Source organism: Anabrus simplex, chromosome 1 (genome assembly GCF_040414725.1).
Source record: "Anabrus simplex isolate iqAnaSimp1 chromosome 1, ASM4041472v1, whole genome shotgun sequence".
NCBI classification, from domain to species: Eukaryota; Metazoa; Arthropoda; class Insecta; order Orthoptera; family Tettigoniidae; genus Anabrus; species Anabrus simplex.
In genome coordinates this window covers 1,685,108,889-1,685,175,239 of record NC_090265.1, presented here as the reverse complement: position 1 = coordinate 1,685,175,239, position 66,351 = coordinate 1,685,108,889, and the positions used below count along the sequence as shown (strand labels likewise).

The following is a 66,351-nucleotide window of genomic DNA, read 5'->3' as shown; positions in this document are numbered from 1 at the left end:
CTGAAGTTCTTTGCTTTCGTTTCATTCTTCACTTGTCAATGACATCATTTCATGAATTGTATCGCGATATGCAATATTTAATAGGCGACAAAATGATATGGCCAATGTACATAAGAAAAATTCAGTGGACTAGTGATTTCGTTCGAACAGAAATAAAAATATTTATTGGTCCAGGGATCATGCTATTTTTCTTTTGACCTCCATTTTGCAGTTTGTACTGGCCAAAGATAATGAGAATCTACAGACATAGCACTCCCATTCCACGGTGCTAGCCCTGGACCTGAAGAAAGTAACAAAAGACGGCACCAGCAGCGTAGTACGACATAAACCAGTCCTGTCGACAAGCCTTAAATATGTTTTCATATTTCTCAAATAACGACGGTATTTCTTAATTTGCCAGGGATTTTTCACTTGATATGTGTAAAAGCAATTATTATGTTCCATTTGTGACAAATTTTATAGTGATAGTTGGGTGATACCTTTGCGCATCATACCCATCTATTCTTTTAATATATTCACACTGCAAAGAGTATGGTAATTTAACTTAACCAATTCAAACATGCATCCCTCTGTGACGTAACTGGGTTTGACTGGTATTACATCACTCATGGATCTTTCTAACTAACCGGGATTCTTTGAAAACAGCTGTTACACTATGTCACATTTTAAATCGTATTCCTTCATCCTTGGATAAGATAATGTAGTAAACACGTTACCATTCTGTCACGAGATATCGTCTTAAATATTTCACACTGCACTTTCTTATATTCACTGCACACTTAATTATCTCACGCTTAGGCTATTCAGATCTATTGCATATACTGGTAATACTCTACATAAGAAATTATACTACTTAATACTATTACTTAGCTCGCCATTCAATATCTCGGGCCTTAGTTGCTCTTCGGTCTGGTCGCAGGCCTTGGATTGGGAACTGGGCAGGATCTCCACCACTGGTATCTCAAGTAGAGTGACCTCCTCCACACGGGTCGGGTGGTTTTAACAGCCAGGATGACATCTCCCTCCAGGTTGGTATATGCCGATTTAGCAAGCTATCATCTGTTCAGGAACACAGTAGACAATATGTGTCGATTCTGGAAAATATGAATTCATCATGGTTCTGCGTAGTATAAATATATTTTTTATAATGATTGCTTCTTTATTTAGGCTGTCCTTGCTATTATTTCCACTTAATATAGCTCAACCTCGAGCTCTCACGTCTCAATCCACTTCTTGTTTCCAAACGACTTTGCGTCTAAGTATTTGGACGGACTTTTCACAACTTCTGGATTTTATTCCCTCTTTATGGTATTTCAGCTTTTATCTCTTCATTTCGTTCAATATTTTCGTCCTCTCAGCTTAAAATTTCACGTTAGATATTGCCAATCTTGCTTATTTTTGAGAGCGATGTTCGGGATATCTTGTCCTTCCCACGTCAATTTTTTAAGTCAGTTTTTATAATAATCTGTTTAATCCTTCTTATTTTTTTAAAAACAATTCTATCGATTCTACACCATTGTACACCGCCTTCATAGTGGTAGGTTTAAGTTAGTCATGGCCTTCTAGCATACATCAATATCGATACCCTATTACACATTTCTTTGCCTTGGCTGGCCTCTACCTTTCGTAGGCGCCATTTTTAATACGTCCAGTAAATGCATCGGGTACACATGTAGTCTACATATATTTTCGGAGATGAGGTAGATTGAGTATGTTAGTCATTCTGGCTACAAGGAAATGAAGTAATTATCTAAAGTACAGCATTCACCCATACGGGACCTTCTATGTCATCATCGTTATCATCATCATCATCATCATCATCATCATCATAGGTTGTTCTGCCATGCGGCAGGTCCAATCATGGCTGTGACCTCCATGTCTCTCGATCTTGTGCCTTTTTCTTCACTTCTGCATAATCTTCCTTTCTTTCTCTAATGCTGTCTAATAACTGATATCGTCTCCTTCCTCTTCCTCGTTTTCCTTTTATCATCCCTTCAATTGCTACTCGTAGTAAAGATTTGTCAAGATCATGTAAAAATATTTTCGTGACTGTAATAGTGTTCACAGAAAAATACACCCTTAAAATTGTGGTATAATATTATTTTAATCAATTGAGTGTAGTTTTATTTTCACACATAGTCTATTCTATAACATATCGATGGCCTAGTTCTAATACTACGTACCTGACAATACATTATTCTCCTTAAGACTGGTCACACCTCCCAGCCACATATGGTTATGCCGTCCGTTGTGTTCATTTTCCTATGACAGCTCGGAACATACCGCTTAGTCGAGCATCTCGTCTCCTTGCTCCCATATCTTCCCAGCCCAAATTTTGCAACGTTTCCGTATAACACTATTATTCTTTTGTCGGAAATCACCCAGAGCAGAGCAGATCGTGCTGCTTTCCTTTGGGTCTTTTCCAGTTCTCGAATCAAATAATCCTGATGAGGGCTCCATACACTGGAACCATAACCTAATTGGGTAATTGTATTACACTACAACTTCTAAACACTCTCATAACCTTGTGAAGAGATCTGTATCCTTTACTTACAACCACGTTAATGTGACTGCCTCCAGTGAAGGTATATAGTATATAGGTAATTTAATTTCGTGTGGCTGTTTCTAGCCGAGTGCCCTTGCAAGGCAGACCCTCCGATGAGGATGGGCGGCATCTGCCATGTGTAGGTAACTTCGTGTTATTGTGGTGGAGGATAGTGTTGTGTGTGGTGTGTGAGTTGCAGGGATGTTGGGGACAGCACAAACACCCAGGCCCCGGGCTATTGGAATTAACCAATGAAGGTTAAAATCCCCGACCCGGTCGAGAATCGAACCCGGGACCCTCTGAACCGAAGGCCAGTACGCTGACCATTCAGCCAACGAGTCGGACAGTATGTAGGTAGGCTACTTACAATGATCTCCATGAGGTACTTTCATCCCAACAGAACGGTAGGTCCTAATTAAACCTTTTCACCCCGTTTATCATTGTCTGTTGTCCGTCTCTATATTATATATCCTTTAGTCCTGTTTCCTGACTCGGGGTTGGGGATGATGAGAGATGAAATTATATAGCATGTTTTACAGCCGGATACCCTTCCTGACGCCAACCTCAGTTGAAGAGCTAATGAAGATGAAATTAATGATTGTGAATGAAATTGGTTAGGAGGTGGAAGTAATCGTCTGCGGCCTATGAATAGGAACTGTCCCGACATTTGTCTGGAGGTGAAAATGGGAAACCGCAGAAAAACATTCTCAGGACAGCAGACGGCGAACCCATTCGTCTCCCGAATCCAGAGCTTGGCTCCATCGCCGTAGTGCTAAGAGGCATGAAATTTAATATAATCTTACTCACTGCCTTTACAGTAATTTACGGGGAAATCCGTATACAATGTAGAATACCGTAGCGAAGCACGGGTACATTTGCTAGTATGAAGATAAAGTTGGAATTCAAGAGAACAAATTGGAGAAAATATTCGTTTAAAGGTAGGGAAATTAGGGATTGGAATAATTTACGATGGGAGACGTTCAAAAATTTCCAAATTCTTTGCAATAATTTCAGAAAAGGCTAGGAAAACAACATATAGGGAATCTGCCACCTGGACGACTGCCCTAAATGCAGGTCAATGTTGATTGATTGATTGATTGATTGATTGATTGATTGATTAATTGATTGGTTAATTGATTGATTGTTGATTGATTGATTGATTGACTGATTGATTGATTGATTGATTGATTGATTGCTTGATTGATTGATTGATTGATTGATTGATTGATTGATTGATTGATTGATTGATTGATTGGTGCTGACGCACAGGTGGAGTAGGGGAAATGCTTGCTTTGTTGCGGAGTAGTTGGAATGGAGAGCGCGACCAGGTGGCGCAGCGAGCATGGTAGCGGACTTCTTTTCTGGTAGTCTGTCGGCGATTGCCGAATAGGCTTTGGCCTACAAGTGGCCACGTGGTCCGACAGCTCTGCACTCCGACCGACCAACCGAGCAGAGGAGGGGTGGTCACGGCTCTGCCGTGGCTCTACGCCTCTGTTTTCGGGAGACGGAGAGGGGTTGTACTGAGAATGGTTTTCTGTGGTTTTCCATTATCCTGCAGTAAAGGAGAATGCCGGGACAGTTCCTAGTATAGGCCACGGCCGCCAACCCCTCACCTTCTCCGAACATCTCCTGGCCTGAGTGATGGCGTTACCGTCTAGGAGGCCCGCCATTCCCTTCAGGGACGGAATGAAAACGTTTCAGTAGTAGTTCAAGTTATCATAATTTATTGCACAGAACTAGCTGAACGAAATAAACATTTGAACGTGCCCTTTACGACTATCCTTTTGAGTTCAAAAGGATGCAGCTTCCTCTAAACGCATGTTTTGCAATGGCACTTAGTAAGTCGACGGGGCAGTTACTGAAAGTGGCAGGAATCGATTTAAGGGGAGACTGTTTTTCTCATGGCCAATTTTATGTGGCCTGCTCCTGAATTTCTCCATCAAACTTGGTGATTTTAGCATCTCATTGAAGGACTACTAATATCGTACACAAAGAGGTCCTGACATAATTATACCATTTTGTAAAATATCTACGTGTTAATAATATTAATAATCTTATTTGATTTACGTCCCTCTAACTACTTTCACGGTTTTCGGAAACGCCGAGGTGCCAGAATTTTGTCCCCCAGGAGTTCTTTCACGTGCCAGTAATTTACCGACACGAGGCTGACGTATTTGAGCACCTTCAAATACCACCGGACTGAGCCAGAATCGAACGTATATGTGTGTTATTTAAATATGTATCTTTATTATAATTTATTGTTATCGACAGAAAATTTGTGTAATGCTTGAATATCAAATTGATATTTATTTTCTTTCTTTCTTATTTATACGAAATTAAACTATAAATAATTATCGGCATTGATTGAAGCAGTCATTATTAAATACAATACGGTACCTAGCCTTTACAATTGAAACAATAGCCGGCGAATTTGCGGCAGGTAAGGTTTGTCTCATTATAATATCAAAAATATATTCATATTCTTTTGATCAAGATGTGTGTTGGTCCAAATAACTCGATAGTCTATTACATCAACGCGCGCCTGCTGGCCATGATCGGCAAGGCGTTGAAGTCGAAACGGTCTGACACCGTGGTTAGCGGGTTCGAGTCCCGTTGTATGACGCTGTTGATGGTGATTCGTCCATTGGATGGAGACGTTAAGCCTTGAACAGACCCTTTGGTGCTATTCGACAGGAGTAGGCTATGTGCCAGCACCGAGTTTCACCCTCTCCCTTCCTACGATCATGTATCACGTCATTTATTTCATCTTATGAATTCCTCTGATGAGGTCGACGTCGGGAAGGGGATCCGGTCATATAAACCCGCCACGACAGATTCATATCACCCCATACCCGACCCCGTAGAGAAACGGGGCATGGGTTGGACAAACAAAAATTTAAAAAAAGCGAACAAACAATGGTGATTAGTTGCATCGCATGGGGACGCTAATCCTTGAACAGAGACCCCTTGGTGTTATTCATCATCATCATCATCATCATCATCATCATCATCATCATCATCATCATCATCATCTCAGACACAGGCAGCCGGGCTGAGTGGCTCAGAGGGTTGAGGCGCTGGGCTTCCTAACCCAATGTGGCAGGTTCGATACTGGCTCAGTACGGTAGTATTTGAAGGTGCTCAAATACGTCAGCCTCGTGTCAGTAGATTTACTGGCACGTAAAAGAACTCCCGCGGGGCTAAATTCCGGCACCTCGGCGTCTCCGAAAACCGTAATAGAAGTTAGTAGTTAGTGGGACGTAAAGCGAATAACATTATTATTATTATTATTACTATTAGACACAGACATGGAAGCCGCTCATGGGCGTCAAATATGAAGATCTGCTCCAGGCAAGTTGAGCATCTCCGCGGCACTAAGAGTCATACGCGAAATAAATAAATAAATAAATAAATAAATAAATAAATAAATAAATAAATAAATACATTACAAGAAAACACGAAAAACTTCAGCGAAAACGAAACTACGTGTTTTTACCCTTCAGTTCTTTACCTTTTTCCTAGCCATATGTTTAAGGTTTTGAACGTGCCTGTATTCTTATCAATCTGCGACCTTGTAATGGACAATAAATCTGTAAAGAGTAGCCTAACTAAAGAGAAGAATGTCAGGTCATGCTTATTAGTGTTTGCTAACATTAAGAGGAAAACGAAAATAACATACATACATCATACAACTTCTTATAGACTCTTATGCCTCTCAGAGTTCAGTCTGCAAGAGTCTGTGACTTAATTAAGTGCCATAACAGTCCTGTATTGGTAACTAGCACAGTGGCCTCGTTTAGTTCCATATCTCTTATTACTAAATCATAAAAAACGAAGTCTACCCTTCGTCACCTTGGTCTTCCTCTATTGTTCTTACCCACAATGACCGAATCATTTATTGTCCTAGGTAATAGGTCCTCTTCCACTCGCCTCACATGTCCACACCACCGAAACAAAACTGAGAGGACTTTTCCTCTTGGTGAAACTCAGTAGCAGCGATTGAAAAAAAAAAAAAAAAAAAAAAAAAAGCGTATGGCTTTTAGTGCCGAGAGTGTCCGAGGACAAGTTCGGCTCACCAGATACAGGTCTTTTGATTTGACTTCCAGCGGCGACCTGTGCGTCGTAATGAGGATGAAATGATGATGAAGACGACGCATACACCCAACTCCCGTGCCAGCGAAATTAACCAGTTACGGTTAAAATTCCCGACCCTGCTGGGAATCGAACCCGGGACCCCTGTGACCAAAGGCTAGCATGCTAACCATTTAGACATGGAGCCGGGACGGTGGGGGGCAAAAATGTACAGTCAACAAAATGTACTCGGGTTTGTGAGATGTAGTGACGCGGGGGAGGGGGTATATATACATCGAAACTGAAAACAAAGCTACGAATTGGTAAGTTTTGCTGCTCTCTGAGAGAATTTCGACAGAGGTAAAGGTTGACAATCTAGCAACTTAAGTGTGGTAATAATAGTTTTTTGAGACTTTGATTCACTACTATACAATAACACTTTCACCAAAGGAACAATTACTCATTCACTATAATTAAATAGAAGTATGGTGTGATTATACAATTAAAAATAATTTAGTATTTGACTACACACTAAGAAACTAACAGACACTAAAGAGAATGCCACCGAGCTCGATAGCTGCAGTCGCGTAAGTGCGGCCAGTATTCAGTAATCGGGAGATAGTGGGTTCGAGCCCCACTGTCGGCAGCCCTGAAGATGGTTTTCCGTGGTTTCCCATTTTCACACCATGCAAATGCTGGGGCTGTACCTTAATTAAGGACACGGCCGCTTCCTTCCCACTCCTAGGCCTTTCCTATCCCATCGTCGCCATAAGATCTGTCTGTGTCGGTGCAACGTAAAGCAAAAAAAAAAAAAAAATCATACCTCAATGTTCATGCTCGCTTACCCCCACCCCCACCCCCTCCCCCCGCCTGGAATTCTAAAAAGGTTGATGTTCAGTTGTTTATCATACCAGATGATTTCATAAACTTAACTTGCTGACAATCATCTGGCATCTGTTATAACTGGAAATATCTGTAAACAATTTGACGTTGCTGACATTATATTGGTTTTTATATTCAAGAAAATTGTTAATGTGCTTCCCCCCCCCCCCCCTGGAAAAGATCCTGTGGGCGCCCATGTGAATGTTCATGACGTTGGATACTGTGGCGCTATATATATCGGTTAGCCGCGACGAACGACATTTTGTGCGTATTTCCACTCCTCGAATATGAGTGGACCCAGTAGTGGCGATAGGCAATTAGAAGTGGGGGGGGGGGGGAGAAGGGGGAAAGATTACAGAAAAGAAAACGTACCCAGGTTTGTTAATAATTAAAGAAAATAAATGAACGAATTAGCTGATAAGACAACAGGGCTTGTACAAATTGCTCTTTCTTAATCATTCCTATTAATTCCTAGTTTCAGGGCGCTAAAATGGAATAAAAATGTAATGTTTTCTCCACAAAGTGCCCTTCCCACTCGCCCCCTTCCCCTAAACACCGCCACTGGGTGGACCAGATATTCAGGTACTAAGTAAATAACACGTGTTTATAGCACATACAAGCCATGCAATCAAACTTTTATTCCTTCTTTCTTCGGGAAAAGGAAAAACTACATCCAAACACTACGCATGTATTCATCATCCTATCATTTGGTAATCTGATTAAAAATGAGTTCTAAATGTGCATAAAATAACATAAACCAAAGCTGCACTAATGAAGTAACATACCGGAATGTATTTACAGTGAATCTGTAGTTGTGTAAGATGGCGGCCGGCGCAAGCATCCGGCGTTACTAGCGCCAATACTATTTTATAGACTGTGCCAGTCTATTTAAATATACGCCTGTGGTTTCTAATCAAAGGATCGGCGAGAAAGAGAAAACACTGGCTACAGCCACAAGGTGAAGTCTTTAATTTAATATGTATTTGAATCAATTTCTTGTACAGTGATTAACATCTATTTTACTAACGACCCTAGCTGTGTGTCACGGGTAGTTTATCACCCAGACCACCAGTATCACTTATTTTATGACATTGAGAATAGACTGGGGTTTTTTTTTCAGCTTAATGACGTTCTTTCTGTATCCTGCTGTCAAGGGCAGAGCACAGGTTATCTCTTGCAAAGGCCTGTGGAACTATCGCTCTGTCACTCCGTCAGCAACTCCTCGACGAAATGGGTGAAGAAAATCTCGCGGCCGTCCTGCACGCAGCTGAGGATCTCAGATTGGTAAGAAACTCTGAATTTGCAAACGGCTAGGATGTGGAAAACGTGGAATATAATAGGGATTTCACTTTCTTGCAGGAAAAATGGCCTCTTCCCGAGCCGAAGGAGAATGGTAAGTTCAAAATTGTGATAGTTACATTTTGTGCTGTATCATACTGTCCCGTCATTTGCAAAATGTGATACTGTAAATACTGTCTCAGGCTTTATTGGTACCGTATAGTGTCTTTAGTAAGGGTGAAATGAAATGGAGTATGGCTTTTAGTGCCGGGAGTGTCCGAGGACGAGTTCGGCTCACCAAATGCAGGTCTTTTGATTTGACCCCGTAGGCGACCTGCGCGTCGTGATGACGATGAAATGATGATGAAGACGTCACATACACCCAACCCCCCGTTCCAGCGAAATTAACTAATTATGGTTAAAATTTCCGACGCTGTCGGGAATCGAACCCGGGACCCCCGTGACCAAAGACCAGCACGCTAACCATTTACCCATGAAGCCGGACTTTAGACAGATTGAGCTGGACCTTTTTTTGGAACTGTCATTTGGGTCATCGGTCACTACGCTGAACGTATATCTTCATCCGTAACTATTACATCCTACATCTACCCTATCTTATGTCATGTTCAAATCTTCGACTCTCTCTACCATTCTTAAGCCTGATTCACATCGAAATAATAAACATTAACATAATAACATAATCATATGCCACAAACACGGGTGTAACTAACGGGCCCGCAGGGCTCGCCATGCGGGGTAGCCATTCTGTAGTAGTCCGGCTCCATGACTAAATGGTTAGCGTGCTTGATGGCCTTTAGTCACAGGTGTCCTGGGTTCGATATCCGGCAGGGTCGGGAATTTTAACTATCATTGGCTAATTCCACTGGCACGGGGGTTGGGTGTATGTGTCGCCTTCATCACCATTTTATCCTCATCACGACGCGCAGGTCGCCTACGGGAGTCAATCAATAGACCTGCACCTGGACGAATCCGACATGTCCTCGGACACTCCCGGCACTAAAAGCCATACGCCATTTCATTTCATTCTGTAGTAAAATATACATGAATATGTAATTTCATTTATATTTGAAATGAAAGCAATGAGTCTATTCCGTGCCAAATTAATTTATGTAATGTAAAATAATTTTCTTGCTTTTTGTACTGATGTGACATCTAAACATCACCTATTCACAGATGCGATTCACGGTCCACATGGTATTTATTTATTTATTTATTTCGTATGGCAGAAGGATACAAGTTTACAAACAATGATAAAAAATTATCAACAACTGTGTACATATTGGAGTAGTCTTAAAACATACAGAAGGAGACTTAGATCACATGATGCAGTAGTATCAGAGTTGAATGTCCAACATGCGTAACCATTTTACACCTTCTGCCAGTGGCCTCATGGATGTCCTACATTGTTCCGATGATATTGTAACTTTCTCTTAGAACGTTGCGTACACTGATGCGACGCAGTGTTGATGCAGTTTGGTGAATCCCCGATCTGTGTATTAATTGGCAGCTGGGCTGGGCTGGGATGGAACATGTACACACAAGCACAAAAATATCAACACAGTGGACCTGAATTTCGGTCGGTGTTGTCAGGTATGCCGACGGTCTTCCCCGCCATCAGTGTAGGTTGTAGACTCGGATTAGGTCATCTCTCCTCTCCTGTTGAACTCGAAACTCACACTTGATCGTATTGCATCATTGAAAGGTGAATCCCCGACCTGCAATTAATCAGATCAGGATGGCAATTCAGAGTCACTTGTGGCCAGCTCAGTTTGTGACTTGATGACGTGTACACAAGTTTATAATATGAGTTCAAGTACCAGTACATCTAAGAATGTAAGTGGTTTCCAAAACCGTAAGAAAGAACGTGAAAGGGATGAATCTGTTAAAAAGTTGGGAAAAGATTATTGTTTCTTTAAACTTGTAGGTGGAGATTCTATAACAAGTTCCAGTACCAATAGTGTTACGTATTGTGATAAGTCCGAATCCGGCGTGTCGGTTGAAAATTTAAGTGAGAATGCAGCACAAAAGTCATAAGAATGCAATGCTTGCGTTAGTGACATTTCAGCACAGAAAGAGAGATTTTGAAACTGATAGTGCGAAAAATGTAATTGAAACATTGTGGCCGGTACAGTGGTGAGTTAGATATTTGGAAATACAAATTTGTGACATGTGAACTGTAAAAGAACTGGCCGAACTTCTGATAGTAGAAAACTCGGCCACTGCTAGTAGTGTCCCCAATTTCTGTACAGAACTGCAACTTTATCTCACTTCACTGGTCATAATGGCATCCCCGGAACAACGAAGTTTCGGAAAATTGTGATGGATACCAATTCTGATAAGCTTCAGTTAATTATAACTCTAGATGAATGATTAATGCAGGAAACATCATTCTGGCACTACGTCAGAATTTGTGGAGGGGCCCCAAATTGAATTTAACAGCAGGGAGGGAGGGGGCGTCCTTTCTTAATTACACCACTGGCCACAAACGTATAAGAGTTGTTAAGAGGAAGTACAACTGAACAACCATCCTCTCTTTACACTAATAAGAGGAAAAAAGAGAGAAGTCTGATAATTCGAAGAAGAAAGGTACTGTATAGGCTATAGAAAGAGAAGGATCATGAAGGACATCCTAATTATATGTCAGATACATTCATAATTCGATGGCTGTCAAGATGTACACTTAAATATGTAAAAAAATATATAGTTTATCAAAGACCATTGAGTTCGTGAAATGCAAGAATTGTTTTAAATAATCATCGACTAACCTGCTTTTACTCATTGTCCACGACCCTGTACCTAAAATACCTTTAATTAAAATGCTTCTTTCTCTCTCAAGTAATTCACACTGGAATAATAAATGGTCCCCAGTTTGATCACTGACGTTGCATGGAGATCTTGAAACGATGAAACTAGTCTCTGGATTTCGCATGTCCCATTACCATAGAGGTAAAATTTGGCTTTAAATACATTCTTTGGGAAAGACTGTCTGTCACACTTGGGAAGAATGATTTTGTAAGTGAACCTTTCGTCGTGTGATCTCATTCGCTGCCATTTTCGTAAGCTCTCAGTTCCTAAATCAAACCACTTACACTCACTAATTTCACTGTCGTGCGCTGCTTCCTTGGCTAGATGATCCGCCAGTTCATTATCGTAGTTCCCAGCGTGGGCCTAAACCTACGTAGGTGAGCTCGGTTTTCCAGTTGTTACTTGTAAGCAGTCCGCCTCTGTGGTGTAGTGGTTAGTGTGATTAGCTGCCACCCCCGGAGGCCCGGGATCGATTCCCGGCTCTGCCAAGAAATTTGAAAAGTGGTACGAGGGCTGGAATGGGGCCCATTCAGCCTCGGGAGGTCAACTGATCAGAGGTGGGTTCGATTCCCACCTCAGCCATCCTGGAAGTGGTTTTCCATGGTTTCCCACTTCTCCTCAAGGCAAATGCCGGGATGGTACCTAACTTGAGGCCACGGCCGCTTCCTCCCCTCTTCCTTGTCTATCCCTCCCAATCATCCCATCCCCCACCAAGGCCACTGTTCAGCATAGCAGGTGAGGCCGCCTGGGTGAGGTACTCGTCACCCTCCCCAATTGTATCCCCCGACCCAATGTCTGACGCTCCAGGACACTGCCCTTGAGGTGGTAGAGGTAGGATCTCTCGCTGAGTCCGAGGGAAAAGCTAACCCTGGAGGGTAAGCAGATTAAGAAAGAAAGAAAGAAAGAAAGAAAGAAAGAAAGAAAGAAAGAAAGAAAGAATTCATGCAATAGAGGGTTAATACATTTTAATGAGTTTATTGTTATTTTACTTTCAGTGAATATCGTGGATTTCTGCGAGATATTTTTCTTCATTACCAATGTATCAATTAATTTAAGAGCTTTCAGAATTACCAACTGCTCTGCTTATGTATGTACGTCGTACTCCTTCAAGTCTGTGTTCGTATCATTCGGTAACTGCTCCACATTTTGTAGGGCCTACGCACACTCCCTTCTCAGGGGGTGGGTGATCAATTCGTACACTTTCGACCAGGGGCGTAAGCAGAGATTGATGGGGGGGGGGGATTGTGGGGAAGTTTATAGCTTTGATTAATTGTGACAACCATGGAAGTGAAGATAGGTAGCTCATTGTTTTGCTTTTAATTTGAACTACGTATTTGCCAACAAAATAGACATAAAGCTGAAAGTTACAGGCCAGTCAGTTTGACATGCATTGCATATAAGCTTTGGGAAAGCATTCTTTCTGATTATATTACACATGTTTACGAAATTAATAACTGGTTCGATAGAAGGCAGTTTGGGTTTAGGAAAGGTTATTCCCGTGAAGCTCAACTTGTAAGATTCCAGCAAGATGTAGCAGATATCCTGGATTCAGGCGGTCAAATGGACTGTATCGCGATTGACCTGTCTAAAGCATTAATTGATAGGCTAGATCATAGGAGACTACTGGCAGAAATGAGTGCAATTGGACTAGAGAAAAGAGTGACTGAATGGGTGACTATATTTCTAGAAAATAGAACTCAGAGAATTAGAGTAGGCGAATCTTTACTTGTCCATGTAATAATTAAGGGGGGAATTCCTCAAGGCAGTATTATTGAACCTTTATGGTTTCTTATATATTATACCATACAGGGCATAAATAACAATGCACAATCGAACTTACCTTCTTACCTGTTACTAAATAAATGCAGCAGCCTAGCTGCAGTCGGCAGACAGTCAATTACTGGGTTCTTGCGACGAGAGTATGGGGGCTAGGAAAATTACACTATTACTCTAAATTATGAAATGAGGAACTCAGTTATGATTCATATATAATTTTACAAAGCAGAAGTTTTTGTATTCATAACCAGTTTTTCTTTACAATAGATTGCTCTCGTAGCGCAAAAGATAAATGCCATAAAGGCTTACATCTATAATTTCCAAAGACAACATAAAATAGCTTGATGATTCTGTGCGGAGGAGTAGATCAGTGAAACCAAGGAAAAAACGTGTCCCCTACATGGAACAGCACCAATAGACCTACAAAATAAAAAGACATGATGCTAAGATCAGAACTGTCTGGCAGAAATAAAGCCATTGCAAGGGGTCCCCGCACATACTGGGGAGTACACACTCAAATAGCAAGTTCGTCTGTTACAACTACGACTAAAATAAATCTACCACCGCAACCGTATCTATCCCTACCATGCATAGAGGTATATGTATGGATGCGAACTCAGGTCCATTAAGCAATCATTGTATTTACGAGATATGCTAACACAATTAATTCCTTAGTGCCAAGTTCATACGTAAGACACACCTCTATTTACAAGTAAAGAAAAACAAAAGAAAAATCGCTGTCACACATACGTCTTTGCCTGAAAAAGAAAGAATTCCGCATAATCTTGCCTTTAAAAAATGGCCGCGACCCCCCGTCGTGCAGGGCTGGGGAATGACCACCTTGTCTCGCCAGTAAAACCTTCCTCACTACAAAAAATAAATGTAAACACGGCCGGCAGTGGCCCCATGGCCTAATTTCCGTGCGCTCAGAACTACTTCATAAAAGGGCTTTTATCCTCATCTACTCATGAGAAACCAATAGCCACATAATGAGTGGGGAATCACATCACATTCTATATATATCCAACACAAGTAACAGACCGCCATGGGCCTCATTTATAACACATAAAGTATTTTACCCTGTTATTCACATAAAACATCACCGTCAATCCATATGACGTGTTCCTGGTAACCTTCAGGTCTAGGGTTCAAGCCCTTGCTTGGCAGAGTAAAAACGGGGTCGCAAATATTAATGACACGGCCTACGGTGTGATTTCATTCACCCACAGTCGATTAACTAACTACAAGCATTAAAAAAACATGCAATTCAGGCAGCATGCAGACGCTATGTTACGGAGGTCTGACTATCCTTCTCAATGGAGGGAAATGAGACGCTATCCTAAGTAACCCATAGTTACAAGTAAATTTTATCCGACGCCAGACACTAAGGAATACTAATCTAAAGCACACAAACAAGCTCCCGTAATACTAGGCACACTACTTCCTATCATATAACCTAATTTAATCATTGCTTACTACATAAAAATATATATGCCTTACACTTGAATATATAAAAAACATCTTAATAAATAGCCTGATAGGCTGTAATCACGTCCCTTACTAATATTTACAAATTTAATTACTGTATTTCTGCGCAACAATCCCCCGATCCTAACACATGCTTGTTGAATATGGTTCACTTATCTATCATTTTGGAGACCTCTTCATCCCCCGTCCGGGTTGCACGACGCCTGCTTAAGCCATCATGGTGGTGGTATGGTCCTGGGTCGATCCTCTAGGTCCAGTCTCCATGTGTAGCTCGTTCATGATGTCTTCTTCGGTGAGGATGGCTCGTTGGTCGTCTTCTTGTGGTTGTAGCCGGAAGATCTCGTATCCCACGTCTCTTGCACACGTCACAGGTCTTTACTAGAGTGAAATGCCTAATTTATTCACAGCATACCATCTCCCGGTATATTTTATTCACTTTTGAAATGGAGATCAGTACTGGCTATCTGCGACCTCAAATTTGAAACCAGCATTGAGTCATTCGAGGCAATTGTTACTATTTCATGCTCAACTGATCTAGTCTCCTAAGTCTAGCAGGAATAATACTGATTGCTTTAGTTTATTATTGGTATTTCTTTTGCACTTCGCAACTTTACCCTTACCGCTTCATAATGGAGTCTATAAATACGGCATTCTTTACCGTCAATTAATTAGGCATTCGCGATCTCACTGCAAAGTGTCTAAATATTATCATACACTTGAATTACACTCTGGTCCAAAAAATATCCGCACCTGCATGTTTTAAGGAAAAACATATTTTAAGAGAGTATTGAGAAAGAATTTGAATGTTTTATTTCAGATTAGCAATATACAGGGTTTCTACAATATACGTGACATGCTTTAGTACTTTGTGTGACCACCTTTAGCCTTTTTGAGGGCTTGTACTCTTTGTGGCATTGACTGAACAAGTTTTTCGCAAGTAGCAGGCTCAATTTCATGATACCACACTTCAACAATTTTTTCAATTAATTCTTTTCTGGTAGTGTAACAATGTTTCCTGAGTTTTGCCGACATAATAGCCCATAAATTCTCAATGGGGTTCATATCGGGTGAATTTGGGGCCCACCATAATCGCTGAATGCCGAGATCTGAGACACATTGCTGGACAACCCTGGATCGGTGACAACTGGTATTGTCGTCTTGGAAAATGAACGGTCCTAGGTTTGCACCACTAAAATGTTCCCTAGCAGTATTCAAAACTTCCTTCTTAATGATGTCACAGTATGCCGTTCCATTGATTGAACCCGTGCAAACTTTAATTCTTCCCACCCCTTTGGAAGTTATTGCTCCCCACAGCATAACACATTCACTAAATTTCTTAGTTTCCACAACACATTCCTTCTTTAACATCTCTCCGGGCTCCATCCATAGTTCTACACCACCATCATTACCGAACACATTAAATTTTTTTCGTCTGAAAAAATCACTCTACTCCATTCCTCAGTTGTCCAATTTTCATACATCTCAACAAAAAAAATTTCCGTCCTGGATATGCTTTTTTGTCAGGAGTGGCTTCTTTGCAGGCTTTTTCTTTTTTATGTTCATATCTGAGAGACGTCTTAACACTGTTTGGTGTGAAACGGAATGGCCTAGATCATGTTGCAACTTGCACGAAAGCTGCCTGGAGCTCAATATTCGTCCCTGTTTCGCCATTGCTTTCAGTGCCCGGCACAATCTTGGGCTGGCATTCTTCTTGCGACCACATTTATGCCTCAAACTTGTCATCCCTGTCTCCTTTTGTTTCTTTAAAACATTATTATACCCACTGTTTTATGGTCAATGAATAACCTCCTAGCAATTTCCCTGTTGGATATTCCTTGGGAACTGAATGCAAGAATCATGCCATGCTTCTTTGGAGATAGGTCTTTCTTCCTCCCCATAACCTAAAAAAAATCAAATAGCAATCTTAAAATCTCTCAAAATCCAGTAAGCTATGGGAAAACAATTCTATCTATTGAGAAACAGAACAATAGCTCTCTAAAAACTTACCAAATTGGCTTCTCTTTTTACAATTCAGCTTACTGAAGAACAACTGATAAGAAGTCAGACGGAAGTACAACTAGAGGTATATGGCGGGAATTTTGTGAACTTCAGGCATGTGCGTGCCATCTTGTGACCAAATATTGTAATGTCTCCCAGGCGGCGTATTTGAATGTGCCTCGGAAGCTGGTATCGTGAATATGGCCAATATCAAGATAAATCTTATCACGTTGTTCTATCATTCACATTACTCCAATTAACATATCAAAACTGAGCTTTTAATAACAAATACCACTTGAAGAGTGTCTTAACTTAATAGGAAATAAACTGATAGCACGAAAACGCTGGTACCAATGCAAGTCTGTTAGAAAATGAGGTTGAAATTGAAATATTGGGCCAGTATACGTACTGGGGATATTTTTTTGGACCAGGGTGTACTACCGGAAAGTGTATAGATCTCCGATCCACTGAATCTAACTTATCGCCACTATACTTATTATTCACGGTCTTTATCCTAAACAAAGGTTTCTGGCGTAAATACAAGCAGACGCGCGACACGCACGGGCACCGGTCTTATCGTCGAATTAATCCCCTCCTTCCACATCTTTCAGCTCTTATAGGAGGCAAAAAAACCACGCGACGCCAGGGAAAGCCCCTGGAAACAACTTGAGTTTGGTATGCAGCCACTAAACAGTTTCCCACGGTGGTCGGCTTACTACGTAGTTATTAATCTAATTATTTGTTAACAGCATTAAACGTATCGTTGGCTTCGTAAACTTCTGGAGGTAATTTCCATCCTTTTATTATCTTGGAAAACCTTCAGATGGAGGAGATATCGCTCAGTTCCCGTGATTTGGCGAACCTGACTACTCCCGCTTAAAATTATTGTTAGGGTGGCCTGGTGCTTCCCCAAACAAATTCTTATCTCTCTTTCTCCCTTCCACATATATCCTTTCTCACTTGTGCATAACCCATAGAATCACCTTCTGAGTTACCGCGTTCTATATGGCATCACGTCATGCGTCAGCGTCATGTTGCGCAATATTATTTCTGCGTGAAATATCGTTTGTTAATAACTGAACAGAATGGTACAATATATCAATGATACGAGTAAAGAAGTGGAATAAAGACGTAAAGGCTTTTTGCGGGTGATGTTATTCTGTACAGAGTAATAAATAAGTTACAAGATTGTGAGCAACTGCAAAATTACCTCGATGAAATGAAATGACGTATGGCTTTTAGTGCGGAGAATGTCCGAGGACATGTTCGGCTCTCCAGGTGCTGGTCTTTCGATTTGACACCCGTGGGCGACCTGCGCGTCGTGATGAGGATGAAATGATGATAAAGACAAAACATACACCCAGCCCCCGTGCCAGCGAAATGAACCAATTATGGTTAAAATTTCCGACCCTGCCGGGAATCGAACCCGCGAACCCTGTGACCAAAGGCCAGCACGCTAACCACTTAGCCATGGAAATGTTGTGAGATAAGTAGTAGGCAACTGTATGATGATAAACGGGGTTAAAATCAGGTTGTGAGTTTCACAAATAGGAGAAATCCTCTCAGTTTTAATTATATTATTGATGGGGTGAAAGTTCCGTTTGGGGATCATTGTAAGTACCTAGGTGTTAATATAAGGAAAGATCCTCACTGGACAGTCACATAAATGGGATTGTAAATAAAGCATACAGATCTCTGCACATGGTTATGAGGGTATTTAAGGGTTGTAGTAAGGATATAAAGGAGAGGTTATATAAGCCTCTGGTAAGACCCCAACGAGAGTATGGTTCCAGTGTATGGGACCCTTACCAGGATTACTTGATTCAAGAACTGGAAAAAATTCAAAGAAAAGCAGCTCGATTTGTTCTGGGGGATTTCCGACAAAAGACTACCGTTAAAAAAATGTTGCAATGTTTGGGCTGGGAAGACTCGGGAGAAAGGGGATGAGCTGCTCGACTAAGCGGTATGTTCCGAGCTGTCAGTGGAGAGATGGCGTGGAATGGCGTCAGTAGACGAATAATTTTTAGTGGTGTCTTTAAAATCAATCAATCAATCAATCAATCAATCAATCAATCAATCAATCAATCAATCAATCAATCAATCAATCAATCAATCAATCAATCAATCAATCAATCAATCAATCAATCAATCAATCAATCAATCAATCAATATTGATCTGCATTTAGGGCAGTCGCCCAGGTGGCAGATTCTCTATCTGTTGTTTTCCTAGCCTTTTCTTAAATGATTTCAAAGAAATTGGAAATTTATTGAACATCTCCCTTGGTAAGTTATTCCAATCCCTAACTCCCCTTCCTATAAATGAATATTTGCCCCAATTTGTCCTCTTGAATTCCAAATTTATATTCATAATGTGATCTTTCCTACTTTTAAAGATGTCACTCAAACTTATTCGTCTACTAATGTCATTCCACGCCACCTCTCCGCTGACAGCTCGGAACATACCACTTAGTCGAACAGTTCGTCTTCTTTCTCCCAATTCGTCCCAGCCCAAACTTTGCAACATTTTTGTAACGCTACTCTTTTGTCGGAAATCACCCAGAACAAATCGAGTTGCTTTTCTTTGGATTTTTTCCAGTTCTTGAATCAGGTAATCCTGGTGAGGGTCCCATACACTGGAACCATACTCTAGTTGGGGTCTTACCAGAGACTTATATGCCCTCTCCTATACATCCTTACTACAACCCCTAAACACCCTCATAACCATGTGCAGAGATCTGTACCCTGTATTTACAATCCCATTTATGTGATTACGCCAATGAAGATCTTTCCTTATATTAACACCTAGATACTTACAATGATCTCCAAAAGGAACTTTCACCCCATCACTGCAGTAATTAAAACTGAGACGACTTTTCCTATTTGTGAAACTCACAACCTGACTTTTAACCCCGTTTATCAACATACCATTGCCTGCTGTGCATCTCACAACATTATCGAGGTCACGTTGCAGTTGCTCACAATCTTGTAATTTATTTATTACTCTATACAGAATAACATCATTTGCAAAAAGCCTTACCTTTGATTCCACTTCTTTACTCATACCATTTATATATATAAGAAAACATAAAGGTCCATTAATACTGCCCTGAGGAATCGGAGGTAAGGCTTTTTGCGGATGATGTTATTCTCTATAGAGTGATAAATAAGTTACAAGATTGTGAGCAACTGCAACGTGACCTCGAAAATGTTGTGAGATGGACAGCAGGCAATGGTATGTTGATAAACGGGGTTAAAAGTCAGGTTGTGAGTTTTACAAGTAGGAAAAGTCCTCTCAGTTTTAATTACTGCGTTGATGGGGTGAAAGTTCCTTTTGGGGATCATTGTAAGTATCTAGGTGTTAATATAAGGAAAGATCTTCATTGGGGTAATCACATAAATGGGATTGTAAATAAAGGGTACAGATCTCTGCACATGGTTATGAGGGTGTTTAGGGGTTGTAGTAAGGATGTAAAGGAGAGGGCATACAAGTCTCTGGTAAGACCCCAACTAGAGTATGGTTCCAGTGTATGGGACCCTCACCAGGATTACCTGATTCAAGAACTGGAAAAAATCCAAAGAAAAGCAGCTCGATTTGTTCTGGGCGATTTCCGACAAAAGAGTAGCGTTACAAAAATGTTGCAATGTTTGGGTTGGGAAGAATTGAGAGAAAGAAGAAGAGCTGCTCGACTAAGTGGTATGTTCCGGGCTGTCAGCGGAGAGATGGCGTGGAATGACATTAGTAGACGAATAAGTTTGAATGGCGTTTATAAAAGTAGGAAAGATCACAATATGAAGATAAAGTTGGAATTCAAGAGGACAAACTGGGGCAAATATTCATTTATAGGAAGGGGAGTTAGGGATTGGAATAACTCACCAAGAGAGATGTTCAATAAATTTCCAATTTCTTTGAAATCATTTAGGAAAAGGCTAGGAAAACAACAAATAGGGAATCTGCCACCTGGGCGACTGCCCTAAATGCAGATCAGTATTGATTGATTGATTTATTATAGGGTCAGATAAAGCTTCACCTACTCTAATTCTCTGAAATCTACTTTCTAGTAATATAGCAACCCATTCAGTCACTCTTTTGTCTAGTCCAATTGCACTCATTTTTGCCACTAGTCTCCCATAACCCACCCTATCAAATGCTTTAGACAGGTCAATCGCAATACAGCCCATTTGACTCCCGAATCCAAGATATCTGCTATATCTTGTTGGAATCCTATAAGTTAAGCTTCAGTGGGATCTTTCCTAAAACCGAACTGCCTTCTATCGAACCAGTTATTAATTTCACACACATGTCTAATATAATCAGAAAGAATGCCTTCCCAAAGCTTACATGCAGCGCATGTCAAACTTACTGGCCTGTAATTTTCAGCTTTATGTCTATCACCCTTTCCTTTATACACAGGGGCTACTACAGCAACTCGCCATTTATTTGGTGTAGCTCCTTCAAGCAAACAATAATCAAGTTAAGTATTTCAGATATGTCGTTTTTATCATTGTAAATTTTAATACTTCTTTAGCATTAATCTCCTCCTCTATCTGGACATTATCCTTGTAACCAACAGTCCTTACATGCTGCTGACTGAATATGTCTGCCTTTTGAATATCCTCACATACACACTCCCCTTGTTCATTAATTATTCCTGGAATGTCCTTCTTGGAACCTGTTTAAAATACCTATACATACCCTTCCATTTATCACTAAAATTTGTATGACTGCCAATTATGCTTGCCATCATGTTATCCTTACCTGCCTTCTTTGTTAGATTCAATTTCCTAGTAAGTTCCTCCAATTTCTTCTTACTTCCACGGCCATTTCTAACTCTATTTCTTTCCAATCTGCACCTCCTTCTTAGTCTCTTTATTTCTCTATTATAATAAGGTGGCTCTTTACCATTCCTTACCACCCTTAATGGTACAAACCTGTTTTCGCATTCCTCAACAATTTCTTTAAACCCATCCCAGAGTCTGTTTACATTTTTATTTACCGTTTTCCACCGATCATAGCTACTTTTTAGAAACTGCCTCATGCCTGCTTTATCAGCCATATGGTACTGCCTAACAGTCCTACTTTTAAGACCTTCCTTTCTGTCACATTTATTTTTAACTACCACAAAAACAGCTTCATGATCACTAATGCCATCCATTACTTCGGTTTCTCTATAATGCCCATCTGGTTTTACCAGCACGACATCCAGGATATTTTTCCCTCTAGTTGGTTCCATCATTTTCTGAATCAGCTGTCCTTCTCACATTAGCTTATTTGCCATTTGTTGGTCATGCTTCCTGTTGTTAGCATTTCCTTCCCAATTGACATTTGGTAAATTCAGATGCGCCGCTACAATCACATTCCTTTCCATGTCGTTTCCCACGTAGCTGATTATCTTATCAAATAAATCTGAACCCGTGTCAGCACTACCCTTTCCCGGTCTGTACACCCCAAAGAAATCAAGTTGCCTATTATTTTTAGAAATGAGCCTTACACCTAGAATTTCATGTTTCTCATCTTTAACTTTTTCGTAGCTTACAACTTCTTTCACCAGAAGAACACTTTTTCTACCACCATTCCTATCCTATATCTACGATACACTCTCCAGTTCCGTGAGAAAATTTCTGCATCCATTATATCATTTCTCAGCCATAATTCAACTCCTATTACAATATCTGGTAAATATATATCTATTAAATTACTTGATTCTATTACTTTCTTTACAATACTTCTACAGTTCAACACTAAAATTTTTATGTCATCCCTACTTAACTTCCATATCTCTGTACCCTTATCACAGGAAGTAGGAAAGATCACAATATGAAGATAAAGCTGGAATTTAAGAGGACAAATTGGGGCAAATATTCGTTTATAGTAAGGGGTTTAGGGATTGGAATAACTTACCGGGGGAGATGTTCACTAAATTTCCAATTTCTTTGCATCATTTAAGAAAAGGCTAGAAAACAAAAAACAGATAGGGAATCCGCCACCTGGGCAGAGTGATCAATAGTGATTGACAATGTGTTTTTCTTTTAAAAGGAATCATCCTGAACCATTGGATTTTATTTCTGCACTTAACATTTTTGCGACAGAGATATTTTCCCAACAATACATACAGTGCTGAAACTCTTTGCTGTCTTACTAGTAACCATTGCCACAACAGAACGCTCTTTCTCATCCCTGAAATATTTAGAAGGTTATTTGTAGAATATGACTGCACAGGAGAGATTGAATGTGTTAGCTCCTTTGAATATACACAAAGAAAATCATGTGACAGTAGAAAATATAATCCCATGAGCTGGACAAAAACCAAGAGATAAACAATTATTTGCCCCAATTTGTCTTCTTGAATTCCAAGTTTATCTTCATATTGTGATCCTTCCTACTTTTAAAGACACCACTCAAACTTTTCATCTACTGACAGTTCGGAACTTACCACTTAGTCGAGCAGCTCGTCTCCTTTTTTTACGTCTTCCCAGCCTAAACTTTGCAACATTTTCGTAACTCTTTTGTCGGAAGCCATCCAGAAAAAACCGAGCCGTTTTTCTTTGGATTTTTTCCAGTTCTAGAATCAAGTAATATACAATAGTATGAAAATCGTAATTTACGTACCCAGCAGTTTTCTATTGGACCTACTTCCTAAGGTGCCTCTTTTCATTTTCGATCACACTTTTCATTGGAAAATATTTTTGACTTGGGGTATGTTGCAGTACAGTGGTTTTGCAGCCACGTCTTCATATATTTCTCAGGCTTAAATCGGTCAACTGGTGAGGCATTTTAATTTCTGAATGTATGGAGAAGTAAGCAACGAACAGTGGTGACCTTAAATAAATGATGGCTGATAATGTCATTCGTCGGCCCCGTGGTGTAGGGGTTGCCTGCCTCTTACCCGGAGGCCCCGGGTTCGATTCCCGGTCAGGTTAGGGATTTTACCTGGACCTGAGGGCTGGTTCGAGGTCCACTCAACCTACGTGATTAGAACTGAAGAGCCATCTGACGGTGAGATAGCGGCTCCCGTCTAGAAATCCAAGAATAACGGCCGAAAGGATTCGTCTTGCTGACCACACGACACCTCGCAATCTGCAGGCCTTCGGGCTGAGCAGTGGTTGCTTGTTACGCCAAGACTCTTCAAGGGCTGTAGTCTCATGGGTTGGGGTAGGGGGTTGGATTGATAACGTTATTCATCAAAATGAAACTTTGATGTTCACGAATGTTAAAACTCACTGACAGAATGAGAAATTACAATGAAAAGAACCGAATTATAATGTATAAGCAAGAAATCAGAAGGCATACTCTAATGAGTGGAGTTAAACAGAGAGCATACGGCGTATACCCACATATACCCTCGACTACAACCCTGGGAATGAAATAATTTATCAAGGGAAATATTCGAAAAATATCCAACTTCTTTGAAATCATTAAAAGGAAAAGAGTAGGTGAACAATTGATAGGGAATCTGCTACCTTAGCGACAGTCCTAAATGTAGATCAGTGATGGCTGATTGACCTTAAACCACTACCAAAATATATTACAATTTGTGGCTTATTGAGGGTTTTCTTGTTGTTGTGTTTTAGTTTTTTAATAATAGCTTACTTCGTCAACTTTTCTTGCAAAATACTGATTACTGATATTACTGATATTCAACTTTTCTTTCTCTCTATAAATTACTATGTATTCAGTACTGTGTAGATGGAAGACGCTGAAAGCGGACCCTGCTCCTGTGGGACGACACTAATCTGATGATGACTGTATATTACTCTTGCTTTTTTGCCACACGATAAATACATTTTAAAATGTCTTTGATCATCATCAACAAAGAAATAAATGCTATGGTAATGACAATGGAGTATTATCCAATAGTATATTGGTATAATTCTCGTTTTCGTACAATAATCATTGTGTGTTTGGCAGAGGTCCTGGTGCGCATGGCCCGTGTGGGGATATGCGGCTCCGACGTTCACTTCCTCAAGCATGGGAGGATCGGAGACTTCGTTGTGAAGAAGCCGATGGTGATCGGGCACGAGTCTAGCGGTGTTGTGGTCCGCTGTGGAAAAGCAGTCACTTCCCTCAAGCCAGGTGAGTTATGGGTTGTATTCTCTCAACTTTGATCTGCTGTAGTAACATTCTTAGAGGATATTTTGACATGTCCACTGTGGAAAGTTCAAGGAGTGGTGGTTAACAGCGATATCATTATGTAATGATTAGCTCGATTAGTTTCCCCTTAAAACAATATTCAACTACCTCCTACCCCCACCCCCATCATAGTTTCTCTATTAATAACGTCAGATTTAAGCCACTGGTGTGTTCTCTGAGACAAGAAGATGCCCCAACATCTGAAGACAAAAAATACCCAAAATAGTGATGCTCTCTACGGGACAGAATGTTGATCTTTGACGAGAAAACAGGTCCAAGCTCTCCATACGTTGGAGATGAAAATGCTAGGATTGATTCGCTATGACCGCGCAACAAATGACAGCGCATGTCAAAGTCTTGGTGCAGTTCCAACAGCAAGAGTGGCCCGACTCCGATAGTTCGGTCACGCCATGAGAAAAGGCGATTATGTGGCCGAAACAGCACACCATCTAGATACAGGAGGACATCGATCCCGGAGTAGACCACTCAAGAGGTGGATGGATAACATCAAGGATGACACGCACGATGTGGATCTCAACCCCCGAAGATGTCCACAACAGAGCCCTGTGGAGAGACGTAGCAGAACAGCAGGCCCTGTGTACTGGGACAAATACTAGGAAAGAAGAAGAACATCAGATTTAAATTCATTAATTCCTATTCGACATTAAACACACAAATGTTCCTAGTTAGAGTTTATTTAATTGAATGTGGGATGACAAACTTAGATTCTAGTTCCCGCCGTGGAACAATATATACTTGGAGAGTTACACCGCAGTCAAGCGGAGCGGTAAGCAAGTGGTCACCGTACTTACCTGCGAACTCGACAACGTGAGTACTGACCTCTGGATTGCAAGATCGCGAGTTCAAACCCGGCAGACGTAGTCTAATTATTGAAGGGCGGTAGACAAAATCCATTCGATACTCCATGTCGTACGATCAGAAGGTGATTGATTGATTAAATATTTTTGAAAAAAGAAGAACTGTATAAGTTTTACTCCTGTCTGAATCAAAATGTCGGTCAATGTTTTGAAAAAGGTGCAGAATGTCAGAAGCTACTTCATTGGCTCCACCAGACTTACAATATCTCCAAAATATCAATAAGGGGACCTCGTCACTTATCTTTTCAGAAGTGGTGTTGTAACAGTCTTGCAAAAATTTCATCTCCTGCAAAGTCCAACATTTTAAACATTTTAACATTTTGAAAGAAATATATAAAAATGTAAATGTAATGCAAATTTAAATGCAAAATGCTTTGCCCCACCAACACTGGGGTAGATGGGGTTCAGTAAAAGCCACTGGTATTTCCTCCGGTCCATCCCCCCTCAAAGCCGTTGACTCCTTTGAGTTGTCGGGTTATTTCCCGCCACCCAGCACTCGATATTAAGACACTGGCTGTACAGTCTACACCAGAGGTGCTCACGCTGGGCATATCGTCCCGCGGGTGCCCAGCACTGGAAGCGGGCGATTAGACAGGCGATGAGCTTATGCTGATCAGCCACAGTGACGTTGCGGTTACGTCACAGTCCGTGAAGGTTGGGCGAAGCTCTTCCAGTCAGTCTCGATCACTGCGGCGATACCCGAGTTTGAAATGGAGGCAAAAAAGTAACGAAAGAAAGAGAGCAGAAATCCACGTTATTTTCAATTTACTTTGTAAGGAATAAGTTATTTATGTTCATTGCAATTTATGTATTTTGACCGGATGTAATGAAGAGTTAGGCCTACAACTTCAAATATTTTTTGTACTGTACGTAGTGAATTATAATTTTCACTATTATATTTTAAGAAGGGGCTGCCTGGCCGAGGCGATAAAGGCGTGCTCGGCTCGCCCGGAAGGACGTGGGTTCGAATCCCCGTCAGGAAGTCGTAAAATTTAAGAAATGAGAGTTCCACTTCCGGAGGTGCATATGGCTCTGAGGTTCACTCAGCCTACACCAGAAATTAGTACCAGGTTAATTCCTGGGGGCAAAGGCGGCCGGGTGTAGAGCTAACCACTCTACCCCATCAAGTGCCGAGGTTAAGGATAGTGGAAGCCTTTACCTTCCACCCCTCCAAGGGCCGGTACGGAGAAAACTTTGCTTCTTTTTAAAATATTTTAAGAGCTTTTTTAGAAACATCCCTAACATAATACGAAGTTAAGGTGGATAAGCTGTAGCTTGTGGTTGCTTTGATTTAAATTATCTGATAAACTCACCAACAATCCAATCATGCTTACCGGGAATAACATCAATTATCAGTTAGATTATTTATTTGAAGGCATACTGTACACTTTCTGGCCCCATGGTGTAGGGGTAGCGTGCCTACCTCTCCCCTGGGGGCCCCGGGTTCGATTTCCGACCAGGTCAGGGATTTTTCTCTCGACCTGAGGGCTGATTCGAGGTCCATTCAGCCTACGTGATTAGAATTGAGGAGCTATCTGACGGTGAGATGGCGGCCCCGGTCTCAAAAGCCCAGAATAACGACAGAGAGGAGGCGTCGTGCTGACCACACAACCCCTCGTAATATGCAAGTCTTCGGGCAGCGGTCGCTGGGCTGGCCAAGGCCCTTTCAAGGGCGTTAAGTGGCATGGGGTTTGGATTTGGCATACCGGTACTGTACCTTTATTGGGTAGACACTTTTACGTTGTTGTACTTTTATCTTGGATAGTAAATACACTGACTGACAGAGCAAATGCAACACCAAGGAGGAGTGGTTCGAAAGGGATGAAAGTTGGGGAAAAAAACAGAGACGGCACGGACGAATAATTGATGTTTATTTCAAACCGATATGCAGGTTACACAATGCGCACGGCATCGACTCAGTAGCATGTAGGACCACCGCGAGCGGCGATGCACGCAGAAACACGTCGAGGTACAGAGTCAATAAGAGTGCGGATGGTGTCCTGAGGGATGGTTCTCCATTCTCTGTCAACCATTTGCCACAGTTGGTCGTCCGTACGAGGCTGGGACAGAGTTTGCAAACGGCGTCCAATGAGATCCCACACGTGTTCGATTGGTGAGAGATCCGGAGAGTACGCTGGCCACGGAAGCATCTGTACACCTCGTAGAGCCTGTTGGGAGATGCGAGCAGTGTGTGGGCGGGCATTATCCTGCTGAAACAGAGCATTGGGCAGCCCCTGAAGGTACGGGAGTGCCACCGGCCGCAGCACATGCTGCACGTAGCGGTGGGCATTTAACGTGCCTTGAATACGCACTAGAGGTGACGTGGAATCATACGCAATAGCGCCCCAAACCATGATGCCGCGTTGTCTAGCGGTAGGGCGCTCCACAGTTACTGCCGGATTTGACCTTTCTCCACGCCGACGCCGCACTCGTCTGCGGTGACTATCACTGACAGAACAGAAGCGTGACTCATCGGAGAACACGACGTTCCGCCATTCCCTCATCCAAGTCGCTCTAGCCCGGCACCATGCCAGGCGTGCACGTCTATGCTGTGGAGTCAATGGTAGTCTTCTGAGCGGCCGCCGGGAGTGCAGGCCTCCTTCAACCAATCGACGGGAAATTGTTCTGGTCGATATTGGAACAGCCAGGGTGTCTTGCACATGCTGAAGAATGGCGGTTGACGTGGCGTGCGGGGCTGCCACCGCTTGGCGGCGGATGCGCCGATCCTCGCGTGCTGACGTCACTCGGGCTGCGCCTGGACCCCTCGCACGTGCCACATGTCCCTGCGCCAACCATCTTCGCCACAGGCGTTGCACCGTGGACACATCCCTATGGGTATCGGCTGCGATTTGACGAAGCGACCAACCTGCCCTTCTCAGCCCGATCACCATACCCCTCGTAAAGTCGTCTGTCTGCTGGAAATGCCTCCGTTGACGGCGGCCTGGCATTCTTAGCTATACACGTGTCCTGTGGCACACGACAACACGTTCTACAATGACTGTCGGCTGAGAAATCACGGTACGAATTGGGCCATTCGCCAACGCCGTGTCCCATTTATCGTTCGCTACGTGCACAACACAGCGGCGCATTTCACATCATGAGCATACCTCAGTGACGTCAGTCTACCCTGCAATTGGCATAAAGTTCTGACCACTCCTTCTTGGTGTTGCATTTGCTCTGTCAGTCAGTGTATCTATGTCCTCATTCGTTATGGAACTCCCTCGCCATTTAGAGGCTAGCTATTATTATCGGACGGCTGATAAGATTTAGGTAATATTTTCAGAAATTCAGTGAACAGGGAAAGTCACACAACACTGTGCAAAATCAAGCAATAAACTTGTTGAATTTTGTAAATATATTACGTTTTGCTGGATGAGTAACAGGAATTTTACTTATAAAAATGGAAATACTGTCATTTACATCCAAGGAATTGTGAATCGTAGCTTGTACGCTTAAACCCTGTATCTTTATAAATTGTAACATAGAAATTACACTGACTTAGCAAATATCATGGGATAGTCACCTAATAGCGTGTGGGGCCTCCTCTGGCCCTGCGAACTGCAGTGAGACGCCGTGGGAGTGAGTCGACAAGTCCCTGGTAGTCCTCTGGATGCAGTTGACACCAAATCGCTTGCAGAGCGGCCGCCAGTGCTGGTCTGTTCGTGGGTGCAGGATCCATTGCACGGAGCCTGCGTTCCAGAACATCCCAGATATGCTCGATAGGGTTCATATCGGGGCTCCTGGGTGGCCATGGCAGTCGTTGGACCTCCGCTGCATGTTCCTGGAACCATTCCCGGGTGACGTGGGAGCGATGTGGCTGCGCGTTATCATCTTGAAACACCGCAGAACCGTCTGAACGCTGCAAGGCCAAAAATGGATGGAGATGGTCTCCGAGCAGCTCAACATACCGCGTGCCATTCAAAGTCTCTTCCAGAACAACTAGGGGGCCCATTCCATACCAGGAAAATGCACCTCAGAGTATAACAGAGACGCTAGCGCCCTGGACCACACCTTCGAGACAGGCGGGATCCATCGCTTCATGTGGTCTGCGCCATACACGGTGCCTCCCATCGGCATGGTGCAGTTGAAATCGTGATTCGTCCGACCATATCATGTTACGCCATTGTTGCAGTGTCCATCCCTGGTGACTGGCGACAAATGCGCGTCGTTGTGCCCGATGACGTTGAGTTAACAGTGGCACCCGTGTGCGGCGCCGGCTCCCATATCCCATAGAACCCATGTTCCTAAGGATTGTCCACTGGGAGACGTGTCTAGCACGGCCTGTATTGAATAGAGCCGTGATTTGTTGCACGGTTGCCCGTCTGTCACTATTGAAAATCAGTCTCAGATGTCGCCGGTCACGGTCATCGAGGGTGGCTGGACGGCCGGTCGTTCGTCTGTTGTGGACGGTGACACCCGCATTAAACCATTCACGATACACCCTGGACACGGTTGATCGTGTGAAGCCGAATTCCCGCACCACTTCCGAAATCGCACTTCCCATCCGTCGGGCACCGACCACCATACCCCGTTCGAACGGTGTCAGCTCACGACGACATTCCATGTTACACCTGTCACATGCACAGCCACTGCTCACAAGGTCTTCTATACAACTGCCGCTGGCACAGGGGGCGTGTGGTGCGCAGACAACACACCTGCGCATCAGTGCTCCGCTATCCCATGACATTTGCTCAGTCAGAGTACATCGTGTCAGTTTTTTTTAAATTTATAAGTATAAATATAAGAAAATGAAACTGACTGTTTATATCCGGCTCAGTATAAATCAAACCGAAATATCTTGAAAAGGTCGGTTTTCTGGCCATTATAATGTTTTTTAAAATGCTATACGGCACCGAAATCAGCGTTTCGCTGAGTAGTGGAGGGCAGCTTCGTAGTCACAATCGAATGTCACCGCTCCACATTCCTCTCAAGTGTGATCGCTCTCTCGCTTCACTGTGACGTATGCTTGCTACGTAAGCTGCCCACATTTACGTCAGACCAGCCCGGCTGCACTGGGCTAGCCTCAACGGGCACCTAGCTGAGCACCTCTGGTCTACGCCAAACGCGAACACAATTCGGCTCAGTGAGCATCGCTTCAGCTCAGGCAGGTAAAGGAGCAGAGTACGCGCTCTGACGGAAGGTACAGCCTAGCAGCTGCTTGCACGGCTCTCAGTTACAACTGGTGAAGGGGCGCGTATCTAAACAGATTTAAACTTTTAACAGTGTTAGTGTTATTGTGGCCAATGTCTTGTTCTATTAACTGCATTAGATTATGGTGAGGAAACAGAATAAGTTATTTTGTGTATACAAACGCCAAGTGGTAAGTGAATAGGCCTACATTTAATTATATTTATTTCATTACGTTATGCGTAGGAAACAGATAACTAAATACTCTCATAGAAATACTGTAGGCTAACATGAAAGCTTGTTTAGAATAGACAATGAACGACGAACGAACTGTACAATTGTATTGCGTAAACATGATATACTCAGGGGTTGCCTGGCCGAGGCGGTAAAGGCGTGCTCGATTCGCCCGGAAGGACGTGGGTTCGAATCCCCGTCAGGAAATCGTGAAATTTAAGAACCGAGATTTCCACTTCCGAAGGTGCAAAGGGCCCTGAGGTTCACTCAGCCTACACCAAAAATGAGTACTGGGTTAATTCCTGGGAGCAAAGGCGGCCGGGCGTAGAGCTAACCACTCTACCCCATCACGTGCCGCGGTTAACAATGGTGGAAGCCTTTACCTTCCATTCCTCCAAGGGCCTTCATGGCCTGTACGGATGTGACTTTGTCTTTTTAAACATAATATACTCAGCCAGGTAAATTGCTGTGGCTTTGCTTGCGCCTTGACTCTGCATATCGCCATCTTTACAGCATAAACTATTAGAAGTCATCTGATCTCGGCTCTTTCCGCGCTCATGCCATTAGCTCAAGGAGCGGGGCCCTCACGTTGCCCACCGATGGTCTACACCAGTACAATAGCCGGGTGCATCTGATCAGGTGAGAGTCGTGAATATTTCAGACTCCTCTCAACAAGCTGTTCATCCTCTGTGTTGCAGGAGACAAGGTAGCTCTAGAACCCGGTGTTCCCTGTCGTCACTGCTCCTACTGCAAGGAAGGAATCTACAACGTGTGTCCCAAAGTGAGCTTCTTCGCCTGTCCTCCTACCAGTGGAACGATGGCTCGCTATTTCTGTCATCCAGAGGACTTCTGTTTCAAGTAAGTATTTATTGCTGTTCAATTAAAAGAATAGAAACACAATCCATATCAACACTATAAGTTTCTAAAACATTTAAAAATATCTCACAAGCCACACAAAATGTATCGATGATTGTTAGTAATTTTAGTCTCGAATTTCTAAATCAATCAATCAATACTGATCTGCATTTAGGGCAGTCGCCCAGGTGGCAGATTCCCTATCTGTTGCTTTCCTAGCCTTTTCCGAAATGATTTCAAAGAAATTGGAAATTTATTGAACATCTCCCTTGGTAAGTTATTCCAATCCCTAACTCCCCTTCCTATAAATGAATATTTGCCCCAGTTTGTCCTCTTGAATTCCAGCTTTATCTTCATATTGTGATCTTTCCTACTTTTATAAACGCCATTCAAACCTATTCGTCTACTAATGTCATTCCACGCCAACTCTCCGCTGACAGCTCGGAACATACCACTTAGTTGAGCAGCTCTTCTTCTTTCTCTCAATTCTTCCCAACCCAAACATTGCAACATTTTTATAACGCTACTCTTTTGTCGGAAATCACCCAGAACAAATCGAGCTGCTTTTCTTTGGATTTTTTCCAGTTCTTGAATCAGGTAATCCTGGTGAGGGTCCCATACACTGGAACCATACTCTAGTTGGGGTCTTACCAGAGACTTATATGCACTCTCCTTTACATCCTTACTACAACCCCTAAGCACCCTCATAACCATGTGTAGAGATCGGTACCCTATATTTACAATCCCATTTATGTGATTACCCCAATGAAGATCTTTCCTTATATTAACACCTAGATACTTACAATGATCCCCAAAAGGAACTTTCACCCCATCAACGCAGTAATTAAAACTGAGAGGACTTTTCCTATTTGTGAAACTCACAACCTGACTTTTAGCCCCGTTTATCAACATACCATTGCCTGCTGTCCATCTCACAACATTTTCGAGGTCACGTTGCAGTTGCTCACAATCTTGTAACTTATTTATCACTCTATAGAGAATAACATCATCCGCAAAAAGCCTTACCTCCGATTCCAGTCCTTTACTCATATCATTTATATATATAAGTAAAGGAGTGGAATCGGAGGTAAGGCTTTTTGCGGATGATGTTAATCTCTATAGAGTGATAAATAAGTTACAAGATTGTGACCTATGTAGCATGTTCCATAGTTCCATTCTTTTAATCGAATTATGAATCATCAGCACTGGTTTTATGATGACTAAGGAACAATGTATTGCTGTCGTAACTATGTGTAGCACTAAATGAGTTTTTTATTTTTACAATTTGTTTCACGTCGCACCGACACAGATAGGTCTTATGGCGAAGAAGGGACAGGAAAGGGCTAGGAGTGTGAAGGCAGTGGCCATGGCCTTAATTAAGTTAGAGCCCCAGCATTTGCCTGGTGTAAAAATGGGAAACTACGGAAAACCATCTTCAGGGCTGCCAACAGTCGGGTTCGAACCCACTATCTCCCGGATGCAAGCTCACAGCTCGCGGCCCTAACCGCACGGCCAACTCTCCCGGTAAATGAGTTTTGTATGCGGGCGTGAGTGAGAGAGGAAGAACCTTCAATTCACTAGTTGCTACATTGACTCCTGGTCCGCGCTGTCAGCAGACCACTTAGCGATTACCGTCCACCAAAATATTACGTGCACAATTCACGTTACGTCATGTAGGTTTCGAATTTTTAGTTTATATTTTAATATGTCTTATTGCAGGTGGAACGCAAAGAGTGTCCGTGTTTCAACCATGCGTCAACTTTAAGACATTGTTTTTCCAAACCCCGTCATCTGATCGAATCCAAATTTTAACACAATATATATTAGGATGTTTTATACATTGTTTCTGAAGTTACAAATCTTATGATCCCAAAAATGTAACTTTTCTCGGCTCGGGATGGTTGGAAAATTACGTTCTTGGTCGCGTTGTGATCTTAATTTATCCATGGTTACTGTATGCCTGTGAAATACGTTTATGAATTGAATTTTTTAAATATCAGTCTGTATTTATATTGGGTAGAATATGGATGAGTAGCCGGCCAATGCAGGGAAAGTCGTGCGACGCTGCCGCGATAGCGCAGGACACCGCGCCATGTCACGCCACCACCCTGAGCCGAGAAAAAGATTAAACTTGTAGTAAACTTGTAGATCTCTCAAAATACGATACCACTGGTGCAAGCCATTTTTGATACGACCTACCGTTTATCCACAATAAAAAAAATTGTCAAAAAAGAGGTCTGCACTTGATTTTAAAGTTGTGTCCACCAAATGTGCCATCGAACTCCACGGCCATCCTTTAATATCATTTTATCGCACTTCTCGATGAGCCAGAAACTTGGAATTTGGCACACTTGTAGCTTTTAGCGTGTAACAAACGGAAACATTCCTATGAGTGATTTTAAAAATGTTTACCTCCAAAATACGCACAAATATTATTGTCATGGCAGGTCTCCTCTAAGGACCCTCCGGAGACCATACGCCGTAAAGAATTATTATTATTATTATTATTATTATTATTATTATTATTATTATTATTATTATTATATTATATATATAATTCGCTGGGGCCATCAAGGACCACGTTAAGTCTTGTTGCATTTGACACTGAACTTGGGCTTCTTTAGAGCCCAAATTTCCCTCATTCTTTGTGAGTGGGCCTGCTTACGCTCCTCTGTCCAAGGGGCACCGTGTCTTCTCTTCGGTTGCTCGTCTCGATTTAGCCCGTTCGTCAATATTTTCTTGCGGAAGAGATCTCTGTTAAGAGCGTCTTCAGATGAGATATGTAGCATTTGAAGGTCTTCTTTGGTATTTCTAAACCAGGGAATTGTGGTTTTGGGGTTTGAATCAAAAAAGTGAAATATTTCTTTAGTTAGCTTTCTTTCGTCCATTCTTTTCAGATGACCGTAAAATCGTGCCCGTCTTTTTCTGATTGTGTTGGTAATTTTCTCTATTTTGCTGTAGACTTCCTTGTTGGATCTCTTTTGATGGACTCCATTTCTGTACTTTGATCCCAAGATTCCTCTCACAATTTTGCGTTCTCTTTTCTCCAGTTCTTCAAGGAGTCCTTTGTTGGCATTTAGAGACAGGGTTTCGGCTACTGGCTTCAGAACTGTTTCATAGTGACGTATCTTGGTGTTTTGGGAAAGGCATTTTTTGTTGTAGATTGTGCGGGATGTTTGGTAGGCTATTTCCAGTTTGCGTACTCGCTCCTGAAGTGCTTCTTTGTCCAGTCCATTTTTTATGATGATCTCACCCAGGTATTTGAATTTGTCTACTCGGGTGATGTCCCCGTATTTTGTATGGAGTTCTGGTGGAGCCTCTTTGATGTTAGTCATTACTTCTGTTTTCTCAAACGATATCTGCAAACCAGTTTGTTCGGCAATTTCCTTTAAAATTTCAACTTGAGCTCTAGCGGTTTCTATGTCGTTTGAGAGAACAGCAATATCATCGGCAAATGCTAAGCAGTCTGTTGCGATCCCCTTAGATTTGGTTCCTATTCTCAATGGACTGTAGTTGGTTTCCTGTAATCTCACCCGCCAGGTTCTGATGATCTTTCCAAGAACACAGTTGAAGAGTATCGGGGATAGCCCATCACCTTGTCGGACTCCTGTTTTGATGTCAAAGGAATGCGAGAGACATCCGTGGAACTTCACCTTGGATTTTGTATCGGTCAGGGTGGCTATAATTAATGCCAGCAGTTTCAAATCAACTCCAAATTCATTTAAGATGTTTAGCAGGACTTCCCGGTCAATGGAGTCGTACGCTTTCTTAAAGTCCACAAAGACAGACACATACTGCTTGGACCTTAGTGTACAATATCTGATGATCGTTTTGAGATTTTGTATCTGTTCAGCTGTTGAGCGACCTTTTCTGAACCCTCCTTGGTATTCACCTATTTGATGTCCGACTTGTGCTTCCAAACGCTCCAGGAAGGCAAGTGATAGAATTTTGTAAGTCACGGGTAGCAAAGATATTCCTCTGTAGTTGTTGATGTTCTTCATGCTGCCTTTTTTGTGTAATGGATGGATCAAAGCTATTTTCCAATCTTCGCGTAGGGTCTCCTTGTTCCAAATTTCTTCTATTTGCTTTTGCAAGATATCAAGTGATTCCTCTGGGGCATATTTCCATAGTTCTGCTACTACTGAGTCTTCCCCCGGCGCTTTGTTATTTTTGAGACGGGCAATGTGGCGCTTGATTTCATCTCTGTCGGGTGGTCTGGAATCTGGGTACCTGAGTAAGGGTTCCTTGGTTTCAATGGGGCTTTGCGGTTTAGAGCAATTAAGTAAATTCTTGAAGTAGTCTGCCAGAATGCTGCAATTTTCTTCATTTGACGTCGCCAGTGAGCCGTCCTTTCGCTCAAAGCATAGAGATGGTGGTTTATAGCCAGTGAGTTTGCGTTTGAAGGCTCTGTAGTACTCTCTGATTTTATTCTTCCTAAAGTTTTGTTCTATCTTTTCAATGAGAGATTTTTCGTATTTACGTTTCTCAGTTCTGAACACCCTAGCTGCTTGGGCACGTTGGGTTTTGTAGGTTTCCCAATCATTTTCTGATTTCGTAGAGTAGTACTGTTTCCACGCATTGAGTCTTTCTTGGAGGACTGATTCGCAGGTACCATTCCACCAGGCATGCTTTTTGCTTCTCTTGATTTCTGCAACGTCTTTGGCGGCCTCAACAAGGAGACTTTTGGCGTTGTTAAAGTCACAGTCATTTGGTCTAGCCTTCTCCTGGAACTCCTCGACCCTTTGCCGAAGTTTATCATTGTCGAAGCGTATGATCTGTTTGGTTGTCTTCCTTGTGTTTGCGGGAATTGGTTTGAATTTGATAAGAGACATATAATGATCTGAGGCCACATTGATGCCTTTCTTTACCTTGACATTCATAATCTCAGGGCTGTTTCTCCTGGAGATTGCAACATGATCAATTTGGAACTCTCCGAGAGCTTGGACAGGAGAACGCCAAGTCATTTGCTTTCTGGGTAGACGGCGAAAGTGGGTCGACATGACCTGCAGGTTGTGATTTTCGCAAATGGACACCAGTCTTTTGCCGTTGGGATTGGTTCTTTTGTGAGCATTGTAATTTCCTATAACTTTCTTGTACTTCTTTTCACGACCTAGTTGGGCATTGAAATCACCCAAATGAAGCTTAACATGGCGTTTGGGGATTTTGTTTAATTTTTCATCCAGTAGGTCCCAGAAATTATCAACTTCGTCTGGATCAGACTTGTTCTTATCGTTTGTAGGAGCATGTGCGTTAACTAGGGCGTAGGTTTTGTTCGCGCATTTAATTGTGAGTATGGACAATCTGTCATTCACAGGTTCGAAATTTGCAACCGATTTAAGGATCTTGGTTCTAACAGCAAACGCGGTTCCAAGCATCACAGCTCCATTGAGGATTCCTTTTTGCGCTTTGCTCTTGAAAAATCGGTAGCCTTCGGATTCAAAAATCTCTTCATCTGGGTACCTTGTTTCCTGTAGGGCCATTATGGATATCTGATTTTCGTGAAGAGCTTTGGTGAGGGTTTTCAGCTTGCCAGTTTGTGTAAGTGAATTTATGGTGAAAGTTGCTAGAAAGGTTTTAGATTTTGGCCTGAGTTTTTGACTCTTCGGGGTACCCCGAGACGCTCCGACTCGTCTCTTGCATGATGTCGAGTCTCCCCCAGAATCCGAACGAGACTCGTGCGCCGTGGCGTTCACGACGAGGGATTTATCCGAAGATTTACCCCCTGGGGTATGTTTCTTGAAATGTTGTGCCATCATGCTTTTTGACTTGACTTTGCTTTGGACGGGTACCCATCCTTTTACAACTAGGGTTGTTAGCCCTAGAGGTTGCCTCAAGATGTTTTCTGGCTTCTGGTCATTTACCAGTCTTCGCCGTAACCCTGGCAAGGGACCAGTTTTTTTTCACGGTGGTATTTTATTTCCCTACTACCCTCTGACTCTGCTGGCGGCAGAGCCAGCGAGCTTCCCCAATTCCAATGGGACGCGCCCGATGGAGGTAACCGGTAAATCCCCACACGGGATTATATTATTATTATGATTATGATGATGATTATTATTATTATTATTATTATCATCCATCCCTAATCCTATAGTCCCCCAGTACGCCTAACATATTTTTGCTTGGTACTCTATCATACACCTTCGTTAGGTCTATGAAACATTAACATAAATGTCCACTCCTCTCGTAAAATCTCATGCTAGAGAAATATCTTACTTTTTACAGTTGTATGTCTCTTTTTCGGACATATTTCAATAACCTCAGTAGTCTATAGCTCGTTCACATCGTTCCAGACTCCCTGACAACGTCTCCCTGGAAGAAGGAGCTCTGTTGGAGCCGTTGGCTGTCGGGGTTCACTCATGCAGGAGAGGTGGTGTCGGGCTGGGCTCTAAAGTGCTGGTCATTGGAGCTGGGCCTATTGGGCTCGTCACTCTACTGACGGCTAAGGCTATGGGAGCGGCCACTGTCATACTTACAGGTAGGTCCATATCTGATGATAGAACTAACGACACGAGTACAATAAACCTCCAGGAGCTAGAAGGCCCACTAGCTGAGAATCTGACCAGGACCAATGAGATCACACTGACAGTGTTCTCACAATGTTTGTCCAATACAAGTTCAGACGATAGTAAGGACCTAATGAAATAACATAAAAGATCGCACGTCCTGCGTCCTTTTCTGTAGGATTTGCACATTCTCCACTTAGGGCACTGTACTTCTTTATGAATCACTAAATTAATCACAGCAAGTGTTCAAAATGTCTTGATCGTACCTCGGTACAAAAGATTAATTGGCGGAGTACTGGCTGACGAATTCGTATAAAAACATCTGACATTGTGAGATAATTCAACTTTTGTTCATTTTTAACGAGGAAAAATCAAGAGGATTCAAGTCTTGAGATCGGGGTGGGACGTAAGGCAAATTGTAAAAAAAAGTCTAAGCATCGTTGTCTTGGTCTTCCTCTACTTCTCTTGCCCTCCTTAACAGTCTATTATTCTCCTAGGTAACCTATCCTCCTCCATTCGCCTCACACTACCTCACAACCAAAGCCGGTCTATGCATACAGCTTCATCCAACAATTTTATTCCTAAGTTACCCTTTATCTCCTCATTCTGAGTACCCTCCTTCCATTGTTCCCACCTGTTCGTACCAGCAATCATTCTTTCTACTTTATGGGCCGATGACCTTAAACGTTAGGCCCCTTTAAACAACAAGCATCATCATCTTTCTACTTTCATGTCTGTTACTTCTAACTTATGAATAAGATATCCTGAGTCCACCCAGCTTTCACTCCCGTAAAGCAAAGTTGGTCTGGAAACAGACCGATGTAGAGATAGTTTCGCCCGGGAGCTGACTTCCTTCTTACAGAATACTGTTGATTGCAACTGCGAGCTCACTCCATTAGCTTTATTGCATGTCGATTCAATCTCACTTTATATTAACATCCTGGGAGAATAAATATTCTTACTTGAAATTATCTACCTGTTCCAGCTTTGTATCCCCAATATGACATTCAGTTCTCTTGGATTTCTTACCAACTGACATCAATTTAGTTTTGGAAAGGCAAATTTTTAAAAGCATAGGCTACTCATTGCACCTTGCGAACGGCCGTAGCCGTGTTGAAACACCGGGTCTCGTGAGGTCTCCGAAGTTAAGCAACATTGCGCGTGGTCAAGGTTCCGATGGGTTACCACGCGCTGTTGGTGGGGGCTAAGGGAATAGAGGAGCGGAAAGAAACTGGCCACCTTACCGTATGTAAACTCCGGCTCAGGCACACCTCTGCGGAGGTTCGGACCTGCCTTCGGGCAGAATACACCCTTACCTTAACCATTCCATGGTATTAGACTGCAGACTTTCAGCACAATCTGGTATTAAGACCAAGTCGTCGGCATGGGCCAAACTGCTTATTACATTTCCAACTTCTGAATCCCTCCCTACCACTTTATACCTTTCAGTAGATGATCCATGTAAACTATGAACAAAGGTGAAAGATTTCAGCCTTGTCTAACCTCTGTAAGTACCTTGAACCAAGAACTCATTCTACTATCAATCCTTACTGCAACCCAGTTCTCACCATAAATGACTTTGATTGGTTTAAATAATTTACCGTTATTCCCATAGTTTCCCAGTACGCCGAACATATTTTCTCTTGGTACCCTGTCATATGCTTTCATCTAGATCTACGAAACATAAAAATAACTGTCTACTTCTCTCGTAGCATTTTTCAATTACCTGGCGCATACTGAAAATCTGATCCTGACAGCCCCTCTGTGGTCTGACACCATACTGGTTTTCATCCAACTTCCTCTCAACCACTGATAGTACCCTCCCTTCCAAGATGCCAGTGAACACTTTCTTGGTATACCGAACAATGAGATACCTCGATAGTTGTTGAAATTCTTCCTGTTCCCATGCTTATAGATAGGTGCAAACATTTTTTTATTCAATCAAAAGATACCTTACTAACCCATCATTACTCTACTTGCTGTAGTGCCAGCCGTTGAGAGTGACAATCATATAGCGTGTGCAACGTTATCTAACTCCCCAGCTACTTTCTGCCAATATTCAGGCAGGCTGTTTTACTCGGGACGCAGCGGTAATCCCATCTATCGGAGATGAGTGGCAGCAGAAGAGACAAATCACATCACAACAATGGTCAATGTAATGTTATTGTTGATAAGTTTTATGAAATTTCTATATTGTAGGACTTCACATTTAGTTTTCTTCCGACTCAGTGATATTAGGGCATCTAACGTAAAGGGAGTCCTTCCTTCTTTCATGATCCCCTCTTGTCTTATTCTTCAAGCGATCGTTCTTTTACGGATTTTTCTTAATTTTTATAGTCATCATCACAATTTTCCTCGTCGATATGGACCGATGACCGTGTGGTTTTACACCTTAAGACAATCATGACGAAAACCATCTCCAGTTAACGCGATTAAGCAACATTTCCATGTTACCAATGCTCCAAATTAACGTTCACATACCAGACGTTACAAAACATGTTCCCTAATTTTTTGAACTGTGCCGTATATTAAACACGTGGAGTGGCCAATACGCTGGGTAATTTCATATAATTCACTACAGATATCCTAACCCACATTCTAGACCTTTAAGTCAGAGTAACCTTCTCTGTAATTGATTAAACGCCAATGCAAATGTTGTGGAATGTTGTTCAGAGCTTTAGTAGTGCGAATTTTTAAATATGTATGGTCACTGAGTATGGCTTGGTTGCAGTGGCGCATCCTGGAATCTCCACTGAGGCATGCAATTAGTAACTATACAGTTAACACAATGTATTAAGTGAACTCGAGCCAAAAGGTTTTACTGTAAGTTTCTGGATTGAACGTGCGTACACAATTCTTGTTTTCTTTTTCTAAATTTATGAGGGTCCACCTCGACGAGGGTCCGCCTCTGTGGTGTAGTGGTTAGTGTGATTAGCTGCCACCCCCGGAGGTGCGGGTTCGATTCCCGGCTCTGCCACGAAATTTGAAAAGTGGTACGAGGGCTTGAACGGGGTCCACTCAGCCTCGGGAGGTCAAATGAGTAGAGGTGAGTTCGATTCCCACCTCAGCCATTCTCGAAGTGGTTTTCCGTGGTTTTCCACTTCTCCTCCAGGCAAATACCTAACTTCAGTCCACGGCCGCTTCCTTCCCTCTTCCTTGTCTATGCCTTCCAATCTTCCCATCCCCCGCAAGGCCCCTGTTCAGCATAGCAGGTGAGGCAGCCTGGGCGAGGTACTGGTCATCCTCCCCAGTTGTATCCCCCGACCCAGAGTCTGAAGCTCCAGGACACTGCCCTTGAGGCGGTATGTGTGGGATCCCTCGCTGAGTCCGAGGGAAAAGCCAACGCTGGAGGGTAAGCAGATTAAGACGACGACGACGAAGAAGAAGAAGAAGAAGAAGAAGAAGAAGAAGAAGAAGAAGAAGAAGAAGAAGAAGAAATTTACTAGGGAAGGTAGAGGTCTCCCGGCTTTAACTATTTGAATCTTTTCATCAAACGAACGGCCAGTAAATGGCTTTTCAAACTGATTTACAATTATATCCGTTTTAGACTCATCCATCGTTAATACCACATGTGCGCAAAATATAATAAAACACCGAAAACGACGAATAGCATAGGAACAGCACACACAGAATGAACTCACTAATCAGCAAAACACACAATTAATTAACTCACTAGTTAGCCACAACTGAAGCACTGGAGGTAATTCACCCCAGTGGCATTGGTCAGTTTCGTCATGTTGGGTTCTCGCTGGGGGGTAATTGTGGGTCCCGTTCGCTGTAAATATGCCGACTTTCTCCAAGTTGCTAACAGATGGCAGAGGGTAGCACGCGTATGGGGTGACAAATTCTGACCAAGTTTCAATTGCAGCGACATCGTTCGGAGGGTTTCAGAACTACGTCTGCCACCGAATGCAATTTTAAGATTGAATGCCTTGCATCCTTAACTCCTCCGTTTGCTGTCTCTTTCTTCTTAGAGTGGAGTAGACGGCGAGACTACACGAGCACCACACCTAGTCAAGCAACAGAATTAGTACAGCTGCGCGGAACTTTTGAACTTCTGAGAGATGAAATCGTTAATATTTGACTTGAAACAACCTAAAATCGTACATCAGACAGTTCTTTGTGTTATCATAACGCATGCAATGAATGCCTTGCATTCAAGGAGAATACGCCTCTGCTTGGTTGGCTTTCATGCGATATGGACTAAGCAACGAAAGTCTAAATTCATGAATTCTATTATTTTAGTCAGTACGGTAACACTGTGTGATCGGAACTTGTATTCTATATAACTTTTGTTATGTAATAGTTTTCTATACGACCAATAAGATAGGTATTTTTTTTTAAATAGACACTTTCCCAGACAGTAGATACCGATTTTCATTCAATTCTTTTCACCCATCAATTCTGGTGTACACCAAACGCGAACACAATTCGGCTCAATGAGCAGAGCTCCAGCTCAGGCAGGTAAAGGAGAAGAGTACACACTCTGACGGAAGGTACAGCATAGCAGCTGCTTGCACGGCTCTCAGATACAACTAGTGAAGGTGCGCGTATCTAAACGGATTTAAAACAGATTGACCTAGACTTAGTAACAAAACTCAAAATGCATGAATATCTCCGTTATTATAGCCGGTACGGTAAAAATGCATGTGACATAAATGATCGAAAATGTAATTCTATATAACTTAAGTAATGTAGTATTTATCGATAGGATCACTAATAACATACATATTTGATAATTTTAGGCCTTCCCCTAAACTACCATTTAACTCAGCGTGAATAAAATTATTTATAGCCTAGATTGTAGTGCCTCATTCCCCGACTTTACAAACTGATTGTTATTCAATTCTCTTCAGCTATTTTCTCGTGATGCGCGTACAGACAGACAGACAGACAGACAGACAGACAGACAGACAGACAGACAGACAGACAGACAGACAGACAGACAGACAGACAGACAGACAGACAGACAGACAGACAGACAGACAGACAGACAGACAGACAGACAGACAGACAGACAGACAGACAGACAGACAGACAGACAGACAGAGATGGCGGTAAATTAAAAAGTGCATTTCCTTGTTACTGTGGATACGCCCGATACAGAAATGCTATTCTTTTTAAATTCTGAGCAATGTACAGACACAACTCTTTTGTTTAAATAGATGAAGCCCTGCCTTAGCACTATAGTTCACCATTTCAGGTCAAATTTAATCTTTAATAATAATAATAATAATAATAATAATAATGACGACTTGCACACACTAATTCGTATGGTACAACTATTTCCGTACTGTTACTCCAAGTACCACTACTATCTGCTGCTCCCTTCTCCCTCGACAGCCAGCCGTCACGAGCTGAGTAGTGCCTGCTCATTAGAGTAAGGAGCTGATGACCTACGCATTAGGGAGACGGGTTGCAGTCCCCAGCCTCCAGCAAGGTTAGTTCCAAAATCCCACACTGCTCACTGTGAGGCGTGTGTTCTGTTGACGAAGTAACCTTTTGATTAATTTTAAAATGTTTTGTCAAAGTTTCTGATAGATATTTCATCAATATATGTCTTTTATTTTCTTAAATATGCTTATTTTTGAACACTAATGTAGTTCAGTATGAAGTTGTAAATCGTGTTCAGGAAGTTTCCATACATTGAAAGAGATTCCTCTGTACATAATTTTTCTGGTGCTGTTTGTTAGATGTGGTAGAGCAGCGTCTGGAGGTAGCGAAGAAGATCGGCGCTGACGGCACACTGCTGACGGGGAAACTGAATGAAGAAGAGATCGTAAAACAGATCTGGAATCTGTTCGGAGGTGACGGTCCAGACGTAGCACTTGACTGCAGTGGGACGGAGCCAGGACAACGACTAGCCTTCCTGGTACAGTATGAAATATTTTCCCAGGGTCTGAAGAGCCCATTATTTTCCCCTTAACACCACAATGATTATCACCGATCTCACTCAAGGTAACAGCGGAAGTACCTCAAGGTCTGTGTGAGAGTATCGAGGGTGCATGAGAGATTGTCTATAACAGAGGTGCTCAGCTGGGCGCCCGTTGAGGCTAGCCCGGTGCGGCCGGGCTGGCGTGACGTAAATGCGGGCAGCGTACGTAATTCACATTGAAGCGAGAGAGCGGACACACTTTGCAGGGAAGGGAGGGAGCTGTTTTTTTTCCTAGTTACTTTACGTCGCACCGGCACAGATAGGTCTTATGGCGACGATGGTATAGGGAAGGGCTAGGACTGGGAAGGAAGCGGCCGTGGCCTTAATTAAGGTACAGGCCCAGCATTTGCCTGATATGAAAATTGGAAACAACGGAAAACCATCTTCAGGGCTGCCGATAGTGGGTCTCGATCCCACTATCTCTCGGATGCAAGTACCGAGCTCGATAGCTGCAGTCGCTTAAGTGCGACCAGTATCCAGTAATCGGGAGATAGTGGGTTCGAGCCCCACTGTCTGCAGCCCTGAAAATGGTTTTCCGTGGTTTCCCATTTTCACGCCAGGCACATGCCGGGGCTGTACCTTAATTAAGGCCACGGCCGCTTCCTTCCAATTCCTAGGCCTTTCCCATCCCATCGTCGCCGTAAGACATATCTCTGTCGGTGCGACGTAAAGCAAAAAAAAAAAAAAAAAAAATTAAAAAATGCAAGTTCACAGCTGCGCGCCCCGACTCGCCCGGTTCAATTGTTCAATTGTGATTACGAAGCTCTCTTCCACTACTCAGGGAATGCTGACTGGGGAGCAGTATTTAAAATAAAGCGCTACAGTTGCAAAAAAAAAAAAAAAAAAAAACTTTTCAAGATAATCCGGATTGATTTATGCTGTGCTCGATACAAACAGTTTTATTTTCTGATATTTATTAATTCAAAGTAAACTGACACGTTATAATTTTTTGTTACAATCTACAAAGGTCAGGGTTTAAGTGTACAAGCTACGATTTACAATTCCTTCGATGGACATGACAGTATTTTCATTTTTCTTTAAAGTAAAACTACTGTTATTCATTAAGCAAAAAGTAATATAATTGTATAATTCAACAAGTTTACTACTACTCGATTTTGCAGTGTTGTAGTGTTGTGTGACTTTCTCTGTTCGCTGAATTTCTGAAAATAATATTACCGAGCTCGATAGCTGCAGTCGCTTAAGTGCGGCCAGTATCCAGTATTCGGGAGATAGTAGGTTCGAACCCCACTCTCGGCAGCCCTGAAAATGGTTTTCCGTGGTTTCCCATGTTCACACCAGACTGTACCTTAATCAAGGCCACGACCGCTTCCTTCCCACTCCTAGCCCTTCCTTGTCCCATCGTCGCCATATGACCTACCTGTGTCGGTGCGACGTAAAGCAAAAAAAAAAAGTATTTAAAATTTAACAGGCGTCCGATGATAATAGATAGCCTCTGAACGGGGAGAGTGAGTTTCATCACGAGCGAGGACATAGATATTTACTATCCAAGATTAAAGTTCAACAGCGTAAATGTATCTACCAGACAGATGTACAGTATGCCTTCAAATAAATAACTTAAGTGATGTTATTCCTGGTAAGCATGTTTGGATTGTTGGTAAGTTTATCAGATAATTTAAACCCGAACAACCACAAGCCACAACTTATCTACCTTAACTCCATATAATATTGGAAATGATTCTAAAGCACCTCTTAAAATTTAGTAGTGAAAATTGTAATTCATTACGAACATTATAAAATAGTTGAGGTTGTAGCCTAACTTTATTGTATCCGGCCAAAATACATAAACTGCATTGAACGTAAATAACTCGTGTCTTACAACGTAAATTGGAAATGACGTGGATTTCTGCCTTCTTTCTTTCATTATTTTCTACGTCCATTTCAAACTCGTGTATCGCCCCTGGTCAAAGATTGACTAAATTCTCACCCTCACCCACCCACCAGCAAAATTACAGCTAAGGGATTAACTTTTTATGGCATAGTGCTCAAGACTGGTATCGGTCGACGGGCAAAATGTTCTTACTTTGACCTTGAGTACGAAAAGGGTAATGGTATGGCATGGCTGTGGCGTAACCAAAACGTCACTGTGACTGAATAGCATATGCTCATCGCCTGACTGCCCGCCCAGTAGCGGCGTTTGAGAGTTAGAAGTGGGGGGGATAGAAAAAAAGTACCCGGGTTTGTGGGATATATTGGCGCGGGGGGAATAGGGGGTATATACATCGAAAATAAAAAAAAGCTACAAAGTGGTAAGTTTTTTTATGCTCTCTGAGCGAATTTCGACAGAGTTAAAGGTTGACAGTTTACCAACTTAAGTGCGGTAATAGTAGCTTTTTTGAGATTTTTATTCAATACTGTACAATAAAACTTTCACCAAAGGAATAATATTACACCTGTTTTACAATTAAATAGAAGTACGGTGTGATTATGCTATTGAAATCATATAGTATTTGACTACACACTAGGAAATTAACAAAGTGAAATGTCGTATGGCTGTTAGTGCCGGGATATCCCAGGACGGGTTCGGCTCGCCAAGTGCAGGTCTTTCTATTTGACTCCCGTAGGCGACCTGCGCGTCGTGATGAGGATGAAATGATGACGAAGGCAACACATACACCCAGGCCCCGTGCCATTGGAATTAACCAATTCATGTTAAAATCCCCGACCCGGCCGGGAATCGAGCCCGGGACCCTCTGAACTGAAGGCCAGTACGCTGACCGTTCAGCCAACGAGTCGGACACAGACACTAAAGATACTGCCAGACTGAAGAACACCCGCGGCAAGCGGGTAAATCATACCTGTGTCCATAACCTTGGCAAAAATATATACCCCTGCTACCCTTCCTCACAGCAGATGCGAAGTATCCACTACTTTTTGTGGCGCTATACAAATCGGTTAGCCTCGACGAACAATATTTTGTAATTATTTCCGCCAATAATTTTGTTCTTAATTCAAGAAAATAATGGAAACAATTAGCTGTAAAGGCAACAGGGCTTGTACAAATTGCTTCTTTTAAAAATAATTCCTATAATTCCTAGCTTCACCTGGATAAAATGGAAAACAAATCTAATGTTTTCTCCACAAAGTGGGGGCATCTGCCTCCCTCGTCCCCCCCCCCTAATTGCCGTTACTGTGCCCGTCCACTTACAATGCTGTGCGCCCGCGGGACGGATTGCCCAGCGTGAGCACCTCTGGTCTATAAAATACTCAGTGACGACTTTTGGATGCGCTTAGTGATAGTGATAATTTTAGAGTGCAACTGGACAACCATGCTCTCCAAGCACTAATTAGAGAGAAAACGAAAGAGGTCTGACACTTTGAATAATGAAGGTATCGGCAGAAGAAAGAGAAGGGCCACCAAGGGCGTGAGAATGAAAGACTCCCGAGGACTCACATACCTAATACCGACGGGGTCGGAAAAGAACAAGAGTTGACCAAGGAAGGTCGGTTAGATAGATGGACGCGAGAAGCCTGGTCCAAGTAAGAGGAAGTAATCGCAGGACTCACCTAGAGGAACAGTGGTCGCCAACCCATGCTCCCAAGTCGAGAGCCCTTTGTCCCCCTTTTAGTCGCCTCTTACGATAGGCAAAGTATACCGTCGATGTATTCTACCCACCCCATCCACAGGGTTTTGCAGGCGAGGCAGGTAGACCTACACTAATTAAGACAATCATAATCGTGCTTATTTAAGGACACCACGTACTCTTACACGATGAAAAAGTATATTTTTTGGCATCACTTTAATATTTTCTGGGTTTTGTGCTAATGGTACAGCTATGATTCTTGTAGCATATAAAAAGCAGTATATTCTGAGCTGTTTATGACCATGTAGTACTACTTTTCTTTTATAGGATGTGTGAAATTAATAAAAATTTGGACAGATACGTTTTCCAATTTTTTTTTTGTATAAGTTACTTCAGGTACACATTTCTCAGTTGTTTTTTATTCAAATACTCTCAAATTTTGTTCACATACTGGGAATAGACGTTGGCACATGAGTAACCACTTTGTTTAATTATTATTGGGACAGAATGCAAGAAAAAATTCCGAACGCTTTCTTTTCAAATTTATTCAAAAACATATACCAATTTTTCTCTTCCCAATCCAGGCCTACTATTTTTTGGAAATGAAAATAGGTTAACATTCAAGTACTACATTAGGCAAGTTAATGTACAAAATATTAGCCCTCTATCTTAAATGGTTTCCTAGTTATTGGTACCTAAACATGAAAAATGAGTATTAACGGGAAACAGCTGGCAAAGTTAAAAGTATAGTTTTCAGAGAGTTACCTGTATTTTAGAACATCCCAATTGCATAATCATGATCTTTCTCCAGTTCTGATTCTTCCCTCTTTCTATTTATATTCCTATTTCTCATCCAGGCCTCTTTGGTGATCTGTTCAGCATATTTTTCGGCATCTCGTACTCTCCACCTTGTCAACAGTGCTGACACTATTTTTCATGTTAGGTCCACATTTTATCCCCAAGTTCTTCAATACATTCATTCTAGCTGTTACAACTCCATTGAAACAGATTACTGCATCTAAAACACTCATCTTGAGAGTATTATGCCCAACGAGAACATTTTTGGTGCTCATCCCCAAATACAATGGTTCAAATTTGCATTAGGATTCTGAGTGCCACCATGTAAGCACTTGGCGAGGAGTTTTGTGTCACTCAGATCTCTGTAATTTGGTTTAATGTCAGCCATTACCGCTGCAGGAAGAGAATGTTTATGAGTGAAGATCTCACCAGATACCAGTGCTCTTTGATAATCACACCAAGTGTCACTACCCTTTGGATAGAGCTCGTGAATTGGGTGAACGTCTGTGGAGCACTTATGAAAAAATATGGCCCACACTTCCCTTCTCATTACATGCACATTATTCGATGATGCAGTTCTCCTGATAGCTAGGCCATAATAATTTTGATGTACATCTATTTCCCCATCAGTTAATCTACCTCGTCCTGACAATGTTTCGCCACCACAAAATCAAACATTTAATGATGATATCCAAGCAACACGATGTTCAACATAAACAATGTATACAAATACATGGGGCAAGCAGAAATATTTCAAGGAGTTTAAACATAAGCCAGGATTGCCAACCAAGGAATTCATGCATTTTTCAAGATGCTAAACAAGGGACCTTCTGTGTTATGTCTAATGATAACCAACAGTACACTGATGACATTTATAGGCGTGATGCTTGGGACGCTTATTTAGAAAAAAAAACGAATTTAAGGTACTTTTAGACGTCTAAACCCCAACAAACGATATATATTTGGATTCAGAAAAGAATGAAGAATTTTATGGTGCCATTATCAAAAAATCGATTTTTTCATCATGTAAGAGTACGTGGTGTCCTTAAAGGTAGATACATGTTACTTAATGACACAGGACAAATAACTCTCTCATGTACAGTATAATTGTCTTCTTAGCCTATATTATACAATAAAACTTTTATAGCGACTTCGGTTTCTGCGACATCTGGTCTGTAGCGTCAGTTGTTCCGTGTTGCCAACATGTGTAGACTACATCAGTCTTGGTTAACACTACAAACATATAATGCGTCTACGTCGTATATGAAAATGAAAACCTACAACCTGTTTTCCAGTCATTGACCGGGACAGGGGTGGAATAAATGAAGCTCCCATGTAGCGGCGAGGATAGGAATTGTGCCGGCTGCCGAAGCCTGTCGCACTTCTCTGGGGCAATGATTAATGACTGACAGATGAAATGAAATTATGTTGGAGAGTGGTGCTGGAATGAAAGATGACAGGGAAAACCGGAGTACCCGCAGAAAAACCTGTCCCGCTTCCGCTTTGTCCAGCACAAATCTCACATGGAGTGACCGGGATTTGAACCACGGAACCCTGCGGTTAGAAGCCGACGCGCTGCCGCCTGAGCCACGGAGGCTTCTCCTCGTATATCTATAACATAATTTTAAACTCGGTTTGGATTGGGACTCCAGACATGCGGGACTTTTATCAGCTGAAAAAACAAATGCCGCCAAAGCTGATGACGGTGATTTGCTGTAAAATAGACTGGGATGTTCTGAGCCAATGACACGTATCAAACTTTGACGATGTCCGAGTTACAGTGGAAGCTGAAACGAACGATGATAGGTGTATGGTAAGGGAAGTGAAGAATACGCAGTCACGGTCGAATAAACGACTCCCTTGAGTGTCCTCGAACATGGATGGAACATAGGCCTAGTTGGTGGGACTGCCGACCGGGAGGTCCTATGTGCCATGACGATAGGTTGGTAGATTGCTTGGTTCAGCTGGTTGTTTAAAACTCGAGTTTGCGACATTAGAACGTCGTTACAGCGATGTTTTATCCTATCTTCCGGCATTTCCGGAAGGATAAGAGGAGCGGCAATTTGTGGCAGAGGCTAGGGAATGTTAGATTGTACTAATGGAAGTAAACGAGGTTTTTAGTGGGATGTGGGGTTGCTGAGCGTACAAGAAGGAACATGCCATCGGTACTGGCACACTTATAAGGGGCTGCGAGTGACTAAGCCGGATGCCGAGCGTTTTGTTCGGGGATGCAGCATTTAGGGATTGGTGGGGGTGGGGGGGACTTGGCTGTCAGGGGCTCGGCTATTCGATCCACGATGGGGACTCCTGACTGCTTTACGTCGCAACGATACCGATAGGTCTTATGGCAACGATGGGATAGGAAAGGCCTAGGAATGGGAAGGTAGTGGCCGTGGCCTTAATTAAGGTACAGCCGCAGCATCTGTCTGGTGTGAAAATGGGAAACCCGGAAAACCATCTTCAGGGCTGCCGACAGTGGGGTTCGAACCTACTATCTCTCGGATGCAAGTTCATAGCTGCGCGCCCGTAACCGCACGGCCAACTCGCCCGGTGGAAGAAGAAGAAAAGTATAGAGTTTCTCTCATCAGTCGGCCGGCGGGCGCGCGGGGACTACTGGTTTTCAGTTGCACTAACACAGGATCACGAACTAAAACTACTTACCCTATGATCAAATTGTACATTTACTTGAACAAGAATCAAAATATCTCATTCATCAGTAATAACGAATAGTCCGCCTCTGTGGTGTAGTGGTTAGTGTGGTTAGCTGCCACCCCCAGAGGCCCGGGTTCGATTCCCGGCTCTGCCACGAAATTTGAAAAGTGGTACGAGGTCTGGAACGGGGTCCACTCAGCCTCGGGAGGTCAGCTGAGTAGAGGTGAGTTCGATTCCCACCTCAGCCATTCTGCAAGTGGTTTTCCGTGGTTTCCCACTTCTCCAGGCAAATGCCGGGATGGTACCTAACTTAAGGCCACGGCCGCTTCCTTCCCTCTTCCTTGTCTATCCTTTCCAATCTTCCCATCCCCCACCAAGGCCCCTGTTCAGATTAGCAGGTGAGGCCGCTTGGGCAAGGCACTGGTCATTCTCCCCAGTTGTATCCCCTGACCCAGAGTCTGAAGCTCCAGGACACTGCCCTTGAGGCGGTAGAGGTGGAATCCCTCGCTGAGTCCGAGGGAAAAACCGACCCTGGAGGGTAAACAGATTAAGAAAGAATAGGTACCAAAAAATTCAAATCTGATAATTATCTATTTATTTATTTATTTATTTATTTATTTATTTATTTATTTATTAGTAATAAGATATAGGCACAAGGTACTCCGTTTTACACTAGTGTTACTTTCTGAATGTCTGCCCTAAATAATTAGATATAAGAGCGTTATTACAATTTCTTAGCCACATTACACAAGGTGATTCAAATATTTTGACTGTAGGTGATTGTTTGTTGTAGGCCCCCAAGCCCCGAGGAGTAGCCGTGATGGTGGGAGTCGGTCCTCCTGAGATTAAGGCTCCTCTCCTGAGCGCTTGCCTCCGAGAAGTCGACATCAAGACGATCTTTAGATACTGTAACGAGTGAGTATCTCACATCCAACTATGGTAAAGTATATATGGTAAGCTGGGAAGCTCCCACATCTGTGTCATAAGTCAGAAAAACACCTCTTCATGATCGTGTCCAGCCCTCCTTTCAGTCCGTTAAACTTCTCAGCGGTGAACATCGCTGTGAAGTGGGTACACAAATCAGGTAAGTGTTCGTATCTGTCACTTACTCAGTCATCTAAAATGGATCATGATGATAAGTCGTCACTTCACTGCAGATATCGTTAGACGAGATCGAGCGAGTTGGCTACGCGGTTTGGGCCACGTAGCTGTGAGCTTGCATTCGGGAGATAGTGGGTTCGAACCCTACTCTTGATAGCCCTGAAGACGATTTTCCGTGGTTTCCAGTTTTCGAACCAGGCCAATGCTGGGGATTTACCTTAATTAAGGCTACGGTCACTTCCTTTCCGTCCTAGCTTTTCCTATCCCATCGTTGCAATAAGAACTGTCTGCGTTCGTGAGACGCAAATAATAATAATAATAATAATAATAATAATAATAATAATAATAATAATAATAATAATAATAATAATAATAATAATAATAATAATAATAATAATAATAATAATAATAATGCATTCTGTTTAGCACATGCTATCCGAAATACAGAAGTGGAGGTGAGTGGCGATTAGTGTTTTAAGGGTAAGTACAACTGGGCAACCATCCTCTATTAACACTAAACAGGAGGAAACTGCACTTCGAAGAAAAAAGGTGTCTGAAAAGGAAATCTAAGGACCAGAGAGCTCGTGAAAATGAAAGACTCCCTAGGTCTGGCAAACCTAGTACGGTTGTGATCGGAAGAAAACAAGAGTTGCCCAAGGCAGGTCAGGCAGGAAAGATGAAAGTGGGAAGCCTGACAAAGTAAGTGGAAACAATGCCAGGCTCAGTCAGAGGAACCGTGGTTGCCAACCCCCGCTCCAAAGTTCGGAGCCTCGGGTCACCGGTTAAAGTCTCCTCTTACAGCAGGGGTACATGAGCTTAATTATACCTCATTATTTTAATCATAATAATAACTAAATAACGAATGTAAACTACATCCCCTGCTCCACGAGAAACGTTTTTTATTTATTTAATCCAGGTTTGGTTTTCCCCCGGACTCAGGGAAAGATCCCACCTCTACGGCCTCAAGGGCAGTGTCCTGGAGCGTAAGACATTTGATCGGGGATACAACTGGGGAGCGGGACCAGTACCTCTCCCAGATGGCCTCACCTGCTTTGCTGAACCGGGGCTTTGTGGGGGATGCGATGATTGGATGGGATAGGCGAGGAAGAGGGACGGAAACGGCCATGGCCTTAAGTTAGATAGCCTACCATCCCGGCATTTGCCTGTAGGAGAAGTGGAAAACCACGGAAAGTCACTTCAAGGATGGCTGAGTCGGGAATCGAACCCCTTCTACTCAGTTGACCTCCCGAGACTGAGTGGACTCCGTTTCAGCCCTCGTACCACTTTTCAAATTTCGTGCCAGAGCCGGGCATTAAACCTGGGCCACCGGGTGTGGCACCTAATCACATTAACTACTGGCGGACTCCACGAGAAATTGCACCACAAAATTTGCTTATTTGCTTATTTATTCATTTTATTTAATTATTTATTTTACTATTTGCTCTACGTTGCACGGACACAGACATATATTACGGCGACGATGGGACAGGAAAGAGCTAGGAGTGGGAAAGAAGCGGCTGTGGCAACCATTCACTCGGTCAGCTATAGGGCCTAATAATAATAATAATAATAATAATAATAATAATAATAATAATAATAATAATAATAAAAGGTAGCTGGTGGGCATAAATTATGGCACTCCATATCAGAGACATTCTCAAAAAACGTCTGGCCATGGACTCATCTGCTGGATACCGCACCTTCCCAAAACACTGGCCGGGTGCAGGATAATGGAAAACCACGGAAGGCCACTCTCAGGACAGCTGATGGTGGAAACCAGCATTTTATCATCTCCCGAATGTGGATGTATGGAGTCTCCGTCACACTTCCACACCTCTTATTATAGCCATCAGTGGCTGTATTTGACAACGCTGGTGTAATCTACCGTAACACTGTACTTCTTTCATTTTTCACCTGAGTATCGTTCAAGTGTTATTGGTTGATCACGGTGTGTTTTTGTTTGTGTCCAGTTACCCGGCGGCTCTGGCGATGCTGGCTTCAGGCAAAGTGAACGTGAAGCAGCTCATCACTCACAACTACAAACTGGAGGAGGCTCTCCAGGCCTTCCAGACGGCCAGATCTGGCGTCGGCAACCCCATCAAGATCATGGTCCACTGTTCTCAGTGAAACGTAACACAACAATAAAGACGAATTTGTTTAGTTTACCTTTCTGGTCACCTCATTCCTAGCACACAGTCCTCTCCGTTGTCCTCATGAAGAATATCAACAACTTAACCAGTTAACAGCTGTCTATCGATATAATGTTATCGTTAGCGTGTTATCTTTTCATCGCACCCACGTGCACTTGTATGTATATGAAACTTCCTTATAGCACACATTTGGCCACAGAACGAACGGATGAATAGTTTACATACAAAAATAAAACAGTATATCTCATGCTGAAGGTTTATTTTTTATTTGATTACCAGGCTGTGCCCATTCACCCAATGATATGAAAACCTACAACCTGTTTTCCATTCATTGACCGGGTCAGGGATGGAATGAATGAAGCAGATATAGGCTATTAGTACGATGGGGTCGCCACTCCCAAAGTGATTTATTAATGAGTGATAGATGCTATGAAATGAGAATGGAGAGTGTTGCTGGAATGAAAGATGACAGGGAAAACCGGAGTACCCAGAGAAAAACCTGTCCCATCTCCTCTTTGTCCAGCACAAATCTCACATGGGACGACCGGAATTTGAATCACGGTAACCAGCGGTGAGAGGCCGACGCGCTGCCGTCTGAGCCACAGAGGCTTTCAGCCAATACTATTACAAAATTAAAATACAAGAATTATAAGAGTAATCGAGTTCTTTTGAGTCTTTACTTTTAAGACAAACCTGAAAACAAACATAAAACAAATAAACCAAAAACACACTAAAAGGAGTCAAACTGGTAACTGTTTCATACGTTTGATTGTTTGATCCGACCAGCAGAGATGTAACTGAAGTCTTGTTGGTAATGGGTACAGCTAGTTACAAAAATGTTGCAAAGTATGGGTTGGGAAGAATTGAGAGAAAGAAGAAGAGCTGCTCGACTAAGTGGTATGTTCCGAGCTGTGAGCGGCGAGATGGCGTGGAATGACATTAGTAGACGAATAAGTTTGAGTGGCGTTTATAAAAGTAGGAAAGATCACAATATGAAGATAAAGTTGGAATTCAAGAGGACAAACTGGGGCAAATATTCATTTATAGGAAGGGGAGTTAGGGGTTGGAATAACTTACAAAGGGAGACGTTCAATAAATTTCCAATTTCTTTGAAATCATTTAGGAAAAGGCTAGGGAAACAACCGATATGGAATCTGCCACCTGGGCGACTGCCCTAAATGCAGATCAGTAGCCTATTGATTGATTGATGGGAATTTTAGGTGCAAAAGTTTGGAAAAAGATGCTTTAATTTATTCGGAAAAGGTGCAGAAAAGTGTAAATTTTAATTGTAAATATTAATACAATTATCACCAGAACCAATTTTATATCATATAAAAGGACACAAAATTTATTCATGTTATCATGTATTAAAAAATCTTCCCAAAACAAGTCCCAGAACACAATGTTACGTCCAGAAAACTGTAAACACATTTAACATTTCAATGTTAGTTTCAGTGAGGTTGCATTCCGGTCACTAAGTAAACGCGTATACATATAAAGGGAATATTCAACGTGAACAGACACAAATGGTGCATATTTTGTTTGCAGTCGATATTAAATGCCTGTTTGTTGCAGCATCCTTTACATCAGGGTTTACCGGGCGAGTTGGCCGTGCGCGTAGAGGCGCGCGGCTGTGAGCTTGCATCCGGGAGATAGTAGGTTCGAATCCCACTATCGGCAGCCCTGAAGATGGTTTTCCGTGGTTTCCCATTTTACCACCAGGCAAATGCTGGGGCTGTACCTTAATTAAGGCCACGGCCGCTTCTTTCCAACTCCTAGGCCTTCCCTATCCCATCGTCGCCATAAGACCTATCTGTGTTGGTGCGACGTAAAGCCCCTAGCAAAAAAAATCAGGGTTTTACTGGGCGAGTTGGCCGTGCGGTTAGGGGCGCGCAGCTGTGAGCTCGCATCCGGGAGATAGTGGGTTCGAATACCACCGTCGGCAGCCTGTACATGGTTTTCCGTGGTTTCCCATTTTCACACCAGGCAAATGCTGGGGCTGTACCTTAATTTAGGCCACGGCCGTTTCCTTCCCATTCCTAGCACTCTCCTATCCCATCGGCACCATAAGACCTATCTGTGTAGGTGCGACGTAAAGCAAATAGCCAGAAAAATCATGGTTATTGCCGGGCTGAGTGGCTCAGACGGTTTAGGCCCTGGCCTTCTGACCCTAATGTGGCAGGCTCGATCCTGGCTCAGTCTGGTGGGATTTGAAAGTGCTCAAATACGTCAGTCTCGTGTCGGTAGACTTACTAGCATGTAAAAGAACTCCTACGGGACTAAAGTCCGGCACCTCGGCGTCTCCGAAAACCGTAAAAGTACATAGCTAGTGGGACGTAAAGCAAATATTATTATTATTATTATTATTATTATTATTATTATTATTATTATTATTATTATTAGAGCCTCCGTGGCTCAGGCGGCAGCGCGCCGGCCTCTCACCGCTGGATACCTTGGTTCAAATCCCGGTCATTCATTTGTCAGATTTGTGGTGAACAAAGCGGAGGCGGGGCAGGTTTTTCTCCGGGTACTCCGGCTTTCCCTGTCATCTCTCATTCCAGTAATACTCTCCATTAACATTTCATCTCATCTGTTAGTCATTTTAGTCATTTATCATTGCCCCAGAGGAGTGAGACAGGTTTCGGCAGCCGGCACATTTCCTATCCTCGCCGTTAGATGGGGGCTTCATTCATTCCATTCCTCACCGGGTCGAATGACTGGAAACAGGCTGTGGATTTTCATTATTATTATTATTATTATTATTATTGTACCGGGCGGTACACCTCCACGCCGCTAATTTAAAATGTGCGCCAATTGAAACTCCTCTGCTGGAGGAACTCTGAACCTTATTGGTGGTATTAATTTTCAAGTTTCTCAGAAGATGTCACTACGTGGAAAATTTGGAGTTTTTGAACTGTGTCATTTTCGACGTATTTTTGTTTTGCTTGTAGTAAGAAGTGTGAACTTTCTCTTCTAGAGGACACTACTGAAGATCAACAATAGTGCACCCTAGTGCGGAGTGAAAGAACTACTTTTTTTGGAGAAGTTCTTATTTCAAAAGTTTGTTTCTTGTTAAATTTCTTTATGTTATTGTTTAAGTTGGCTGTATACCCCTCTTTTTCCCCTTGTTTTAGATTTATCCAATCCCGAATTTCTTTTAGTAATTTCCGACCAATCCGATGTATCTTCCCCCAACTTGGATATGTGTCTGTACCCTAGCCAATAAAGTGATTGTGGGCGGGTGTTCGCTTCCCTAAAACGCCTAGAACCTTCCGCGAGAGTATTTAAACTGCTGATTTTTGGGTCTCCGGGCCACTTCTGTTCCATCTTTCAGTGTGTAAAGTACATAGCAGGGGGCGGGAAGCGCCTCTTTCTTCTCCAGCTGTTCAACACCAGGTAATGGCCTCTTAATAACTTCTTTTCTTGCTAGGTCGGCAGTTTAACTCTCGGAGCGGGTTCGAAGCGTTTCCACCATGTAACCTTTTCCTAAAATGTAACCAATCTTTCATCTATTCTCTTTTAAAGCTGCATATTGGGATAGAGAGTGCTAACCCTCTCGAGCTCCCACTCACATTGTTTCGAGGTGAACTTATTTTCGCAACCTATTCTTCGTTAACGTAAAACAAATTGCTCTTTTCTAAAGTCACCTCTGTAGTATGGGATTAGCCCTTGCATTAGTGGCCTAGAGCCAGATTAGGTTTTAAAAACAAGTGTATTAGGAGTGCAGATCGCCTCCTCTCAAATTATTATTTTAGAGGTCATGTAATTGCCCCTTTTCATTTAATAGACCTCAGTAGGTTGGGTATTTTACCCCTGTGTCTATGTCCAGTGAGGACAACTCGAAGGTGGAGTTTGGTGTGGCCTTTGAGAGGCTTAAAGTTGAGAGCGTGTGGCTCTTTTAAAAATTGAGTGTTGTATGCCTCGTGGAGGCTTTTCAGTGTAATTTGGAGCAAGGACTCCTAGGCATGAATGGGGTTTTCTGCCCCTCTGTTGAAACTTGTGTTTGGGGTAAAACTGAGCTGATTGCCCAAGCATTGTGAAGTCAGGGCGCGAAGCCCAAATCCTGTAAATATTGTAACTACCCTTTTGACTTGCTACTTTGTACCTGCCATGCTTGTTATTTCCTTATTTTGAAAAGAAAATATAACCATGTTAAATTTTACATTAACTTTGATTCCGTAGTTTGAGACCCGTTCACGCCCGCACCTTCTTTCACCTCTACCTACCGCTAAAACACGGTAACAAGTGGTAGCAGAGCGCGGTTGAATGGGTCTCAATTTAGCCCTTTTTGACGGTTAAACATTGTTTTGTTCCGAACTCTAACAATTTTCTCAGTTGCTGGAATTTTTTTTTGAGTTTTTCAAAATTGTTCTGTCATCATGCCCGGACCTCGCGATGTTCTCCATCTTAACTATTTGCGCAAAGAGGAGTTGATATATGAGTTAACTATTAGAAATGTGCAATCTGGAGGCACGGTTGCAGTAGACACAAACAAGCTTAGAGAGTCCCTTGAATTGCCTATTTCAATCCCCACCTTGGGAGGGAAAGAAGTTGACGACTCTCTTTCCACGATCGTCGAGAATATTACTGGGCTAGCATCTGTAGTTAGTTTTTTTTATGAAAATGATCCTTCTCCTAATCAAATTAAGCGTGTGCAAGCCAGGCTATATCACTTTTCAAATAGAGTTAATGATCTGTTGTCTCTGAAGTTGAATGACGTTCAGAGGAAGGAAGCTAGTACGCTGCTTGAAAATATTTCTGAATTATCTAGCAAGGTCACTCAATTGTTAACTGGGGAGGTTCCTCCCAAAACTGATCAACCCGTCACGATGAATGTAGGTAGCGAGGAAGAGCCTCATAAGGGAGAAGTCAATAGGAAAACCATTGCTGCTCAAACAACCTCTGCCCCATTGGACGAGTCTGAACGCCGTAACTCATTAAATAATGTACGTTCTGAATTAACTACCTTGCCATTGAAACCTTTACCTACTATGTCACCCGGGTTTAGTAGCTTGCCTCATCCATTGGCAATGTTGCTCAGAGGTATCTCTAAGTTTTCCGTTAATACCACCAGTGACGTAATTTCATTTTTAAGATTTCTAGTTGAATTTCAGGATCATGCCCTTGTTTTTTCTCTTTCTCCATGTCAAATTTTGCAAATTATCTATCCGTATGCTATTGGTATTCTCTCTGATAAAATCGTAAGAGCCATTGCCGAGCAATCATCTATTGAGGATTTCCATGCCCACTTGCTAGCTAACTTCATCCCTGCTAGGGCCAGGTCCCACTATCGGCAGCCCTGAAAATGGTTTTCCGTGGTTTCCCATTTTCACACCAGGCAAATGCTGGGGCTGTACCTTAATTAAGGCCACGGCCGCTTCCTTCCAACTCCTAGGCCCTTCCTATCCCATCGTCGCCATAAGACCTATCTGTGTCGGTGCGACGTAAAGCCCCTAGCAAAAAAAAAAAAAAAGGGCCAGGTCCTCCCTTATTCAGAAGTACTATTATCGGGTACAGCGCTTGGATGAAAACTTGGCAGACTTCATCCAAGATATTAAGTTTTATACTAGGGTGTTTGCTCTTCATTTCCCTGAGGATCAGATTGTACAAGCTATTGTGGAAGAGATTTCACCTCCCTATAGGTCATATTTGTGTTTCGCGGCGTGCCCGCAAACTTTCTCCGAACTTGAAGCGTTGGCCATCTCAGCGGAAGGAGTGAGATACGCTGATTCCTTGCGTGTCGCGAAAGAACCCCCGCCTTCTTTTAGTAATACTCGGCCTCCACCTCGCCGATCAGTCACACCTCGTAAATGTTATGCTTGCGGGTCGCCTGACCATCTTCGCAATAAGTGTCCACTGATCAAGTCTAGTAGGATAAGTAATGGGGCTGGTTCATCACAAGGCTGTTTTAAATGTGGGGCTTTCTCACATATCGCCAAGAATTGCCCAAATTCGAATAGCACCCCCTCCTGCTCAACTTCTGGTGCAAATTCCAACTATGCCAATAATAAAAAGTGACTAGTGGCTTCGGCTGAGTCGACTAATCCATATTCCCGAGACTCAGCCCCTAGTAAACAGGTTGTAAATTCAGGGAACGAGCAATTTTCAAATGCATCTTTTGAATGTCCCAAAGAGTGTCTTAGGATTGCGGCGGATTCCCCCGCACCTATTCCTTTTCTTAAGATTGAGTTAAACAATGAGCCTATAACCGCTTTATTAGATTCAGGCAGTGTCTGTTCGATTATTTCGGCTGAATGGTATTCTAAATTGAAATCTGTTTGTAAACTACCTGACTATGTCTCATCTCCTGTTCTATATGTTTCGGCTAATTCATCTCCATTAGAAATTCTAGGTTCCTTACTGGTCAAAATTCGTATTTTTAAATTTACATGGAAAACCAAACTGTTTGTGGCTAAGCACTTGTCTTGCCCCATCATACTGGGAGCGGACTTCATTTCTCACACTGGTCTTGTGCTCGATCTTCAGAGTAAGTCGTGCACATTCAAGTTTGCGTCCAATTGTAAAATTCCTTTGTTAAAGTGTAATTCTGTATCATGTTCATCTATTTCGCCTACCCAGGATGAGATGTTGTTAGACCTTAGACATCTACCTGAGGAGCAGGCTGATAGTATTCGCAAATTGTGTCAGTCCTTTCCGGAGGTGTTCTCTGATACTCTTGGTGTTACTGACTTTATTGAATACAAAATTGAGGTCACGGATTCGATTCCTGTCCGTTTTCCACCTTATAGGCTATCTCCACCTAAAATGAAGGCTCTGAAAGAAATTATCGATCAGATGTTGAAGGATGGTATTATTAGGCCCTCTAAGTCAGCGTATTCTTCGCCTATTTTTCTAGTCCCGAAACCCCAAGGGGGCTTCAGGCCTGTCATTGATTACAGGGCTCTCAATCGGAAGGTGGTGTTACAATCTGTGCCCCTTCCCGACCTTCATTCTTGTTTTTCATGGTTTCGTAAGGCCAAGTTCTTTACTATCTTGGACTTGAATCAGGCCTATAATCAAATTCCCCTTGCCGAAGAGTCTAAACACCTTACAGCGTTTGCAACGGACTGGAATTTATATGAATACAACCGCGTGCCTTTCGGGCTCCCCACGGGAGCAGCTGTACTCACTAGGCTGCTAGATAGGGTCTTCTCCGACATCAAATTTGAATACTTGTACCACTACTTGGATGATGTCGTCGTATTTTCGGAAACCTTCGAAGAACATCTAGATCATCTGCGAGAAGTTCTCAATCGCCTTCGTAAGGCTGGGTTAACTGTCAAGTTGTCCAAGGTTGCCTTTGCTAAGCCCTCTATGTCATTCCTAGGGCATATTGTGTCACCTGATGGTGTTGCAGTCGATCATTCGAGAACACAGGCCATCCGTAATTTTAAACCTCCCAAGGACATTAAAGGCATCGCCAGGTTTATTAGTATGGTGAATTTCTTCAGAAAGTTCATTCCTAACTTTGCTAATAGAGCGGCGCCCTTAAACCTTCTTCGTAGGAAAGGCATCAAATTCGAGTGGGGACCTTCTCAACAAGCCGCTTTTGAAGATCTTAAATTGGCTCTCTGTAATGCCCCTGTACTTGCTATGCCTGATTTCTCGAAGAAATTCATCGTCCAAACTGACGCGTCGTCGTCAGCGGTAGCTGCAGTCCTTCTTCAAGAGACTGAACTAGGGAGGCGACCCATCGCCTATGTATCTAGGACCTTGTCGGCTCAAGAAGCCAAGTATTCCATCTATGAGCTCGAAGGTTTGGCAGTCTTATTCGCCTTAGAAAAGTTCCGTCTCTATCTGGAACACGTCAAATTCGACCTGGAGACAGATAATCAAGCCTTAAGCTGGGTCTTAGGTAGGCCGCGTCGTACTGGTCGTATAGCCCATTGGGCCATCCGTATTTCTGCCTTCCAATTCGATGTCAGGCATATCAGAGGTACCGACAATGTTGTTGCTGATGGACTCAGTCGTATGTTTTCTAACGACGTCGAGACCCATGAACCGGTCGACAGTTCATCACCTCCCGAGTCCATACTATCTGGTGTTAATGCCATCTTAACAGATGCTCCCATGATTTTTAAGGATATTGAGAAATACCAACATGAAGATCCGACGCTGGCTCCGATAATGGAAACCCTTTCTTCTGGGGAACATGTTGTCCCTTATGTTCTGAGGAATGGTGTTCTATGTTGCCCATCGAGGCATGATAAGATGATGAAAGTTGTCGTTCCAGCTGTTCTTGTACCTATGATCTTCAAGTATTATCATGAGACCCCATTAGGAGGGCATCTGGGTATCTTTAAAACTCGTGAAAAGATTCGTGAAATGTTCATCTGGAAAGGTATGGACGGTGAAATCCGTGAACTTGTAAAAGCTTGTAAATCTTGTTTGCTCAGTAAACCCACCATGTCCACCAAGGTAGGCCTTTTGTCTTCGCATCAAGCGTCGCGCCCCATGGAACGCCTGTATATTGATTATGTAGGACCCTTCCCCCAGTCAAAGGGAAATGCTAACAAGTTCATCTTTGTATGCGTAGATGGCTTTACTAGATTTTCCTGGTTATTTCCGACTAAGCTGGCTACCGCTCAGTCTACCATTACTTGCTTAAATTCTATTTTTGCTTCTTTTGGTCCGTGCCAATATATTGTATCTGATAATGCTAAGGCTTTTACATCTAATTTATTTCGTAAATTCTGTTTTGACTTGTCCATCTCTCATGTAACTACTTCTGCTTATTACCCTCAACCATCTCTGGCTGAACGAGTTAACCGTAATCTCAGGTCCGCACTTATTGCCTATCATCATGAAGATCATTCCAGGTGGGACACGTCCCTGCATTGGTTAGCTTTTGCTTTGAATTCGGCGGTTCATGAATCACATAAATTTACTCCAGCCTCGTTGATGTTCAAGTTTGTTCCCAACACGCCGCTCTCTAACCTCTGGTCTCTGAGTGACATTCTACCCGAGACAATAGATCCGGACAACATCAAAGATCTTTGGAAGAAGGCTAAAGCCAATCTTAAAGTGTCTCATGAAAAGGTTAGGGAAAGGTATGATCGTGGACGGAGACCCACCCCTTTGAAGGTAGGTGACCAAGTTATGGTCAAGAACTTTGTTCCCGCGGGCAAGCTTGCCCCCAGATTTCATGGGCCTTGTATCATTCTCGATTTTCTTACGCCGGTTACATTGTTAGTAAGCAATCCAGCCACCGAGAGGATATTTAGGGTTCACCTGTCCCAGGTGAAACCGGTGTAAATTTTGTGTCAACTTGCTTCATATAATTTGATAGGAATATGAAGGTTATATTTTTTTTGAGTTTCCACTCTTAAGGCATTCTGCTCCTTCTATTTTGTTTTATATGTAAGCATTTTTTGTAAAACCTTCCCCGATCCGTTAAACTGCCATTCTGTCCTTACCATGGCCATTACCACGCTCCCGTCTCCTGCTATACACACTGTGGCTTGCTTAGATTAAATGCCATGGATATTTGCACGCCGCTGGCCCCTCTACCTCTCCAACAAGTCTGTGCCCTCAAAATGATGATGGTCCAACAAAATTCTGCCGCCTAGTTTTAATGTTTCAGTGCCCCCCGCAGCCGCGCGGCGCCGTGCCGCGACTGGGTTTGAGGAAGGGCCCCCTCGGCCCCAGCGAGGACGACATGTGCACTGCGAGCCGGAGCTCTCCTCCCGGCCAAGGCTGATGTGCGGCGCACGACCTGCTACTTGCCCGCAGCCTGTATATGTTCACCGCGGGCGCGGCGTGCTTCAACACCTCTGCTCCCCTCATAGTGCGGGCGAGCGGTATCTCAGGGTACTTGAGGGGTCCGAGCGGCCTCCTTTGGACGCAAGCTGCAACGGCCGGTCTGGCCATCCAACTTAATCATCATTAACTACATGAACTATTACTATCAGCAATTACTGCACTTGGAAATTCAACAGCAATATTTGGTGGACATTGCAAAATTTTCATCACTTTTAAGTATTAAAAGTTTATCTTCAGAATTCAACTTCTACAAACATAAAGACTGTACTTCACCTGCAACAACAAAAATTTTGAAACTGAATCAAACCACATTAAGAAAATCTTATAAATTTTTCGGCAATTAATCTCCATATCTACATCAAAACTTGGACCTGGTTTTCAAACAAATTTCATGTGTCAACCCTAGAGGAACTTTTGGGGGGGGGGGGGAGGTCTGTACCGGGCGGTACACCTCCACGCCGCTAATTTAAAATGTGCGCCAATTGAAACTCCTCTGCTGGAGGAACTCTGAACCTTATTGATGGTATTAATTTTCAAGTTTCTCAGAAGATGTCACTACGTGGAAAATTTGGAGTTTTTGAACTGTGTCATTTTCGACGTATTTTTGTTTTGCTTGTAGTAAGAAGTGTGAACTTTCTCTTCTAGAGGACACTACTGAAGATCAACAATAGTGCACCCTAGTGCGGAGTGAAAGAACTATTTTTTTTGGAGAAGTTCTTATTTCAAAAGTTTGTTTCTTGTTAAATTTCTTTATGTTATTGTTTAAGTTGGCTGTATACCCCTCTTTTTCCCCTTGTTTTAGATTTATCCAATCCCGAATTTCTTTTAGTAATTTCCGACCAATCCGATGTATCTTCCCCCAACTTGGATATGTTTCTGTACCCTAGCCAATAAAGTGATTGTGGGCGGGTGTTCGCTTCCCTAAAACGCCTAGAACCTTCCGCGAGAGTATTTAAACTGCTGATTTTTGGGTCTCCGGGCCACTTCTGTTCCATCTTTCAGTGTGTAAAGTACATAGCAGGGGGCGGGAAGCGCCTCTTTCTTCTCCAGCTGTTCAACACCAGGTAATGGCCTCTTAATAACTTCTTTTCTTGCTAGGTCGGCAGTTTAACTCTCGGAGCGGGTTCGAAGCGTTTCCACCATGTAACCTTTTCCTAAAATGTAACCAATCTTTCATCTATTCTCTTTTAAAGCTGCATATTGGGATAGAGAGTGCTAACCCTCTCGAGCTCCCACTCACATTGTTTCGAGGTGAACTTATTTTCGCAACCTATTCTTCGTTAACGTAAAACAAATTGCTCTTTTCTAAAGTCACCTCTGTAGTATGGGATTAGCCCTTGCATTAGTGGCCTAGAGCCAGATTAGGTTTTAAAAACAAGTGTATTAGGAGTGCAGATCGCCTCCTCTCAAATTATTATTTTAGAGGTCATGTAATTGCCCCTTTTCATTTAATAGACCTCAGTAGGTTGGGTATTTTACCCCTGTGTCTATGTCCAGTGAGGACAACTCGAAGGTGGAGTTTGGTGTGGCCTTTGAGAGGCTTAAAGTTGAGAGCGTGTGGCTCTTTTAAAAATTGAGTGTTGTATGCCTCGTGGAGGCTTTTCAGTGTAATTTGGAGCAAGGACTCCTAGGCATGAATGGGGTTTTCTGCCCCTCTGTTGAAACTTGTGTTTGGGGTAAAACTGAGCTGATTGCCCAAGCATTGTGAAGTCAGGGCGCGAAGCCCAAATCCTGTAAATATTGTAACTACCCTTTTGACTTGCTACTTTGTACCTGCCATGCTTGTTATTTCCTTATTTTGAAAAGAAAATATAACCATGTT

The 66,351-nt window shown here is 42.6% G+C and overlaps 1 protein-coding gene across 1 annotated transcript; it reads left to right on the top strand.

Moving 5' to 3' along the window:
- The first annotated feature begins 8,659 nt into the window (after nt 1-8,659).
- Nucleotides 8,660-54,782, top strand: LOC136858680 (sorbitol dehydrogenase). Its single transcript, XM_067138401.2, has 8 exons — nt 8,660-8,782; nt 8,858-8,891; nt 24,771-24,935; nt 31,930-32,089; nt 38,377-38,561; nt 44,283-44,461; nt 52,310-52,431; nt 54,588-54,782. The coding sequence occupies exons 1-8, from the start codon at nt 8,729-8,731 to the stop codon at nt 54,742-54,744; spliced, it is 1,056 nt and encodes a 351-aa protein (XP_066994502.2). The 5' UTR covers nt 8,660-8,728; the 3' UTR covers nt 54,745-54,782.
- The last annotated feature ends 11,569 nt before the right edge of the window (nt 54,783-66,351 follow it).

What these genes read in the sequence shown, in the direction of transcription:
- LOC136858680 (XM_067138401.2), top strand. Translation starts at nt 8,729, where the DNA reads ATGGGTGAAGAAAATCTCGCGGCCGTCCTGCACGCAGCTGAGGATCTC. An exon ending in CCAGAGGACTTCTGTTTCAA is followed by an intron (nt 32,090 to 38,376) that starts GTAAGTATTTAT and finishes ACATCGTTCCAG; the next exon opens with ACTCCCTGACAACGTCTCCC. An exon ending in ATCTTTAGATACTGTAACGA is followed by an intron (nt 52,432 to 54,587) that starts GTGAGTATCTCA and finishes GTTTGTGTCCAG; the next exon opens with TTACCCGGCGGCTCTGGCGA.